The following is a 72,089-nucleotide window of genomic DNA, read 5'->3' as shown; positions in this document are numbered from 1 at the left end:
TGGTTATCTTTGCAAGTCTCTTCGAATTATTAGTTTGGTTTGGCCTACTAGATTGATCTTCCTTGCAATGGTTCAATCTTGTGGTGTCCTTTCCCAGTGACAGTAGGGGCAGCAAGGCACATATTGTATTGTTGCCATCGAGGATAACAAGATGGTTTTTTTATCATATTGCATGAATTTATCCCTCTACATCATGTCATCTTGCTTAAGGTGTTACTCTGTTTTCATGAACTTAATACTCTAGATGCATGCTGGATAGCTGTCGATGAGTGGAGTAATAGTAGTAGATGCAGGCAGGAGTTGGTCTACTTGTCTCGGACGTGATGCCTATATACATGATCATACCTAGATATTCTCATAACTATGCTCAATTCTGTCAATTGCTCAACAGTAATTCATTCACCCACCGTACAATACTTATGCTCTTGAGAGAAGCCACTAGTGAAACCTATGGCCCCTGGGTCTATCTTCATCATATTAATCTTCCAATACTTAGTTATTTCCTTTGCTTTTTTACTTTGCCTTTATTTTACTTTGCATCTTTATCATAAAAATACCAAAAATATTATCCTATCATATCTATCAGATCTCACTCTCGTAAGTGACCGTGAAGGGATTGACAACCCCTTATCGCGTTGGTTGCGAGGAGTTATTTGTTTTGTGCAGGTACTAGGGACGCGCGCGCAACCTCCTACTAGATTGATACCTTGGTTATCTAAAAATGAGGTAAATACTTACGCTACTTTGCTGCATCATCATTCCTCTTCAAGGAAATCCAACGCAGTGCTCAAGAGGTAGCAAGAAGAATTTTTGGCGCCGTTGTCGGGGAGTTTCGCGCAAGTCAAGATTTGACTCCTGACAACGAGGCATTTCTGGCGCCGTTGCCGGGGAGTCTACGCAAAAGTCAACATATCAAGTACCAAACACACACGCTTATCTCCCGCCTTACATTATTTGCCATTTGCCTCTTGTTCTCCTCTCCCCCACTTCACCCTTATCGTTTTATTTGCCCTGTCTCTCTATCCTCCCTCTCTTTCTCTATTTGCCTCTTTTTGCCCGCTCGCTTTTTGTTTGCTTGTGTGTTGGTTTGCTTGTTTGTTTCAATGGCTCTACCTAGATTTGGTGATCTTCACCTTAAAAGGTTAGAAGAGATCGAAAGTAATGTCAGGAGTTTTATGGTTTTGCAATTTGAGCATAATAATTTCTTCAGAAACGAGCTTAAGGAACAGAAAAGTTTTATGAGTTTCATGAATAAAGAGCTCAATGATATGTCTAAAGAATTTGATGGTTTAAGATCCCAAATTGCTCGTCTTGAGAAATTGACTGCTGAAATTTCAGATAAGCAGGCTACCTTAGTTAATAGGATGGCAACTAAACCCGATGTTTATGAAAATAAAGATGAAGATCTAAAAGTTATTGATGTGTCCCCTATTAAATCTTTGTTTTGCAATATGAATCTTGATAATGATGGGACTGAATATGATCCACCTTTACTTAGAAGACGTTCCAAAAATTCAGAGTTTTTAGATCTTCATGCTAAATTTGATGAAAGTGGGATTGAAGAAATTAAAACCCTAGATGTTGCTAAACCCACTATTTTGGATTTCAAGGAATTTAATTATGAAAAATTCTCTTCGATTGATTGTATTTCCTTGTTGCAATCCGTGCTAAATTCTCCTCATGCTTATAGTCAAAATAAAGCGTTTACTAAACATATCGTTGATGCCTTGATGCAATCTTATGAATAAAAACTTGAGTTGGAAGTTTCTATCCCTAGAAAACTTTATGATGAGTGGGAACCAACTATTAAAATTAAAATTAAAGATCATGAATGATATGCTTTGTGTGATTTGGGTGCTCGTGTTTCCACGATTCCAAAGACTTTGTGTGATTTGTTAGGTTTCCGTGATTTTGATGATTGCTCTCTAAACTTGCACCTTGCGGATTCCACCATTAAGAAACCTTTGGGAAGAATCAATGATGTTCTTATTGTCACAAATAGGAATTATGTGCCCATATATTTTATTGTTCTTGACATAGATTGCAATCCTTCACGTCCTATTATTCTTGGTAGACCTTTCCTTAGAACGATTGGTGCAATTATTGATATGAAGGAAGGAAATATTAGATTCCAATTTCCATTAAGGAAAGGCATGGAACACTTTCCTAGAAAGAAAATTAAATTACCTTATGAATCTATTATGAGAGCCACTTATGGATTTCCTACCAAAGATGGCAATACCTAGATCTATCCTTGCTTTTTATGCCTAGCTAGGGGCGTTAAACGATAGCGCTTGTTGGGAGGCAACTGAATTTTATTTTTATTCTTTGCTTTTTGCTCATGTTTAGTAATAAATAATTTACCTAGCTTCTGTTTTGGTTGTGTTTTTTGTGTTTAATTAGTGTTTGTGCCAAGTAGAACCGTTGGGAAGACTTGGGGGAAGTCTTCATATCTTGCTGTAAAAAACAGAAACTTTAGCGCTCACGAGAACTGCTGCCATTTTTATTTGGAAAGTGCTATTTAGTTAATTCTTTTTGAAGATGATTAATAGATAAATTCCTCACGTCCAGCAATTTGTTTATAATTTTTGGGATTCCAGATCTTGCGCTAGCTACATATTACTACATACTATTCTGTTTTTGACAGATTCTGTTTTGTGTGTGTTGTTTGCTTATTTTGATGAATCTATGGCTAGTAAAATAGTTTATAAACCATAGAGAAGTTGGAATACAGTAGGTTTAACACCAATATAAATAAAGAATGAGTTCATTACAGTAACTTGAAGTGGTCTTTTGTTTTCTTTCGCTAACGGAGGTCACGAGATTTTCTACTTTGAGTTTTGTGTTGTGAAGTTTTCAAGTTTTGGGTAAAAATTTGATGGATTATGGAACAAGGAGTTGCAAGAGCCTAAGCTTGGGGATGCACATGGAACCCCCAAGATAGTCTAAGGACACTTAAAAGCCAAAGCTTGGGGATGCCTCGGAAGGCATCCCCTCTTTCGTCTACTTCTATCGGTAACTTTACTTGGAGCTATATTTTTATTCACCACATGATATGTGTTTTGCTTGGAGCGTCTTGTATGATTTGACTCTTTGCTTTTTAGTTTACCACAATCATCCTTGATGTACACACCTTTTCAGAGAGCCATACATGATTTGGAATTTGTTAGAATACTCTATGTGCTTCGCTTATATCATTTGAGTTATATAGTTTTGCTCTAGTACTTCACTTATATCTTTTAGAGCACGGTGGTGGATTTGTTTTATAGAAACTATTGATCTCTCATGCTTCACTAATATTATTTTGAGAGTATTAAATAGCATGGTAATTTGCTTAAATAATCCTAATATGCTAGGTATTCAAGATTAGTAAAAAAAATTCTTATGAGTGTTTTGAATACTAAGAGAAGTTTGATGCTTGATGATTGTTTTGAGATATGGAGGTAATAATATCAAAGTCGTGCTAGTTGAGTAGTTGTGAATTTGAGAAATGCTTGTGTTGAAGTTTGCAAGTCCCGTAGCATGCACGTATGGTAAACGTTATGTAACAAATTTGAAACATGAGGTGTTCTTTGATTGTCCTCCTTATGAGTGGCGGTCGGGGACGAGCGATGGTCTTTTCCTACCAATCTATCCCCCTAGGAGCATGCGCGTAGTGCTTGGTTTTTGATGACTTGTAGATTTTTGCAATAAGTATGTGAGTTCTTTATTACTAATGTTTAGTCCATGGATTATACACACTCTCACCCTTCCATCATTGCTAGCCTCTTTGGTACCGTGCATTGCCCTTTCTCACATTGAGAGTTGGTGCAAACTTCGCCGGTGCATCCAAACCCCGTGACATAATACACTCTTTCACACATAAACCTCCTTATATCTTCATCAAAACAGCCACCATACCTACCTATTATGGCATTTCCATAGCCATTCCGAGATATATTGCCATGCAACTTTCCACCATTCCGTTTATCATGAAACATTCATCATTGTCATATTTCTTAGCATGATCATGTAATTGACATAGTATTTGTGGCAAAGCCACCATTCATAATTTTCATACATGTCACTCTTGATTCATTGCATATCCCGGTACACCGCCGGAGGCATTCATGTAGAGTCATCTTTTGTTTTAGTATCGAGTTGTAATCATTGAGTTGTAAATAAATAGAAGTGTGATGATCATCATTTTCTAGAGCATTGTCCCAAGTGAGGAATAAAAAAAGAGAAAGTCCATAAAAAAGAGAGAGAAGGCCCAAAAAAATGAGAGAAAAAGAGAGAAGGGACAATGCTACTATCCTTTGCCACACTTGTGCTTCAAAGTAGCACCATAATCTTCATAATAGAGAGTATTTTGTTTTGTCACTTTCATATACTAGTGGGAATTTTTCATTATAGAACTTGACTTGTATATTCCAACAATGGCCCTCCTCAAGTGCCCCAGGTCTTCGTGAGCAAGCAAGTTGGATGCACACCCACTTAGTTTCTTATGTTGAGCTTTCATACATTTATAGCTCTAGTGCATCCGTTGCATGGCAATCCCTACTCCTTGAATTAACATCAATCGATGGGCATCTCCATAGCCCATTGATTAGCCTCGTTGATGTGAGACTTTCTCCCTTTTTGTCTTCTCCACATAACCCCCATCATCATATTCTATTCCACCCATAGTACTATGTCCATGGCTCGCGCTCATATATTGCGTGAAAGTTTATAGGTTTGAGATTACTAAAGTATGAAACAATTGCTTGGCTTGTCATCGGGGTTGTGCAGGATGAGAGCATTCTTGTGTGATGAAAATGGAGGATGACTAAACTACATGATTTAGTAGGGATGAACTTTCTTTGGCCATGTTATTTTGAGAAGACATAATTGCTTAGTTAGTATGCTTGAAGTATTATTATTTTTATGTCAATATGAACTTTTATCTTGAATCTTTCAGATCTGAATATTCATGCCACAATTAAGAAGAATTACATTGAAATTATGCCAAGTAGCATTCCACATCAAAAATTCTGTTTTTATCATTTACCTACTCGAGGACGAGTATGAATTAAGCTAGGGGATGCTTGATACGTCTCCAACGTATCTATAATTTTTGATTGCTCCATGCTATATTATATACTGTTTTGGACATTATTGAGCTTTATTATCCACTTTTATATTATTTTGGGACTAACCTATTAACCGGAGGCCCAGCCCAGAATTGTTGTTTTTTTGCCTATTTTAGGGTGTCGAAGAAAAGGAATATCAAACGGAGTCCAAACGGAATGAAACCTTCGGGAACGTGATTATCTCGCCGAACATGATCCAGGAGACTTGGACCCTACGTCAAGAAACAAAGGAGGAGGCCACGAGGTAGGGGCGCGCCTACCCCCCCTAGGCGCGCCCTCCACCCTCATGGGCCCCTGTTGCTCCACCAACGTACTCCTTCCTCCTATATATACCTACGTACCCCCAAACGAATAGAGACAGAGCCAAAACCCTAATTCCACCGCCGCAACTTTCTTTATCCACGACATCCCATCTTGGGGCCTATTCCGGAGCTCCACCGGAGGGGGCATCCATCACGGAGGGCTTCTACATCAACACCATAGCCTCTCCGATGAAGTGTGAGTAGTTTACCTCAGACCTTCGAGTCCATAGTTATTAGCTAGATGGCTTCTTCTCTCTTTTTGGATCTCAATACAATGTTCTCCCCATCTCTTGTGGAGATCTATTCGATATAATCTTCTTTTTTACGGTGTGTTTGTGGAGACCGATGAATTGTGGGTTTATGGTCAAGATTATCTATGAACAATATTTGAATCATCTCTGAATTCTTTTATGTATGATTGGTTATCTTTGCAAGTCTCTTCGAATTATCAGTTTGGTTTGGCCTACTAGATTGATCTTTCTTGCAATGGGAGAAGTGCTTAGCTTTGGGTTCAATCTTGCGGTGTCCTTTCCCAGTGACAGTAGGGGCAGCAAGGCATGTATTGTATTGTTGCCATCGAGGATAACAAGATGGTTTTTTTTATCATATTGCATGAATTTATCCCTCTACATCATGTCATCTTGCTTAAGGCTTTACTCTGTTTTCATGAACTTAATACTCTAGATGCATGCTGGATAGCTGTCGATGAGTGGAGTAATAGTAGTAGATGCAGGCAGGAGTTGGTCTACTTGTCTCGGACGTGATTCCTATATACATGATCATACCTAGATATTCTCATAACTATGCTCAATTCTGTCAATTGCTCAACAGTAATTCGTTCACCCAGCGTAAAATACTTATGCTCTTGAGAGAAGCCACTAGTGAAACCTATGGCCCCGGGGTCTATCTGCATCATATTAATCTTCCAATACTTAGTTATTTCCGTTGCTTTTTTACTTTGCCTTTATTTTACTTTGCATCTTTATCATAAAAATACCAAAAATATTATCCTATCATATCTATCAGATCTCACTCTCGTAAGTACCGTGAAGGGATTGCCAACCCCTGATCGCGTTAGTTGCGAGGAGTTATTTATTTTGTGCAAGTACTAGGGACACACGTGCAACCTCCTACTGGATTGATACCTTGGTTCTCAAAAACTAAAGGAAATACTTACGCTACTTTGCTGCATCATCCTTTCCTCTTCAAGGAAATCCAATGCAGTGCTCAAGAGGTAGCACACATCACTATAAGCCTTGCAAGCAATGTGACTAATGAGTTAGTTGCGGGATGATGCATTATGGAACGAGTAAAGAGACTTGTCGGTAACGAGATTGAACTAGGTATGAAGATACCGACGATCGAATCTCGGGCAAGTGACATACCGATGACAAAGGCAATAACATATGTTGTCATAACGGTTTGACCGATAAAGATCTTCATAGAATATGTGGGAACCAATATGAGAATCCAGTTTCCACTATTGGTTATTGACCAGAGAGGTGTCTCGGTCATGTCTACATAGTTCTCGAACCCGTAGGGTCCACACGCTTAATGTTTGTTGACGATTTGTATTATGAGTTATGTGTTTTGGTGACCAAAGTCTGTTGGGAGTCCCGGATGAGATCACGGACATGACAAGGAGTCTCGAAATGGTCGAGAGGTAAATACTGATATATTTGAAGGTTATATACAGACACCTATATGGTTCTGATAAGGTTCGGGGATTTTTCGGAGTACCGGGAGGCTACCGGAACCCCCCGGGAAAGTTAATGGGCCTAATGGGCCATAGTGGAGGAGAGGAGGCAGGCCACAGGAGGAGGCGTGCGCCCCCCTGCCCAATCCGAATTGGACCAGGGGAGGGGGCGCTGCCTCCCTCTTTCCTTCTCCTTCTCCGTCCTTTCCCCTTTCCCCCTCTCCGTTGGAAGGAAAGGGAGAAGAATCCTACTAGGAACGGAGTCCTAGTAGGACCCCCCCTCTTGGCGCCCCGCCTTGGGCCGGTCTCCTTCTCTCCCCTCCTTTATATACGTGGAAAGGAGGGCACCCCAAAGACACAACAATTGCTTCTTAGCCATGTGCGGTGACCCCCTCCACAGTTTACTCCTCCGGTCATAGCGTCGTAGTGCTTAGACGAAGCCCTGCATGGATCACATCACCATCACCGTCACCACGCCGTCGTGCTGTCGGAACTCTCCCTCGACCCTCTACTGGATTAAGAGCTCAAGGGACGTCATCGAGCTGAACGTGTGCTGAACACGGAGGTGCTATACGTTTGGTACTTGGATCGGTTGGATCATGATGACATTCGACTACATCAACCGTGTTAACCTAATGCTTCCGCTTTTGGTCTACGAGGGTATGTGGACACACTCTCCCCCTCTTGTTGCTATGCATCTCCTAAATAGATCTTGCGTGATCATAGGAAAATTTTCAGAATTGCATGCTACGTTCCAAACAACTATCACCATATTTCTCGGTCTCCGTGCGATACCTAGCTCTAGTTGATGGTATACTACTACTAGGACTAACTATTGTACTAGCATACTATTAGGTTGGCTCTATGTGATGTGGCAATTTCATATAACCGAATGTTGTCTATACTACTACGATACTCAGACTCCAAAAAGTGACTCGAAAACCATTCGTAAATTGAGTTTATCACGTGCATATGCAAATGTAAAATTCATTACATACAACAAGTCATCAACACACAACGACAACGAGGATACATGTTAGATTATAGATTATTTCCAATAAAACATTCTAGTAAATACTAAAAAAATATCACACAACAAATAACAAGCAATGAAGTGAACTTCAGCTCAACCAATCCTCGGTGTTGGAAACGCTTGCTTTGAACCATAAGTAAGCCTCTGGGAAGGGCCATCTATTCTCAATATTGATGCCAACGCAGGACTCATCATCCACGTTGAAGTGGCCTATATCAGGATGCATATTGTCATAGCCAGGGTAGGGAACCATAGCAATGCCCGAGGTATAGATACAATTTCTTCTCGTAAATGGTAGTAACATTGTGCCAACAGCAGCTGGATCACCTTTGACCATCATGGGATAGTTTTGTCCAAGGAAAAGCGAGGTTTCTCCAAGACTATCATTACAGAACCAAGCGGAAGGTGCTGGCGCTAGCACACTAGTATCCATCCCAAATACCCTGCAACAGATGTTGCAATACGTCCGGAGAGTGCGACCATGGGAGACAACACCTCCTTCCTTAGTAACATCAGAAGTGCCTTGTATACATACAAGAAGAGGTGATCCATCGGAATAAGTTGCCAGGCGCCACTGAGTATGTAGGTCCTGCTCGTCATCATGCCCGTGATCATCACCATTGTCATCTCCCCCTTGGTTATAATTTTTCAAGTATAGGTGGTGGAATGTTCAAAGGACCTTGGAAACACAAGAAGGTTAATTAGTACGGGGATACTAACTCGCATGCACGTGGATGAAACAATTCTAATTATGGTGGAAGACAAACGTATCAAAACAATAAGGACTCCATGCAAAACAGTGCCGCGAGTAGTGGCAACAAACACAAGACGCTCGTATTGAATTGCATCATGATGTCTACTACACAACTTTGTTCTTGTAGACTCGTGTTGGGCCTCCAAGCGCAGAGTTTTGTAGGACAGTAGCAAATTTCCCTCAAATGTATGACCTAAGGTTTATCAATCCGTGGGAGGCGTAGGATGAAGATGGTATCTCTCAAACAACCCTGCAACCAAATACAAAAAAATTCTTGTCTCCCCAACATACCTAATACAATGGAAAATTGTATGGGTGCACTGGTTCGGCGAAGAGATGGTGATAAATTTGTAATATGGATGGTAGAAATATATTCTTATAATCTAAATAAATAAAAACAGCAAGGTAGAAAATAGTAAATGGGCAGAAAAATGGTATTGCAATGCTTGAAAATGAGGCCTAGTGCAATCTCCCAACAATGCTAATATAATTGGATATAACCATCCCTCAACGTGCGATGAAGAATCACTCCAAAGTTCCTATCTAGCGGAGAATATAAGAAGAAATCATTTGTAGGGTACGAAACCACCTCGAAGCTATTCTTTCCGATCGATCTATCAAAGAGATCATACTAAAATAACACCAAATAATTTCAGATTGATAATACTCAATCTAACACAAAGAACCTCAAAGAGTGCCCCAAGATTTCTACCAAAGAAACAAAAGACGAGAACGTGCATCAACTCCTATGCATAGATTACCCAATGTCACCACGGGAATCCACAAGTTGAGTGCCAAAACACATATCAAGTGAATCAAGATGATACCCCATTGTCACCACGAGTATTCATATGCAAGACATATATCAAGTGCTCTCAAATCCATAAAACTATTCACTCCAGTAACAAAAAAAACTCTAAGGGAAAAACTCAATTCATCATAACAAGATAGAGAGGGGAAAACACCATATGATCTGACTATATTAACAAAGCCCGCGATACATCAAGATCGTGACATCTTAAGAACACGAGAGAGAATGAGATTAAATACATAGCTACTCGTACAAACCCTCAGCCCCGAGGGTGGACTACTCCCTCCTCATCGTGGTGGCCGTCGGGATGATGAAGATGGCCACCGGTGATGATTTCCCCTTCCGGCGGAGTGCCTAAACAGGGCCTAGATTGGTTTCTCATGGCTACAAAGCCTAACGGTTGCGGGAATTCTGATCTAGGTTAACCCCGAGGGTTGTTGGAATATTTGGGATTTTATAGGGCAAAGAGGGGGTGTGGGAGGCTACCGAGGTGGGCACAACCCACCTGGGCGCGCTTGGGCCCCAGGCGCGCCCTGGTGGGTTGTGCCCCCCTCGGGGCACCCCCCAGCTGCTGCTCTGGCCCATTGGGAGTCTTCTGGTCCATAAAAATCCTCAAAAAGTTTCGCGGTGCTTGGACTCCATTGATTTCCTGCGATATAAAAAACAAGCAAAAAACAACAACTGGCACTGGGCACTGGGTCAATAGGTTAGTCCCAAATAATGATATGAAGTTGCTATAGAATGATTGTGAAACATCGAAGAATGGTAATATAACAACATGAATACTTCATAAATTATAGATACATTGGAGACGTATCACATCACAGTACTCATCCGTGTACGTAAAGTGATTTTTGAGTAATATTCATCGAGGCGTGGAAGTAAGGATGGCAACAAGCTTGTCAAAGATAGCAACAACATGATAGTTCGTGTAATCCCAAGAGCGGTTGGGAACTCAACAAATTGATATCTTCTGTAGACGATAGTCACCATGATCGTATTTGAACGTACGTAGATAATCTGTGTGCTCATCCTAAGGGCACTCTGAGATTTTTGGAAGTAGAACCCGGTGATGAGTGTACACATTCACAAGTTCCCACTCGCAGTTGTACCTAATATAAACAACCCAATCTCCATTTGCGCCTGCCCATGCCTTACCCTTGAGCGATGGCGTCTTAACATCACATGTATGATTATCAAGCAGCATCAACTTGCACAAGGCGAGGCTTACGTCGTCCCCCCGCCAGCAAGCAGGGTCATGGCGAAGAAGACAGGGGAGATCAAACCGCTCCTGAACCCTTGGGTTCTTTGTGATGATGTTATTTGTTGAGTCAAGAATGGTCTTGAACGAACCTACCATGCTGGCTGAGGTGATGACGTTGCACCGATCAATGAGTTCCTCCACCACATCATCTTTCAGATTAGGGAAAGAATAACGGGGCCGTTTCCGGCCTGTTCCCTCCATGGAGAAGACGATCGAACAATGGCAGAAGGAAGGGTGAAGGCAAATGGAGGGAGGAAGAGTGCCCGACAGCAGTTCCAAATCGAGAGGAAAAGGCGAAGAGGCCGTGGATGGTTGCCACGGTACAGGAAGAGGCGCCCCGGCCTACATGCATAGACGTCCATTCGGAAATCATACAAAAGGACTCGTCGTCGTCTCATTGACATGTTGGAACGGGACCACATGTCAATGAAACATGGTGTGTCATTTCTCGTGCAAAAAGCGATCTGACCGCGTTGGCCCAAGGTGCCTCATTATTTCTCGACTTTATTTTTTTAATGGCCTGCCGTTCTGTTTCGAAGCACAACTAATTGGTACTGTATGTAGAGAAAATATAAACTACTCTACCACTACTCCACCTCTAGTACTAGTATCAAAAAAGATACTATATAAGTTGGAGCTTTAACGCTTGCTTGCTAATGGCTGCCCACTGGCTTCTAACACTATCACCCTCTCTCCAGATCTAAAAAGATGGTGGTGGCCCCACATTCTCCCTCCTCACCGGTGGCACAGATCCGCTAGGATCCCATCCACCGGGGAAGAAAAGGACATGCAGTGTTGACACACTCATCGTCGGCGAGCGAGGTCACACACAGACGACAAGGACATCCTCTCAGACCTAGCGCCCGCGCGGGATGGCCTTCGCCCCCAAGCTCGCTGCCGCAGTGTGTGCAGAGGACGACGACCACGAGCGAAGCCACTTTCGTCAACCCTCAGGTATGCTACCTCTTTTTGAACCATACCATTGTTCTATTGCCCCATCTGCCACGTCGCTCCATGTGGATCTTTTTCCACTCGACCATCTCGCCAATTTGCTATCCTCTGCTCTGCTGGTCACACAGACGAAAACTTAATTTGCACTATTAAAGGAAACCCTACTTCATGAAGACTAATCCATGTCTGGGTTGAATAAGGAAATTAAGGGAGAAAGTACTGTCGAAGAGACTAGGTATCGAACCCGCATCTAGGTTGAAAAGGGGAAAATTAGTAGCTAAGGTACGAGTCTCATGTCTCTTGGTTGAAAAAGGGTAGAAAGGCATGACAACACAATAGAGAATGACCAGGTCGATCGGTTTGTTGTCCTCACATAGGAAAAAGGTGGCTACAGAGAACAAAAATGGGATGTAATCCACATATGCTGCATGTATATTTGTTGCTCTGGCCAACCATACCTCCCTCACCACACTATGTGTCCGTGGAGGTACATCGTACTGGTGCGCCCACTGTACGAATGGGCCTCCCATGCTCTTATTGCCACTTTTTTGTTGTTAGTATAACGCCACCGGTAAAGTCAAGCAATGCTATTACTAAAGTGATGCCACATTTAACTAATGTCACACTCAGTCTAATGCCACCGATAAATTTAAGCAATGCCATTTAATGTCACTAGATTATTTCAGGGTTAGCTGTTGATTGTGGATATATTAATGATTTTTCAGCTAAGGCATTCTAATGTTGTTGCATAGCCAGTATACGAACGATGAAACTTGTTACTACCTTCTGATTTTTGCATTGTTAATGCTTATAGATTACATACCTCTCTTTCATGAGATAAGTCAAATTTTTTTTGTACAGTGTCACCAAAATGCCAAGGCGCTGATGTCATTTTATTTTGGTTAAACTACACAAAAAAATTATGAAGGGCAGAGGAAAGGTCAAGAGTGGGCACCTCCTCCTCCGGTTGTTTTCTTGATTCGTTTGATCAAGTTTTTATGTTTGATTGATTATCAAGATTGGGATAGCAATTTTTAGGTCCCCTTGAGTTCGAAATGATATTTACCTTGAAGGTACATGGTTTCCAATTTTTTATACTTTCATTAGTTAATAATGCTAGTTACCTTCAGACTTTTGTATTTGGTTTAATGCTGTTGCACAGTTAGTATACCAATGCTGAAACTTGTTACATTTACATTTTGTATAGTTAATGCTTATAGACATCTTCCAGTGCTAGCTTATGGAAATATGTTCAGTAAAACCATTATACTGTACCCCGTAATAAAAAAACTACTCTACTGTTGCACTAGCCACTGGATTAGTGTATATTTGTACTATTCGAATGGTGGTGCATTAGCGTATGGACATATATAAGGTGTGGCAAGCTTTCCCAGATATGTGCTCAAGAAAACTACTGCCTATTTTTCTAAATACTAGATGTTTGGGTACTTTAAATTGAACTGTGAAAACATCTTATATATTAAGGAATAGAGGGTGTAGAGTTCACTCGAATTATGCCAGAAAAGCTAGTCACGCCTGTGTTAAAATTAATGTTCATTACGTTAACGGAGGAGGTCTGCATGTTTGTCTCTAATGCCTGTCGATTACATACCTCACATCATGATGTAATGGTAAGTCATTTCTTTTTGTACAGTGTCATTGAATTGTCAAGGCGATGATGGCATTTTATTTTAGTTGAACTGCACAAAATATGCTTAAAAGAAGAGGAAAGGTCGGGAATGGTTCAATCTTTCAGAAAATACTATGTATGCCTTCCTGACATTAGTCATTGTTTCCTTATTTATTCCTTCATATAGGTGGTTAGAAACAGTCTTGCTACCTTTTCCCATTAAGAAATTGGAATGCTTGTATTTGTGAGTCTATGCTTCAACTAGTGCCACTTTTAAAGTAATCACACTTTCAATATCCATGCAAACAGGGATGCTCGATTTTAGTGGAACTGCACAAAAAGTCCAAATGGTTCAACATTATGAGCATGTTTTCTTCCAAACTGTTATATCCAATTGGTGGCACTATGAGCTGTTCATTGCGAAGGTACATGGTTTGCTACTATCTTGCTAATCTTTTTGTACTGTCATTAGATAGTAATGTTAGTGGTTTGCATGTGAATTTATCTTCAGGGTGGACCTAAATTGGAGGTGCAGGACATGATTCAATGATTGGATGCTCAATTTCTGTTGTATCGATTTCACCTCTTCCATCACTGCGAACATGAATATCCTTGGTCTGATGAACAATAGGCGCTATATTTCTGCTCTGTACCAGCAAATCAATTCAGTACGAAATTGTTTAGGGCAAAACATGACAGTATCAAATTGTCCTGTGCAAAACATGACACATGGTAAGCGGAAACGACTAGCAGAGAGGTGTTTAAACCGAAAATACAAGGTGGGATATATGTTTACTAGTTGCTTGATATTTGTGCAAACAGATGTCTGCCCATTACTATTTGGCAAACAAACAAAGTGACTCAATTTTGGTGGAACTGCACAAGAGAATAGTATAGTCACTGCATACAGTGCCATTTGAAAATAGACAAAGAAAGATTGGATAGTCACTTCATGGACTGCACAAAAGTAGTACTGTACTATTTATTGGCCAACACTAGGTGCTTCATTGCTTTGGTCTAATTATACAATGGGCATCATTTTGCCTAAGTTAAAGTTTGTATTCTGAAAATAGTCTCGCAGTGTGATTGAGAGAAAACCAAATCATATTGCAGTGGATGTTCCTCCATTATGTGTGGTTCATTCTCATGGTTCTAGTTGTTGGTGAAACCACTTACTTTTGCAAGAGGAAATGTAGACTTCACAAACAAATTTTCCTTTCACTCTATACTGAATGTTGGCCCAGAGAAGCATCCATGTTAGTAGCAAGAACATATGTTTTTTCTAGATCTTTTCTTTTGGAGCTACATATTTGTATATGATCTGTGAATCATTGAGATGCATTAACATGTTGATCTTATGTATGGGAATCATACTAGTTGGTTGTGAATTTGGGCTACTAATGTGAACATATTACAATGCTAGGCCTGTGAATCTCATGTGAACATTTCGAACGGATCGGCTCTTAATATTGTGCATAGCACGATCCTTATTTCGGAGTGCTCAGTGTTTACATGTTACTAGCAGTTCCTTATTTCTGTGCGCTTAGTGTTTACAAGTTACCAATCGATCGCTAGCTAGCCTACTAATACGCTCCAGACACTTTTCGTTGCGATGCAAGATCCGAAGGTGGTAGTTTTTTGAATAAAAATTCCTACCTCTAAAGAAACAGACATGCTGTTCTAAAGAAAATGCCATGCGAATCTGAAGAAACCGCTCGCAAAAACGTTCATAAATGCCTTATCTCCGAGCGAACGTTAATCAGCTATTGCAATCCTACACCAACACTATCCGTCCGACTCGATCCTACGCGAATAACCAGCGGATCACGCACGTACCTCATCTGGGTGAATCGAGCGCACTCGTTTGACCGTCATGCCGATGTGCGACCCTGCACGGATGAGATGCACCACTTACGGGACGGGACGGGATGACATAGTCATAATTTTAGTTTTTCTAGTTTTCCACAGCAAGCTGGCGCGCTAAGCCATGCCTCCTTATGCATTGAATTCCGATGACCGCGATGACCGTCGTGTTTCCCGTGACATGCTAGTTCACCTACCTTCCGCCTATAATTACCGGTTCCTGGCATTCTCCGATGGCGCCATCACCCAACTCGCCCTATCCTCATAAGCCCCCAGTGGCTCGACGTCGCTCGCCACTTTCCATCGCTCTCGCCACATCTGTCATGCCCCCGCCCGTCCGCAATAGGCGACGCCGAAGGCGGTCACCGCCGGAACTAGTGTTCAGTTTTTCATCGGAAGGCAAACAGAGGGAGGAGGCATTCTATCGGTCTTTAGATGGAAATGCGGAGTATGATGACATGTTGGAGCGCAACTGCCTGGCAGAGGAGCAGCGTATCACCGATTTGCGCCGCCAGCGGGGCATGGAGCAGCAGCGCAACGCCCCTCTGAGTCACGAGCAGAGCGACCGCAATTGGGCCGACTACGTGGAAGGAGGTTCCCGGCAAATAGCCCTGGAGGCTATCGGCAACGCACGCGTTCACGATGCCGAGTTTTACAACCTGCTCGTCAAGTCGCTTTCCCTCTTAGAAGCAGAAGCTTCGGTGGACCACGCCGGCATGGAAAGGGCCAACGGGTGTGAGCAACGCGCCCTATCGCACCTCTGGCAAGTCCGAGGTGAGGAGGAGGACGTCGATGCCGGCGTTTAGCATGTACCGCATATGGCGGCCAACATCGTCTAATTAGCAAAGAGTAAGTTAGTACTTGTACACTACTAGAGTATTAGTGGGAGTAGATAGTTAACTTGGCTATGATGGTTGTCAATGTGGAAGTTCACTACTCTATATCTGGATCAGACATGTTACTTTGTTCTGAATGTTGAACTTTCCGTTTGAACATATGGAATGGGCTATTATTTTTTAAATGGGTTGTATTTGTCCGCTACGGGTTTAGAGGCTGACTTGTGGGCCTAGTAGGTTGATGCGAACACAATCAGGAGATGATTGTACGTGGAGATGATGACAGCAGAGACCCACCAGGGTCATGGCAGCACGCAAGCAAGTGCCTCCTTATTTCAAGCCAAAAATGGTTCCTCCTAATGGATTTCTGACATCTGGGTCCCATACCATTGTCAACGTAGTCAATGAATGAGAGAATTGCACAACGAGCGGCTGATAGTAGGACCCAACAACTCACCCAGTGCTTTTGGTTTTTGTGACAGGAGCAGGGTGTCAACTGCGCTGTGCAGGCCACTCTGGCTTGTCTAGCCATCCTTTTATTTTATGTTTACCACAAGACCAGCCCGGTAGTTTTTTTTTCTTTCTGAAAATGGCTAGCCCAGTTTTTTTGTTTTTTTGCACAATACCCAACCGAGGCCTACTTGTTTTTGTCCGCCCTGCTGGGCTGCAAATCTTTGAAGACGAGGAGAGTTTCATTCGGCTTGCCCAGAAAATGGGCTATCCGTAATGAGAAATGGGCTGTACATTTTTGAAACACATCAAACCGGCAATTAGTTTCAATTTTTTTTCATTTCGAGATTTTAAATTCCATGGATTTTTATGTGTGGACAATTATTTGTATTTTATATTGATATAAATTTATTTTTCAAATTAGTTTGAATGTGACTCGAAATTTTGGGATTAAAAAATAGTTCTGACCGCACCGAAATATGCAAAATTTCATAGAATTTTTTAATCGTGGTCACAATATGGGTTGTAATACTAATAAAAAGAATTTGGGCCCCGAAAATATCCTTAAAAATTAGCAAATGGGCTGTAAATTATTAGAGATAATGGGAAATGGGTTGTATGCTGTTTTCCACAGATTTGAGGCTGACTTGTGCGCCTACTATAGGTTGACATGTACGCTTTCCTAAAAAAGAGGTTGACGCACACGCTTTCCTAAAAAAAAGGTTGACGCGCACGTAAGGCCATGTCAACATAGTCAACACAGGAGAGCAGTGACTATTGGATGTCCATCCAAGGGCCGTTGTGCTTCTTCAATCTTTGCTCTTCCTGCTCCAGCCGCTCAAACCAGCACCGGTGGGACTGCCTGCTCCCTCCTTTCATGGCCAGCTTTGCTGCCGCGCAGGCCTCACGGGCTCACCCTACTCCCATTGTTGGCCAGGCCATCCCTCTACCCACCCGCACCTCCTATTATTTTTCGGCGACGGCAGCCTCACCCCACAACTGACCAGTCACCCCTCATACTCCCCTCAGTGTGGGCATCCACTGCTGTGGCTTCACTGGCTTCGGGTCATTCCCTTCCAAGGCCTCACTGTCGTCCATCGTGTTGGTGCTCTCAGCACAGCATGGTCAACATGGTCAACAAACGACATCCATCGGAAGAGGGATGTAAGTGGAGAGGCTGACAATAGGGACCCACACAAGCAAGTGCCTCCTTATTACGCTGACTTGCGGGCCTACTAAGCTGGCGCATATGCATGACTTTGTCAACTTAGTCAACAAATGATTCTAGCAGTTGGATCATTGGATGTTAATCTAACAGCTGTGCTGCTGCTTCAACCTCTGATCTTCTTGGTCCAACCGCCCAAATTAGCGCTGGTGGGACCGCCTGCTCCTGCCTCCCGTGGGCGCCAGTGCTGCCGCGCAGGCCTCACCGCCCAACCCTAATCCCACTGCCGGCCAGGCCTTCCCTCTACTCACTCACATCCCGTGTTATTCTCCGGCGATGGCAGCCTCACACCGCGATGGGACAAGTGAACCCTCGTACTCCCCTCCACATGGGCATCCACTGCGTCATATTCCTCGACTCCACATCGTTCCCTTAAAAGGCCTCGTCGTGGTCCACCACCTTGGTTCTCTCCGTGCGGCATGGTCAACGTTGTCAACGAACGACGGTGAGGCTAATAGCTGGACCCACCAGCTACATCTTCGCACACAAGGAAGTTCCTCCTTATTACATGCAAAAAAATGATTCCTCCCCCTAACAGTTGGGACCCACCACATATATCTTCGCACGCAAGGGACTGCCTCCTTATCCTCCCTGGTGGCTGGGACCTACCCGGTCGAAGAATACGTAGTGTTGTCTGTCTGGTCACAAACGTGTAAGTACATATTGGTCGATCGGTCTCTCTGCAATGGTGAACTGTGGCCGAGCAAGCAGTGGCACGTGTAGTAGTAGAGCCCCTGATGTAGCAGTTCAAGCAGTCCCTTCTAAACGGTGTACACGTACGTACAACCACATGCGAAAAAATACGGCCACGTATGTACATACGGGTGGTGTCTCAAACACCTACTCGCGCATATGTACGGCCAGGGCTCGTGTACATGGAGAGGCAACAAACGACAACAATGGCATCTTGTTCATCGGTAGCCAACCGGCTGGGTCGAAATGAAGAAACTGCGTCATGTTCATCGGGAGGCAACGGAATGCTCGTGTTCATCGGGAGCCTACCGGCTTGGACGGAATAGCCAAAATGAGGTCTGGCATACCGCATAATGAAGGAAACGGCCTTCTGTTCGACCGCGTATGGTCAAAAGAGGGTCCTGTTCATCAGGAAGGGTCTAGCGTACCGCATAACGGAGGAAACTGACATGTGTTGGAGCACGTACGGTCAAAATGGGTCCTGTTCATCGGGAGGGGTGTGGCGTACCGCAAAATGGGACTCCACAGGCTACTGCTCATCCACCGTCTAATGCCTCGCTCTAGCCTCCACGGGCTACTGTTCATCCACCGTCGACTTCCTCCAGTCTCCACCTGCTACTGTTCATCCACCGCGTCTTCCTCCTGCCTCCCGTAGCTACTGTTCATCCATTGGCTATTGTTCATCCGGCCTCCACCGTCTACTGTTCAACCAGCCCTCCACGGGGTCCTGTTCATCCACCCCCAACCAGCTCGGGTGTGGCGGCCTCCTTGATTGGGGTCATGTTCATCCAGCGGCAACGGTCTCTACTACCATGGGGTCCTGTTCATCCATCCAACCCCACCGGGAACTGTTCATCCAACCACCAACAACGGCCACTATTCATCAAGAGGCAGCATGTTCGATCGGCTTCAGTTAGCAGCAGTAGCAAAGGAATGCTCAGGTTTAGTTAACAGCCAAGGGATCGATCGCTCGGGTTCAGTAACGTAGCTAGTGCAATCGCTCTAGTTCAGTAAGCAAACGCCTCACTCGGGTTCAGTTAGAGCCCAACGCCTCGCACTCACACGCATATGTGTACGAGAGAAACATGCAAACCTCCGTGCATCGCTCAGCCCCGACCACCACCGTAATCAGGAACTCCCAAAAAATTTCCTCCCCCTCGCTTCTACCATGATTTTCTCCGTCATGGACTACCCAAAGAATGTCATGCAGGTGTGTGCCCAGCCCGCCCAGGCCAAAAAGCCCATTTTCTGTCAAGATTTTTTGTCATAGAAGTAGGAGCCCACCACATCTATGATGATACATGGTTTTGTCACAATTATCGTCATAGAAGTGTCATAAGCATGACATAATTTCTTTTGTTCGGCCCATAATGTCAAGGATGTGTCTTTTTTGTAGTGTTATCTTTTATACCTGTCTCTATCAGATTTGATCCTTGCAAGTTACTGTGAGGGGATTGACAACCCCTTTATCGCGTTGGGTGCAAGTATTTGTTTGTGCAGGTGCTATCATTGGAGACTTGTGTGTTCCTCCTACTGGATTGATACCTTGGTTCTTAACTGAGGGAAATACTATCTCTACTTTGCCGCGTCACCATTTCCTCTTCAAGGGAAAAACCAACGCAAGCTCAAGAAGTAGCACACACCTAGCAGTGCATCATGGACATAAGCCTTCTATGTAGCAGTGAGTATAATCCCGAGATTACGGACCCAGTCTGCATAATTACTTCCATCATCTTTCAGCTTTTCTTTCTCTAGGAACGCATTGAAATTCAGAGGGGCTACATTGCGAGCCATTGATCTGGAACATATTTGTAGAGACATTTAGACTATGTTCATGATAATTAGTTCAACTAATCAAATTTCTAATGAACTCCCACTTAAATCAACATCCCTCTAGTTGTTAAGTGTTACATGATCCAAATCCACTACCCCAAGTCTGATCATCACGTGAGATGGGGTAGTTTCAATGGTGAACATCTACATGTTGATCATATCATCCATATGACTCATGTTTAACCTTTAGGTTCTCCATGTTCTGAGTCCATGTCTGTACATGCTAGGCTTGTCAACTTACCAAAGCATTTCCGCATGTATAAAACTGGCTTACACCCGTTGTATGTGAACGAAGAGTCTATCACACCCGGTCATCACGAGGTGCTTCAAAACAATGAACTTTCACAATGGTGGATACTAAGGGAGAACACTTTTATCTTGATATTAAGTGAAGGGATCATCTTATAATGCTACTGTTGTTCTAAGCAAAATAAGATGCATAAAAGACAAATATCACATGCAACCAATATGTGACATGATATGTCATTTGTCTTCTTGTGCTTTTGACCTCCATCTCCAAAGCACAGGCATGATCTCCATCATCACTGGCATGACACCGTGATCTCCATCATCTCCATGCATGGTGTTGTCATGTAGTTGATTCCACCAACTATTGCTTCTACAACCATCGCTAACTCATAGCGATAAAGTAAAGCAATTACATGGCATTTAATGGTTGACACTCAAGTCATACAGTAAATTAAAAACAACCTTATGGCCCCTGCCACTTACCGTACTCATCGACATGCAAGTCATGAGCTATGACAAAACATGATCGTCTCATACATCACATCACATCACATGCTCTACAAAACCAAGTTAGACGTCCTTTAAAAATTTTTTTTGCAATTTTTTACGTGGTTTCTAGGGGCAATCTAGAAGAACCGTTCTTGTCTACACAATGCCACAACGGTGATATACAAGTTGCCTTTTAACCTTCTACAAGGACCGCCATTGTCAAATCAGATTCAACTAAAGTGGGATAGACAGACACCCGCTAGCCACTTTATGCAATATAAGTTGTATGCTACTCGTGGAACCCGTCTCTTGTGCGAGGACAAGTAAAGTTAGTCCGGACCGCTTCATCCCACAATACCGCTGAAAGTGCTAATGGCACTTAAGCTATATTTTGGTGTGATGACAATGTGGTTAGTTGAACTAATATCGGTTGCTAAAGTTTATCTCAGGTTACTGGTTCTAAGTGCCCGCGATGGAGACGTGCGACCCCCCATTTCAAAAAGGACAAAGGCGTGGTCTTTCGATGCTTCGAAGGTTTAGTTTTGGTTTGCTTCGAGTCGTAGGAAAGACCGCACTATTAAGAGGGGTCTGTGTGGATAAATATTGTGTGGGAATGCCCTTGACGAGCCTTACTCTCTTACCCTTCCCAATCCAACCACCTCATATGAACAAAGTGTGTGTGCTGTGGTACTCAGAAGGTTGCAATAGTAAGTTACTGGGTACCCCGTGCGCACGGGGTCTTTTGACCCTCGTGCGCACGGGGTACTGCGTAACTCTCTGGATACCCCATGCGCACAGGATGGTGCGATTGTCTCTGGATACCCCATGCGCATGGGGCTGACTTAGCCCGTGCGCACGGGGTCCAACGGGCAGAAATCCCCACCAGCCCATGAACACTATAAAAAGGCCTTTCTTCCTCCTCCAACCTTTAACCCTAATGTCTTGTTGAGCTCCACCATTGCTACACCCCATTTTGCTCAATACTCTAAATCCCTCCACCCAAACTTGTTGAAACTTTGGGCATTGGGAGAGCAAGAGCCGATCTACAACTTGACCAAACCAAATCGCGTTCCTCGCAACATTTCTTCCCCATTGACTTGTTACTCTTGGAGCTTGGGCTCCTAGGCGGTTAGAGGTTCCTCCGGAAGCTTCCTTGCTTGTGGTGTGCTCCGGAGAAGTTTGTAAAGGTGTGGTGGTCGCCTTCAAGACCAACCCCGAGTGGTTCGAGGCTCATCCATTGGGGGTGACTAGAAGGAGAATACGGTGAGCCCTTGGTGGCATTCCGCAAGCTTTGGCTCCGGCACCGCTCCAAACAGAGATTAGCTCTTCCCCAAGGAAGAGTGAACTTCGGGTTAAAATCCGCGTCCTCGTCTCACTTATGGTTAATCCTTTCCCGCACCTTTCTTTGTTGTTGTATGCTTGTTGGCTTGATAAGTAGTTTGTTGCCTAGCTTTTCTTCTTGGAGCTTGCTTGTCATATAGGTTCCATTCACCTAGTTGCATATCTAGTGAACTCTTTTATCCGCTAAGCCTTAAACTCTACAAGAAAGATTAAAATTTGTAGTCTCCTGTTCACCCCCCTCCCCCTCTAGTCGACCGTATCGATCCTTTCAATTGGTATCAGAGCCTCGTGCTCTAATATAAGGTTTTACAACCTTAGAGGATATGGTCGATATAGGGAATGAGGGAGGTGGCCTACCCGTTGCGGGGGATGGTCAAAACCAACCCCTCGCCGTGACTGAGACACTTGGTGCTCCATTCGTTGCTCCTGCCGCTACTACTAACCCGAATGTCCCCTTGACCACGGCCGATCTTCTTTCAATGTTTGCGGACCTCAAAGTCTCTATGTTGAAAGAGGTTCGTGCCTCAGTCAAGGAGGAAATAGATGCTCACCTAAAGCCATCAACGTCCGCATCAAACTCGTTTAACCCAAATGAGGTTCATGATGCAGATGACTCGAGGGAACCTCTTGCTTCCCCGTCTCATACTCAAGTTCCACAGTACAATGCCGTGGAACCCTTTTACTCTCCTCAACCCTTGAAACATCCCCGCATTAATCCTGTTGGGCCTCCGCCCCCTTTGAAAGCTAATGCATTTGCTAAGTGGAAGCTAGATATGGAGTCTCACATGCGCAGTGCTTCAACTCAATTGTGGTGGATTGTGGTCAATGGATTCAACCCCAAGGACCCAATGAATCTCACTCCAAGGGAAGCAGTTGATGATCAACTCAATGCTACCGCACACAACATCCTTCGCAACGCTGTGACTGAAGACTATAGTGATTCCATTGCTCTTCTCAAAACCGCAAAGGAAATTTGGGATTGCCTTGAGGAGGCTCTTGAAGGAGATGAAGCAATTCGAAGATCTCGGTTGGCCTTGCTCAAACAAGAAGTCAATATCTTGGTGAGGAATGAGGGTGAGTCCGCAGAAGAGGTTTACCGAAGGTTGAAGTCCCTTGTGCTCAACTTGAGAACCTTTGGGTGCACTTGGGCAAATGATGAATTCATCAAGGACAAGTTCATAGATGCTATGGTTCTCACAGAACATACCATGGTCATGATGGTTCATCAACGTCCGGACTATCACAAGTTGACTTCGACTCAAGTTGTTTCCACCTTCTCTACCCATGATCTTTTGGAAACCAAGTCCTAGAAAACATTTGCAATAGCTCAAGCAACCAAGAACTCCAATCTTGCCTTGAAGGCCAAGAAAGTGATGAGCCAATCCTCAAGGGAGGAAGAAGTGAGTGAAGAGATATGTGAGGACGATAATGATACCTCGTGCCCGGAAAATGATTTTGCAGAAGACTTGGCTCTCTTAGTCAAGAAGTACTCCGGGACCATGGCAAACAAAGGAAGAAATCTTCAAGGAAGATCTTTTCGACGAATGAAATGCTACAATTGTGATAGCCCAAGACACTTTGTTCATGATTGTCCATATGAGTGACGTGAAGACAAGTCCGAGAAGCTTGTGCTTAAGAAGAAGAAGTTCACCAGGTTTGCAAAGAGGAACGATGACAAGGCTCTCGTTCATGAAGAATACAGGTCTGGAGATAAAGATGACGGTGATGATGATCAAGTGGGCACGGCCGCCTTCGCCATGCATGCCACTACCTCCTCCTCCACCACCGGCCTCTTCGACTCTCCAAACGAGGACAAGCCATTCACTCATCGATGCCTCATGGCCAAAGAGGTACAAACAAAGTCCAAACCCAAGAGACCCGACAACTACACTCCTAATGTCTCATGTGAGATAGTGGAGGATGAGTGTGAGGAGGGTGTGGATAATGATGAGGAATCCTTAATGGCTTTCATGAAAACTCTTCATGGTGAAGATCGTGCTCGTTTTGGCGATCTCCTTAAGTCACTCGCCAAACACGATGACTTTATTGAGAACGTTGAGAACCTCCTTATAGAGGAAAAAGAGAGAGTTGATCTCCTCGAACAAGAACTTAATGAAGAGAGTGTCATGAGAGCATCACTTGAGGAAGCCTTGTCTGCTCATCAAATTGACTTTGTTAAAACCAATGATGCTCTGCAACTTGCTCTTGAGAATAAAGATTCTCTTAACGTTAGAGTTGAAAAACTTATAGTTGACCATACAAGACTTGTTGAGGAGCATGAGTTCCTTGTGATTAGTTCCAAGGTTGTCAAAGGTGACCTCATTGCTCTCACCGAGTCTTATGCTCAATTAAAAGATACAACCATTAAGGCTCTCACTTCCGTACCTCATATTGATTTAAATGATGATGCTTGTATGGCTAAGTTTGCTCATGATTGCACCTCCCTTCAAGAGGAAAATAAGAAGTTGAAAGCTCTAATTGAGAAAGGGCTTGTATCATGCATCCAAGGGGAAAAAAACCTAAACGATCTCTTGAGCAACCAAAAGGAGTGTGTTGCCAAGGAGGGAGTTGGGTTTAATCCCGCATCTAAGAGTGCTAAGAACAAGAAGAAGAAGAAGAAGAACAACAACAACAACAAGAAGATCGGTCCGACTCCTTCCCCTCCCCAAAAGGTAGTGTTTGTGCAAGAAGGGCACAAGGAGAAGGAGAAGGAAATGAAGGGTGTTGGGAATGGTAAGGTCATTAGGGACAAGGCTATTCCCAAGAATTTTGCCGGCAAGAACAATCCATCATATGTTCTCATGAGAGGATATGATGGCTATACCTTTGCAAAATTTGTTGGAACTAACTATGATGATTATGCTTCGACTATTTGGGTTCCCAAGACCCTTGTTGCTAACTCACCAGGACCCATTGCAAAATGGGTACCTATAACCAAAGCTTGATTATTGTAGGACTATGTCTCCGGTGGAACTCAATGGGTGATCGACAATGGATGCACCAATCATATGACCGGAGAAAGGGAGATGCTTGTGGAGTTCGTTGATTCACTCAAGGCCTCTTCGAACATCTCCTTCGGTGAAAATAGCAAGGGAAAGGTATTGGGTTTGGGCAAGGTGGTAATCTCTAATGATTCATCTCTTGCAAATGTCATGCTTGTCCAATCCCTTCACTACAATTTACTTTCAACTATTCAATTGGCTCGTGCCGGATATGATTCACATTTTGGTGAATTCCATGTGACCGTCTTTAAGAGGAGAAATCTCAAAGTGGTCTTTGTTGGGCATGTTGAAGACAACCTTTATGTGGTTGATTTCTCAAAAGAGAAAACTCATCTTGCAACATGCCTAATGGCCAAGGCTGACGTGGGGTGGCTATGGCACCGTAGGCTAGCCCACATGGGCCTGAGAAATTTACAAGCTCTCTTAAAGGGGGAGCACATTCTTGGACTAACCAATGTGTATTTTGCCAAAGATCGTCCTTGTAGTGCTTGCATTGCCGGAAAGCTTCATGAAAAAGCTCACAAAGTGAAGACTATCATCACCACCTTGAGGCCCCTCAATCTTATCCATTTGGATCTATTTGGGCCTCCAACATATGATAGTTTGGGAGGAAGGAGATATTGCCTTGTCATTGTTGATGACTTCACAAGATATACTTGGGTGTTCTTTCTCAAGACTAAAGATGAAACTCAAGAAACCTTCATCAACTTTGCCAAAGAAGCTCAACGTCAACATAACTGTGAGATCAAGGCAATCCGAAGTGACAATGGCACCGAGTTCAAAAACTATACAATGGATGAATTCTTGAGTGAAGAGGGGATAAAGCACCAATATGCCGCACAATATACTCCCCAACAAAATGGTGTTGCGGAGAGGAAGAATCGGAATCTTATTGAGATGGCTAGGACCGTGCTTGATGAGTACAAATCACCATACAAGCTTTGGGCAGAAGCCATCAACACCGCGTGCCATGCTTCAAACCGGCTTTATCCTCGCAAGCTCAAGAATAAGACCCCTTATGAGCTCCTAATTTGGAGAAAGCACAACGTCAAATTCTTTCAAGTATTCGGTTGTAAGTGTTTCATTTTAAACAAAAAATCCCGGTTAGCTAAATTTGAGTCTAGAACTTATGAGGGCATATTTGTTGGATATGCATCAAACTCTCATGCTTACCGAGTTCTCAATAAATCCACCGGATGCATTGAGGAAACGGTAAATGTGGAGTTTGATGAAGATAACGGCTCCCGCATGGAGCAAATTGTTCCTAATGTTGTAGGTGATGAGGCTCCTTCACAAGCTATAAGGACAATGGGGATAGGCCACATTCTCCCACAAGAAACACCCCATGTCTAAGTAGAAGAAGAAGGAGTAAGAGCCCCTCTTGAGGATTTTCCACAAGGGAAGTCATCACCGACACCACTTGTACAAGATGCCTTGGGAAGTAATGAACCTATCCAAGAACAAGATCAAGACCCTCATATTCCTGAGCTAGATCAAGAGCAAACTCTTCCGAATAATGAAGAACCAATCGTTGAGGCTCAAGATCAAGCTCAAAGTCATGATCAAGATCTAGATCAACCCCAACCACAAGTGTATTCATCGTCATCACTTCCTACTGAGCAAGAACTTGTGGTTGCAAAGAGAAGAGCGTCTCCAAGGCTAAATCAATCTCAAGGGCAAGCTTCTTCATCAATTCCAAAACCAAGTGAAGAAGAGCTTGACCGCAAAGAGCAAAAGTGGCCGCCAAGCTAAAACATCTTCAACACCTCACCTAGAACATCTACGGAAGCATCAAAAAGGGGGTAACTACTCGTAGACATTTGGCAAACTTTTGTGAACATCACTCGTTTGTCTCTTGTGTTGATCCCCTTAAGGTGGAAGATTCCCTTGACGATCCGGATTGGATAGATGCCATGCATGAAGAACTCAACAACTTCACACGCAACAAAGTGTGGACCCTTGTAGAAAGACCCAAGGAATTTCATAATGTCATTGGAACAAAGTGGATTTTCAAGAACAAACAAGATGAATATGGACAAGTAATAAGGAACAAGGCAAGGTTAGTGGCACAAGGTTTCACCCAAGTTGAAGGTTTGGACTTTGGTGAAACTCTTGCCCCCGTTGCCCGTCTCGAATCCATTCGCATCTTGCTTGCTTAGGCCTCTCATCATGATTTCAAATTATATCAAATGGATGTTAAGAGTGCATTTCTTAATGGTCCTCTTAAGGAGTTGGTGTATGTAAAGCAACCTCCCGGTTTTGAAGACCCTGATCATCCCTCTCACGTTTATGAACTCCATAAGGCACTCTATGGACTCAAACAAGCACCTCGTGCTTGGTATGATCACCTTACGGCGTTCCCAAGCGAGAAGGGGTTCCAGATTGGGGTAATAGATTCCACTCTCTTTACGAAGAGGGTAAAAGGAGAGTTGATTGTCTGCCAAATATATGTTGATGATATTATCTTTGGGTCAACTAACCATGCTATTAACGTTGAGTTTGAGAATCTTATGACTAAGGAATTTGTGATGAGCATGATGGGAGAGTTGAAGTTCTTTCTCGGTTTTCAAGTGAAGCAATTGAGAGGCGGAACCTTCATCAATCAATCTCGTTATATCCAAGACATGCTCAAGAGATTCAAAATGCAAGATGTCAAGCCAATGAAGACACCCATGGCCACAAATGGTAAACTTCATCTTGATCCAAATGGTAAAGAAGTGGATCAAAAGGTATATCGCTCTATGATCGGTTCCTTGCTTTACCTTTGTGCATTTAGGCCAGATATTATGTTGAGTGTGTGTATGTGTGCAAGATTTCAATCCGCTCCTAAGGGGAGCCACTATTCGGTAGTGAAAAGGATCCTTTCGATATTTGGTTCATACCCCAAACTTGGGCCTTTGGTATCCCAAGGGATCATCATTTGAGTTAATGGGTTACTCGGATTCAGATTGGGCCGGAGACAAGGTTGATCGCAAGTCCACATCCGGCTCATGTCAATTCCTAGGGAGATCGTTGGTAAGTTGGTCTTCAAAGAAGCAAAATTGTATATCTCTCTCCACAACCGAAGCCGAGTATATTGCTGCCGGAAGTTGTTGTGCCCAATTACTATGGATGAGGCAAACTTTGATGGATTACGGTTTCAAATGTGACAAAGTGCCTCTTTGGTGTGACAATGAAAGTGCCATCAAGATCGCCAAGAATCCGTTTCAACATAGCAAGACCAAGCATATTGAGATTCATCATCATTTCATTAGAGATCATGTGGCCAAGGGAAACATTGAGTTACTCCATGTCAACACCGAGAATCAACTAGCAGACATCTTCACCAAGCCCCTTGACGAAGCAAGATTCCGCGAGTTAAGGCATGAGCTAAATATCGTGGATATTAGTAACTTCGGATGAAACTCTTGCTCGCATACACATACTCATGTACTATCTTTCTTAGATGTAGGCACATGTCTAGGGGGAGCTAGCTCAACTCATGAGCTATCTGATCCTAGAAGTGCATAAAACAAACATAATCTTTCACATAAGCCACTTTAGGTGGTACTTGTGCTTCAAAGATGAGTATTGGTCTTGGGCCCAAGGTTCATATCTTCGCGGTGCCATACCAAGTAAACTCAAACATGGTGGCCTCAGCCACCGCCCTCACTTGAGGCTTGTCCGTGTTTGTTTTGTGTATGTGGTGTGGTGGTTCTTTTCTTTTTTGGTTGGTTCTCCTCGCTTCTTTTTGGTACAAGTGCTCCACATATACCCTTTCCATAGTGATAGGACTTTCCACATATACACTCAGCCCTGTATTTAAAGATTCACTTATGTCAAAGTTCTTGAATACCCCGTGCGCACGGGCCTGTACCGTGCACACGGGACCCCGTGCCCACGGGCTCTGTACCGTGCGCACGGGGCTCACTTAGCCCGTGCGCACGGGGTCTGCGGTTTCTGGTCCTGAAGAGGTGGGGCATGGGGGGGGGCTCGGGTTCATTCCCACCCATTCGCCCCCTCCACTCCCCAGGAAGCCTCCAGCACCGCCGTCGTCGCCTCCACTCGCCGGAGCTCCTCCGGGCTTTGTCGGAGTTCTTCCTCTGTGGATCTGGATCCTGATGGGGTCCTCCTCCGGTTGGTCCTCTCCTCTTGTTCCATCTCCTTGAGTCCTCATCTTTTGTTCTAGATTTAGGGTTTCTTTGCTCCCTAGATCCGTTTGGCCTCAACTAGTTTGTAGATAGAAGTCTAGTGCTTAGATCCGTTGGTCCCTCTGCTGCACCCACTCCCGGAGCTCTTCCTGGCAGTGGCTGCCGCTGGGAGACCCCCGTGTCCACGGGGTGTTTGATCCCCGTGCGCACGGGGCTCCGTGCCCACGGTCCTGTACCATGCGCACGGGACGCCCGTGCCCATGAGGTCTAAACCCTCGTGCGCACGGGCTATCCAGGAACTATTGCCTAGACTTTTGTCTATCTCCTTGCCATTTATCTTGCACTTGTACTCATTTGTGCCTCATGCTTTGTGTTATTGGGTTTTTCTGTGTGTTTCAGACTCCGCTGACAAGAGGTCTGAGCTTCGTCGCAAGTGTGCAAAAGGAGGATCAAAGGACTTCACCATTGCTCGTCGTCAGCCGTCTGAAGGCATGGGTCAGGGGTCTGGGACAGGTTAGGGCCGTGCTCGCCGTGCAGCCTCAAAGCGGCCCGTTGTTGAGGCTTCCGATGAATCTGAGGAAGAATATGACTCACAAGATGATGAGATAGAAGAAGAAGAGGATCTTGGTGAGGAAGATGAAGAAGATGATCATGATGAGGAAGATGAAGAAGAGGAAGAGGAGTCTAGTCCGGAGGAAGCTACTCCGGGCAGGCGTGACCTCCGGAATATGTCTCTTGTCAAGTGGACCAAGCCAGAGATCTGGGCTGAGAGACAGAACCATCTGTATGTTAAGGCCATGAGTATGGGAATGGATCCCCGTTTCAAGAATGGGTTTCAGCAAAGAATCTATCATGAGCTTGTTATGACCAAGTCAAAGAAGTTTGCTCCTCACAAGCAAGTCAACACTGAGAGTTTGCACGACAATGATCATATGTATCCCGGTGTGTACTCCGCTCTTGGACGACTGGGTCTAATTCCGTTTGTCACCTTCAACCACCCCTACAATGAATATCTAGTGATGCATGTCTTTGCCACTCTGTACTTCTCCAATGATTCTGCTCGCACCCTCACATGGATGTCCGGAACGTATCAGTGCTCAGCTCCTATGGCAAAGTTCTTCGAGATCATTCCCTACCCATTCATGGATGAAGAGACTGTTTCTGATGAGTTTGGCATTGTTCGGGAAAGTGGGCAGCACACTAAGGATGAGATTGCCTTTGCTTACAAACAAGAGAAGTCGTTTGTCACTGGGTCAATCAAAGACCTCTTGCCCCTCTATGACACCATGCGCCATATCCTGAGGTATACCCTCACTCCAAAGGACGGGGATTCCCATAACATTCGGAGCTCCATGCTTGATGTCTTTGTGTATCTTCATCAGAAGAAGAAAGTGGATGTTCTGGATTTCATGTACTACGAGCTGCGCCAGTGTGTTTAAGAGAACAAGTCCTTGATCTATGCTCCTTTCATACAGGCGTTGATTGAGACCGTCTGTCCAGCAAAGTACATTGTTAGCTTCAAGACTGTTGTTCCCAAGCGCAACTCCAACTGGACCCCAGCTGCTCCTGCTCCCTATGTGCCCATCAAGAAGGGGCGCAACCCTAGGCCTGAGGATCGTGCTACTTTCACTCCAGGCATGTCCTCTACTGCACGGATCCCTCGTGGTAAGGCCAAGTCTGTTGGCTCTGAGGCCATCTTTGCCAAGGGAGAGAAGAAGTCGCTGTTCAAGACCTTGAGCAACATGTTCTAGATGTGTCAGTCGATTCAGCATCGTCAGATCAAGGAAATCAACAAGGAGAAGCTTGTTCGGCGTGAGCAGAAGGCAGCAAGGGCTGCTGCTGGTGAGGAGGTCGGTCCAGGTTCTGAGGACGTCGACAGTGAGGCCACTGCTCGGTCTTTCCCAATGGTCGGGTGGCGTTTTGATGATGATGATGATGCCTCGAGTGCTCCTCCTCTTGTCTAGTGGGTCTCGTGTCGCCATTTGTCTCCTTTTTGTTGTCTTGATGACAAAGGGGGAGAAGTGGTGTGTGTGGTTGTGTGTTCGTGGGTGTGTTGAGATCTCAAGCCTCGTGTTTCTCGCTGTTGGTTGGTTTTAGTTGGCTTGAGATACTCTTATTTCCTTTCTGTCTGTGTGGTTGTGAGCCTCTAGCGTTATTGTGAGACTCTAGCTTTATTCTTGAACCTTGCTATTATCCTCTTATGCTTATTGGGTCTCACATTATTTGCTCACCACACTGTGTCATGAGATCTAGGCACCGTTATAGGTTTATTTTGATGTATCTCATGACTTGTCAATAATGATCTTGGTCAAACCTCCTATGGGTGTACTAGATGCATTCTTGTTTTTGGGCACACATATAGGGGGAGCTATCATGATCATTATTTGCTCCATGGCTTTCTATCTGTTTATCCTCTTTGCCATGCTCTAACCACGTTGTCATCAATGCACCAAAAAGGGGGAGATTGAAAGTGCTAATGGCACTTAAGCTATATTTTGGTGTGATGACAATGTGGTTAGCTGAACTAATATCGGTTGCTAAAGTTTATCTCAGGTTATTGGTTCTAAGTGCCCGCGATGGAGACGTGCGACCCCCCATTTCAAAAAGGACAAAGGCGTGGTCTTTCGACGCTTCGAAGGTTTAGTTTTGGTTTGCTTCGAATCGTAGGAAAGACCGCACTATTAAGAGGGGTCTGTGTGGATAAATGTTGTGTGGGAATGCCTTTGCCGAGCCTTACTCTCTTACCCTTCCCACTCCAACCACCTCATATGAACATACTGTGTGTGCTGTGGTACTCAGAAGGTTGCAACAGTAAGTTACTGGGTACCCCGTGCGCACGGGGTCTTTTGACCCACGTGGGCACGGGGTACTGGGTAACTCTCTGGGTACCCCGTGCGCACGGGGTCTTTTGACCCCCGTGCGCACGGGGTACTGCGTAACTCTCTGGATACCCCGTGCGCACGAGGTCTTTTGACCCCTTGCGCACGGGGTGGTGCGATTGTCTCTGGATACCCCATGCGCACGAGGCTGACTTAGCCCGTGCACACGGGGTCCAACGGGCAGAAATCCCCACCAGCCCATGAACATTATAAAAAGGCCTTTCTTCCTCCTCCAACCTTTAACCCTAATGTCTTGTTGAGCTCCACCATTGCTACACCCCATTTTGCTCAATACTCTAAATCCCTCCACCCAAACTTGTTGAAACTTTGGGGATTGGGAGAGCAAGACCCAATCTACAACTTGACCAAACCAAATCGCGTTCCCCGCAACATTTCTTCCCCATTGACTTGTTACTCTTGGAGCTTGGGCTCCTAGGCGATTAGAGGTTCCTACGGAAGATTCCTTGCTTGTGGTGTGCTCCGGAGAAGTTTGTTAAGGTGTGGCGGTCGCCTTCAAGACCAACCCCGAGTGGTTCGAGGCTCATCCATTGGGGGTGACTCAAAGGAGAATACGGTGAGCCCTTGGTGGCATTCCGCAAGCTTTGGCTCCGGCACCGCTCCAAACGGAGATTAGCTCTTCCCCAAGGAAGAGTGAACTTTGGGTTAAAATCCGCGTCCTCGTCTCACTTGTGGTTAATCCTTTCCCGCACCTTTATTTGTTGTTGTATGCTTGTTGGCTTGCTAAGTAGTTTGTTTCCTAGCTTTTCTTCTTGGAGCTTGCTTGTCATATAGGTTGCATTCACCTACTTGCATATCTAGTGAACTCTTTTATCCGCTAAGCCTTAAAATCTACAAGAAAGATTAAAATTTGCAGTCTCCTATTCACCCCCCCTCTAGTCAACCGTATCAATCCGTTCAACCGCCAAATCCAAAAATAACAAGGGAGGTAAGAAATCTGAACATCGACACCCGCAATCAATTTATGTTCTACTCATGCATAACATCTACACATAGACCTAGGTCATGATGCCATTAATTGGGAACATTTCATGCAAAACATTTTTCCCTATGGAACACCCAAGATCTATTCTATGGAGATGCTAGCAATGAGAGGGTAGTGTGTCTACATACCCTTGTAGACCGAAAGCGTTAATGATCTAATGATTGTGGTTGGCATAGTCATACTTGCGTCACGATCCAATCCTATCCAAGCACCACACGAGCGGCACCTCCGAGATCTGCACATGTATGACTCGGCGACGTCTCCTTCTTGATCCAGCAAGTGAGGGGGGAATAGGTAGATGGGATTTTAACAAGCACGACGATGTGGTGGTGGTAGTGGCAGTGGAACTCCGACAGGGCTTCGCCAAGCCAACCAGACGAGGAGTTGGAGGGAGATGGGAGAGGCTACGGCTAGCAATGGATGGGCTTCTCCTCCCTTGCACCTCCCCTCTGTTTATATAGGATAGGGGAAAGGAGGGGCGGCCAAAACCCTCCTAGGGCCGGCCACAAGGGAGAAATCCCTTTAAGTTTAGAGAGTGTATCTTATCTCTAGATTTAAAATACATGGGACTTGGGGGCTAGTGCGGCCAGCCCATGTGGGCTTTTTCCCCACCCCACGGTCCATGTGGGCCCTTCCCGAGTCATTGGGCCCCATGGTGGAACCCCCGGAACCTTCCTGGCACAATACCGAAAATTCTCAAACTTTTTCGGAACCCTAAAAAACACTTTCCTATAAGTCCTTACCTTCAAACCATTCTGGAGCTCCTCATGATGTCCTAGATCCCAGCGGGACTCCGAACTACCTTCAGACTTACCACCATGAATATCCCAATACTACCCTAGCATTATCAAACTTTAAGTGTGTGACCCTACGGGTTTGAGAACATGTAGTCATGACCGAGACATCTCTCCGATCAATAATCAATAGCGAGACCTGGATGCCCATATTGACTCCCACAATTGAATGAAGATCATTATCAATTTTAACCACGATTTCAAGGATTCAGTTAATCCCATATAAAATTCCCTTTTTCCGACGATATGTTACTTGCCCAAGATTCGATCATCGGTATCACCATACCTAGTTCAATCTCGTTACATGCAAGTCTCTTTACTCGTTTTGTAATACAAGATCCCCATGAATAAACACATTATTCACATGCATTCAAGCTATTCATGATGTTGTATTACTGAGAGGGCCCTGAGATATCTCTCTGTCATACGGATTGACAAATCCGAGACTCGATCCATGGAACCCAACACACACTTTACAAGATACCTGTAGAGCACCTTTATGACCACTCAGTTATGAAATGATGATTGATACCCACAAAGTATTCTTACGGTACTAGGGAGTGGCATGATCTCATGGTCTAAGGAATAGATACTTGACATGAAGAAAGTTGTAGCAATTAAACTAAGTGACATGATTAGATGCTAAGCTTACGGTTGGAAACCTTAACCATCTTTAATCAACGAGCTAGTCAAGTAGAGACTTACTAGGGTCACATTGTCTATTTGTGTATCCACACATGTATTTAAGTTTGCGGTCAATACAATTCTAGCATGGATAATAAACATTTACATGAATAAGGAAATGTGATAACAACAACTTATTACTGCCACTAGGGCATATATTTCCAACACCTTGTGTGGTTGTTAATTAAGAGTACCCATAGTGGGAGTAACATAAGTGGTAGCATCACACATATATAGGCCAAATATATGATGTGACAAATAATTAATGAGAAAGAGAGGCATGTGGTTGTTGGCGTCCTGGGAACGGGGGTCCCTAGACTTGCCTGCCTGCGGCCCATGGCGTGGCTCCATCAGCGGCCCTGTACGGCCCATCTTCACTAGCAAACACTCAAGACCCTCGCGATGTAGATGATGCAAGACCTCCTCGGGGGCGGCCTCACCAGGATGGCTCGCGAGGGGCGGAGAGATCAAGGCAAGGGGAACCTCACGAGGTTCTTGTGACGCAAGCCATGACGACCAAGGCCAAGTGGGCGCCAGTGCGTGCAGTGTCCTCGCTTTCCTCTTTGGTGCTAAAGAGGCAAGCGCAGGCGCGAAGTCACAAGGAATCAAGCAAAGATTTACATACCGGTGCAACGAGACCAAGACCAGCAGGACGGCAGGACGGAGGTCACCGTGGAGCCCAGGACGGCATCACCACCAGAGCCTTTGGCAGGTGAAGACCGTCTTTTGTCAGGATAGCTTGTACTAGTTGTCCCCCTTCGAATTGGCCGTTGTGGGATCCATTCCCGCCTAATTTTTGGGGAGACGACCCAGGCCACTATAAATAGGACTAGCCACCACCTTAGAAAGGGGGAGGATCCTCTGCCGCATCCACTCACCAAGCACAAGAGCACCTCTCCTCAGGAGGCTGTTCTTCCCTTGTAACTGTTCATCCTCAGCCCAAGAGGCTATCCACCACACCACACTGGAGTAGGGTATTACACCACATTGGTGGCCCGAACCAGAATAAATCTTGTGTCCCTTTGTCTTGCGAGTTCGATGCGCTAAGCCTTGAGATTGCGGTGAGGGTGTGAGCTAGAGGGAGGAGAGATCTTCGTGCGCACCCCAGTGTTCGAACCTCAAGGGTTTTGTCGGAACCCAAAACCTGACATTTGGCGCGCCAGGTAAGGGTGCGCTGAAGCTCCGCCTCTCCGCGTGCTTCGTTCAGCTTCATGGTGGATGCCACCCCTTCGGTTAGGCCGGCGTGCGCCTGCGGATGCGCCGCGGGCGTCCGGGCCTTCACTCACACCTTGCGACAGGTGCGGTGGCCGCGCAAGTTCAAGCCATAGATGCCACCCCGCTACGATGGCGCGACAGATCTGGCGGCCTTCTTGCATACATATGAGAAGGTCGTCCTCGAAGCCGAAGGCGATGACCAGGTCATGGCCAACTAGTTCCCCCTGGCCCTGGCCGGCGCGCCACGTGCCTGGATGCTCAGCCTGCCAGGATCTTCAATGACCTCCAAGGAGGAGTTGTGTGGTCTTTTCATCACGCGCTTCGCGGCGCCGGCGCCCCTCGCCGTCGTGGCCCTCCTCGGCGGCTCGCAAGCACCACCCTCAGACCGTCACACCAAGCCGTTCTTTCGCCAGATTGGCGCCGCCTCCGCGCGCCAAGGAGCTCCCCCGGGATGGGCGGCACCCAAGGCCGACCTTACCTTCGACGTGGGGGATCACCTCGCCACCACCGTCGGCTCAGGCGTGGTCCCAATGCTGTGCACGCCCACCATCTGTAGCGTAGCTGTCACCAAGACGCTCATCGACGGCGGCGGCGGTCTCAATGTGCTCTCTGTAGAGGCTTTCAGCCTTCTTCATGTACCACTCCAATGGCTCTGACCCAGCAAGACCTTCTCCGGGGTCGGCGGCGGCTCCACCAGCCCCTTGGGGCAGATCCGCCTCCTTGTGACCTTCGGCACCCGCGACAACTACCGCACCGAGCTGGTCAACTTTGACATCACCCGCATTGGCCTCCCGTACAATGTCATCCTCGGGTACCCGGCTGTGGCTCAGTTCATGGCGGCGCCCATCCAGCATACAATCTCATGAAGATGCCCGGGAGCAAGGACGTCCTCACCGTGGTTGGGGATATCAAGGAGGCTCTAGCGGTGCTTAAGTGCGCCCTCAAAACCGCTGCGGTGGCATGACCGGCCAACGAGGCCACCCCAGGGGCTAAGGAGGCCGCACCAGCAAAGAAGAAGCAGTTGTTCAATCAAGATCGGGCCGAAACCAAGCAGGTGCCGATCGAGCAAGACGGGTCCTCATGAGCCACCTTCACCATAGGCGCCAACCTCGACCCAAATCAAGAGGAGGCACTGGTGAGGTTATTGCGCGTGTACAAGGATGTGTTCGCCTGGGAAACCAAGCAGCTAGTGGGGGTCCCAAGAGGGGTGATCGACCATCATGTAAGGGTTTGCCCCAATGTACGCCCTGTGAAGCAAAAGGCGCGGCGGCAATCCACGAAGAAGCAGTCCTTCATCGTCCAGGAAACCCAGAAGCTGGAGGCGGTAGGTGTCATTCGCGAGGTTCGGTACCCTGAGTGGCTGGCGAACCCTGACGTCGTATCGAAGAAAGGCGGGAAGGAGCACATGTGTGTTGACTTCACCAACCTTAACAAGGCTTTTTCCCAAGACCCGTTCCCACTCCCGCGCATCGATCAGATTGTCGACTCCACCGCCGAATGCGACCTGCTATGCTTCCTGGACGCGTTTTCAGGTTATCACCAGATCAAGATGGCCGTGGAGGATGTGGAGAAGACGGCCTTCCTAACCCCGTGTGGGGTGTACTACTACGCTTGCATGCTGTTCGGGCTATGCAACACAGGCGCGACCTTCCAACGGCTGATGCACATCACCCTGGGTTAGCAGCTCGGGAGGAACGCTGAAGCCTACATAGACGACATTGTGGTAGAATCTCGGGAGGCGAGAACTTTGATTCAGGACCTGGAGGAGACCTTCGCAAGCCTACGCTAGGTGGACTTGCGGCTCAACCCGGAGAAGTGCGTGTTTGGTGTCCCTTCCGGCAAGCTGCTAGGCTTCCTCGCGTCCCACAGGGGGATCGAGGCCAACCCAGAGAAGGTCAAGGCAATAGAAGGCATGAGCCCACCGCAAACTCTTAAGGAGCTGCAGGAGCTTGCAGGCTGCGTGACCTCGCTGGGGCGCTTCATCTCCAAGCTGGGAGAGCGCGCCCTGCCATTCTTCAAGCTGATGAAGAAGGAGGGACCGTTCGAGTGGACCCCATAAGCCGACCAAGCGTTTCAAGACCTCAACAGATACCTGACCAGCCCTCCGGTGATTGTGGCGCCTTGCCCTCTCAAGCCCCTGGTGCTTTACCTTGCCGCCACTCCCTACTCAGCCAGTGCAGCTCTAGTGGCAGTCCAGGAGGAGCGCCAGGCCAGGGGGCTGCCATGCCATGCCGTGCCACTAGCCAAGGCGATGCAGGACCCGGAGGGCACCGCAAGGGCTGAAGCAATGCCAATGGGAGACCAGGCCCAGCAGGGCGGTGTTCGCGGTCCGGCAAAGGCCCTAGCAGATGATCAGGCTCTTGAGGTCCCGTCATCTCAGGAGACGCCCCAATTGCCGTCAGGCACATGCTCCATCGACGTTCCTGCCCTCATCGAGCACCCGGTGTATTTCGTCAGCACGGTACTGCGGGATGCAAGGGCATGGTGCCCCATGCCTCAGAAGCTCTTGCTCGCGCTTCTGGTGGCCTCCCGCAAGCTGTGGTACTACTTCCAAGGTCACACAATCAAGGTCATCTCGGCCTACCCACTGGAGAGGGTACTCGGGAGCCCTAATGCTGCTGGAAGAGTTGCCGAATGGAACATCAAGCTGCAAGCATTCCAGCTAGAGTTCAGCACAACTAGGGTCATCAAGGGGGCCGCGCTCGCCGACTTCGTGGCACAATGGACTGACGCCCTGGGGTTTGAAGAAGGCAAGGACCGATCCCTATCACCTGTAAGTGAAGCTCCAGATGGCTGGGTCATGTATTTCGATGGCACGTTTGCACGCCAGGGCACAGGGGCTGGAGCAGTGCTCATCTCACCTACTCAGGACAAGCTCTACTACGCCATGCAGCTCTGCTTCCAGCAGGGCGAGAAGGTCTCCAACAATATCGCGGAGTACGAAGGCCTCACCGCCGGCCTCAAGGCCGCGGTGGCCCTGGGGGTGAAGCGCCTCACCATCAAGGGCGACTCGCAACTCCTCGTTAACTTCTCCAACAAGGTATACAAGCTGAAGGACGAGCACATGGAGGCATACCTCGCGGAGGTACGCAAAATGGAAAAGCATTTCCTGGGTCTAGAGTTGCAGCACGTACTCCGTGGCACCAACAAGGAGGCCGACGACATCGCCAAGAGGGCGTCCAAGCGACAACCCCAAGAGCCTGGCGTCTTTGAGGAGTGGCTCTTCAAGCCGTCGGCAGCACCTCCGCTCCTGGGGCCGGTGCCGCCTCGGGAGGAACTCCCCCAACCACCTACCTCGGGATCCCCGGCCTGTGGCCCGACCTCGGGAGCGCGCTTACTACTGGGCTCGAGCCTCAGGAGGGGTGCTGGACCAAGGAGCTCAAGGAATACCTGATGCAAGGGACGCTGCCGGAGAAGGAGGAGGACGCGAAGCGCGTGGCCCGACAGGCTATGGCATACTACATCCAGGACGGTGAGTTATACAGGAAGCGGCCAAATGATGTTTCCTTACGATGCATCTCCAGGGAACGGGGGAACGAGCTGCTGCCCGACAAACACGGCGGAGACTGCGGGCACCACTCGTCATCACGGACCCTCGTCGGCAAGGCGTTCCGCAGCGGGTTCTAGTGGCCTACGGCGCTCAACGACGCAATCGAGCTGGCGAAGTCCTGTGAGGCCTGCCAATTTCACGCCAAGCAGATCCATCAGCCAGCTTAGGGCCTCCAGACCATCCCGCTCTCGTGGCCATTCTATTGGGGGGATGGACCCCGGGCAGGCAACAGAACCCGGATCCTCTTCAAAAATTAGAGGGGTTGGCACCGCCCCTCAATACCGGCACGCGCTTGGCCGGGTCGCTCGACCTAGCCAAGCCCCGCAAGCCGGCCAGACTAGCCGACCGAGCAAGACACGTCGACTTGGCCCCAACGACTTGCACAAGACAGCCGAACCCGGCACGACCAAAGCCTCCTCAACAAGCCAGCGCCACCCGTGGCTTGCTACGCAATCCAGCCGCAAGTCAACTCCCGTCCCATCCAGGCCGTATGATGGGGACGAGACTTCAATCAATGATGACTGAGGCAACAGTGCCCCGCCCATGCCTCTGGTTAACAGGAACGTGGCAACAGTGCACCTCACCTACCCGCTGACCAGGGCCGGCGTGGCTACAGTGCCCCGCCTTCACTGCTGACGACAGCAAGCAGCAACCTAACGGAGGGCATTGTACGTGACTCGACTCGGCCACGCCCTGACGATCGACAAGATGGCGCACAGTCCCCACGGGGCCCGCACCTAGGGGAACCCGGCGAACCACAAGCCCTCAGCGGGACCCAGCCTGGGTCCCCGGACACCGACAATATGGACCCACCGACTTGTAACATTACCATTGTACCCCTGGGGGGGTTGGACTATAAAACCCCCCGGGAGCCCGCGATCATACGGGGGGATGAGCGAGAGGGCAAGCAGAAAACACATACGAGAGAAAAGCAAGTAAGCATAGGACTAGCCACAAAACAGCAACGCTGGAGAGAGGGAGCAGCCCAAGCCTTGGCCAGCTTCCTTCCTCCTCCATACAGCTGCAGGAGCAACATTGTACTATCGATCATCCAACTACACTCGGCAGGACTAGGGGTATTATCTCTCTGGAGAGTCCCGAACCTGGGTATGTTCGGTGTCCCGCGCCCGCTCATGCCAACCTCACCTCTGGAGTCCACCAGCGCCCTCGAGCCTCCTCCTCTCTTTAGTCATGGCTTGGCATCTGTCGTGCACCCACCATGACAGTTGGCGCCCACCGTGGGGCAGCTCGAGGAGCTGGCCAGGAGCATGCTTCAGATGGGGCCCTTCTCCTACACCGACGAGTCCGTCGCGCTGGCGGACGACGTCGTCGGCGCGCTTGCCGCCTCCTTCGCCACGCTGCGCATCTCCGATGCGTTCGCGGCCGACGAGTACCCCAGCGAGGTGCTCAGCTACTCCGACTCTCCCCTCTCACTCGGCGGCGGCGTTTCCGCCGAGGCAATGGACGTCCATGTGGAGGTCTTCGTCACCAGCGACGGCGCCTCCTCCTCGTGAGCAAGACGAGGAAGGCTGCCGAAGCCAGGGCCGCAGCGGATCGAATCAAGTCGTCCGATCCGTTGCGCGCTGCAATGTAGAGCCTCCACATCCCCATCGGCACCGACGTCGATGCCACCAACGTCGCTGAGGCCCGAGCCCAGCTCGAGGAAAGGCGCCAGCATATGCTCGACCTATCCGAGATGCTCGCCGCCACTCAGCGTCGCCTAGACGCCGCTCAGCTGGAGCGCGATGCCGCCTACGGATTCATGCCCGTCGCGGCCAAGCCAAGCCAGGTCACCGATGTGCATGCCCAGGGAGGAGCGCTCGGCCGGGCACTCGGCGCCGTCCCAACCATCTATGAGACCCCAGCGAAGAACATGCGCGCTGCCCAGGTAGCCGCAGCCGGCCTGGACCAGCTCACGGGTGAGGAACTGAAAGAGCGCATCGGGCGGATGCGCGAACTCCTCCACGCCGCCAACACCCAGTAGGACCGCCTCAAGCAGCTCGTCGAGCTGGCGGGATCCGGCGAACTTCTGCACACCGCTTCCTCGCCACCTGGCGAGGCGCACTCCGGCCGAGCCCGGACTCGGCGCGACCCGGCCGCTACAGCCGCCAGCGGATTGGGCGACGAGCCCGTCCTAGAGATCCAGCACGGACCCGGCCAGCATGGCCGGCGTCCGGCTCCAACCGACCTGGCCCCCCCATGGCCTGGCCACAAGTCGACTCGGCCCGCGCCCCATCGACGATGCCGATGCTCGCCACCGCCTGGATCAGCTCGCTCTCTCCCTGGAGGTGGAGGAGAGCGGCGCTATGTGGAGGAGCCCTTCCCCAAAGGATTCATGCTCCCCCGCGACACCCCCAAGTACAATGAGACAGTGAAGCAAGAAGACTGGCTCACCGACTACACCACTGCCATTGGCATCACCGGTGCCAATCGTCGTCTCGCCGTGTGCTACGCACCGCTCATGCTCCAAGGGTCGGCCCACACGTGGTTGAACAGCCTGCCGATGGGGAGCATCAACACGTGGGTGGACTTTGAGGAAGCCTTCGTCCGCAACTTCACGGGGACCTACAAGCGACCCGGCCGCCCTAGCCAGCTCGCCATGTGCGTGCAAGGGCCTACAGAGACCAGTCGCGAGTACCTCGCACGCTGGCCAGAGCTCCAGAATAGCTGCGAGGGCGTCCATGAAGTCCAGGCGATCCAGTACTTGGTCAGCGGGTGCCGAGATGGCAGCCTCCTCAAGCACAAGCTCTTACGCTCCGAGCCGGCCACCATGGCCGCGCTCATGGTGACGGCGGACAAGTACGCCAACGCCGACTCCGCCATAAAGATCCAGGTGGCGCTGGATGAAGCCGGCAAGTCGAAGCCGGCTCCCCCTCCGAAGCCGACCGGCGAAAGCAGCCGGCAGCAGCATCACCAGAACAACAAGCGCAAGGCTGACCAGCCGGCGCCGCGTCACGACAACCGGCTCGTCGTGGCCACCGAGCCCGCGGCGGACCCTGCGGCGAAGGGTCGGCAAACCGGCAAGACGGCATGGCAACCCACCATGAGCTTCGAGCAGATACTCGACGCCCCCTACAAGCACCACAGTATCGCAAAACCCTCCACGCACATGCTTCGGCAGTGCGCCATCACGAAGCACATCTTGAGGGGCGACGTCCCGCCCCCTCCGGCTCCGGCTCCAGGCCCGGGGCAGCCGCCTCTGCCTCCACCGCCGCCTCCAGCTGGTGTCGCGATGCGCGACGACGCCTACCTGGACCAAAACGTGACCAACATTGTCTTCGCCAGCCTCGGCGACGACAAGCGCAGCGAGCGCCTCCTTCAGCAAGAGGTGAACACCGTCGTCCCGGCCAAGCCGGAGTTCATGCATTGGTCGGATCGCCCGATCACCTGGACCCGGGAGGATCACCCGACAGTCATGCCGAGACCGGGTGGTTACGCCCTCGTCCTCAACCCCACCATCATCGCGCGGCGCACATGCAAGTTCTCCCGAGTCCTTATCAACGGCGGCAGCAGCATCAACATCATCTACTGTGACACGATGACCAAGCTCGGCCTCAAGGCCGAGGACCTGGAGCCGACCCGAACGATCTTCCACGGCATCGTGCCCGGTCTCTCCTGCTCCCCCATTAGCCGGTTCCGGCTAGATGTCCTGTTCGATGACAGCAACCACTTCTGGCACGAACCAATCTGGTTCGAGGTGGTGGACCTGTCCAGCACGTATCACGCGTTGCTGGGCCGTCCCGCGCTAGCCAAGTTCATGGCGGTTCCCCACTACGCGTACCTGAAGATGAAGATGTTGGGTCCCAAGGGCCTCATCACCATCACCGGCGATTACCGCAAGTCCCTAGAGTGCGCCCGAGACGGTGCCAAGTTGGCCGAGTCGCTGGTCATTGCCGAGGAGCGGCGCCAGCTCGACCGGATCGTCGCCCTGGCAGGCGAGGCGTCCGCCGCGTCGATCCTGACCCCGGACCCGGCCGACGGGGCCGCCTTCAAGCCCTCCAAGGAGGCCAAGAAAGTGAAGCTCAACCCAGAAGACCCCAGCTGCACCAAGTACGTTGTCATAGGCGCCTGCCTCGACAGAAAATAGGAAGGCGAGCTCGTCGACTTCCTCCATGAGAATCGGGATATCTTTGCATGGACCCCCAAGGACATGCCGGGTATCCCAAGGAAGTACGCCGAGCACAAACTTCACGTCCGCAAGGATGCCAAGCCTGTCCGTGAACTCCTACGACGATTTTCCGAAGAGAAGAGAAGAACCATTGGTGAAGAGGTCGCCAAGCTTTTGGCAGCTGTCTTCATAATGGAAGTGTGTCACCCCGAGTGGCTGGCCAATCCAGTCCTCGTCCTGAAGAAGAACAAGACCTGGCGCATGTGTATCGACTACACCAGCCTCAACAAGGCCTGTCCCAAGGATCCATTCGCCCTCCCGTGGATCGACCAAGTCATCGACTCAACCGCCGGGGTGTGAGCTCCTGTCCTTCCTAGACGCTTACTCCGGCTACCACCAGATCAAGCTGGACCCGGCCGATGCCCTGAAGACGTCCTTCATCATGCCCTTTGGGGCGTATTGCTACATCACCATGTCATTCGGCTTGAAGAACACTGGTGCCAGCTTCCAGCGCTGCATGCAGAAATGCCTGCTGCCGTAACTTGGCCGCAATATCCACGTATACGTGGACGCCATCGTGGTGAATACCAAGCATCACCTCACGCTCCTCGATGATTTGAAGGAAACATTCGCCAACCTCCGTGAATACAAGGTCAAGCTTAACCCGGAAAAATGCGTCTTCGGCGTCCCGGCCGGAAAGCTACTCGGCTTCCTCATCTCGGAACGCGGCATTGAGGCGAATCCGGAGAAGATCAAGGCCATCGAGCGCATGCGCAAGTCGGCTCTGCTGCGCGATGTCCAGATGTTCACCGGATGCTTGGCCTCGGCCAGCCGGTTTCTAAGCCGGTTGGGCGAGAGGGTGCTACCCCTGTACCAGCTGATTAAGAAGACGAGCCCGTTCGAATGGAATGGCAAGGCAGACGAGGCCTTCTAAGACCTCAAGCGCATGCTCTCCACCGCACCAGTCCTGGCCGCGCCGACCGACAAGGAGCCGCTGTTGCTCTACATAGCCGCGACCTCGCGGGCGGTCAGCACGGTGCTGGTGTTCGAGCGACCAGAGAAGGGCAAGATCCAAGCCGTCCAGTGCCCAGTCTACTACCTGAGCGAGGTGCTCTCCATCTCCAAGCAGAACTACCCGCACTACCAGAAGATGTGTTACGGCGTGTACTTCACCGCCAAGAAGCTGAAGCAGTATTTCCAAGAGCACGTTGTCACTGTGGTCAGCACGGCGCCTATCGGAGAAATCATCGGGTGCCGGGATGCCTCTGGCCGGGTTGCCAAGTGGGCGATCCAGCTAACCGGCCACACCATCCTCTATGAGCCCCGCATCGCGATCAAGTCTCAAGCCCTGGCCAACTTCCTCGTCGACTGGACTGAGACCCAGTACTTGCCGCCGCCTCCCGACTCGACGCATTGGCGCATGCATTTCGACGGGTCCAAGATGCGACTTGGCTTGGGGGCCGGCATCGTACTATCGTCACCGAAGGGCGACCGGCTCCGCTATGCGCTCCGGATCCACTTTGCCGCCTTCAACAACGTCGCCGAGTACGAAGCCCTTGTGCACGGCCTCCGGCTTGCCAAGGAACTCGGCATCCGGCGCATCCTGTGCTATGGTGACTCGGACCTGGTGGTGCAGTAGTGCTTCGGCGAAGGGGACACCCGCGACTCCAACGTGGCAAGCTACCGCTTCCTCGTCCAGAAGCTGTCCAGATCCTTCGAGGCCTGCGAGTTCCTCCACGTCCCGCGCACGGAGAACAAAGTAGCCAACACGCTCGCCAAGATCGCCTCGTCACGACAAGCCATCCCGTCCAGTGTCTCCCTCGAGCACCTGTGCAAGCCATCCGTCAAGCCATCGCCGGACTCCGAGTCCATCCACATTCCAGACAACCCGGCCGCACCTCAACCCGGCCCGGGGACTGCTGAACCCGGCCCAGGGGCTGCTCAGCTCGACCCGGCCTCCATCGCCCCGGACCCGGCCGTCGCCATCCCCGACCCGGGGGCTGCTCAACCCGGCTCGAGGGCTGCCGACTCGGAACCCACCCTGGTGGCCGTCTTCGCCGTGGTTATGGCTCCATCTTGGGCCCTCCCAATATCAGAACTTTTGGAGAACGGGGTTCTCCCCATGGACGAGACTGAAGCTCAGCAAGTGCAGCGCCGGGCGTCCGCCTACAGCATCATCAACAACGAGCTTGTCAAGCGCAGCTCCACCGGCGTGTTCCAGCGCTACGTCGAGCAGGAATGGGGCATCGACATCGTCCTCGACATACATCAGGGCAAGTGCGGGCACCACGCCGCATCACGATCCCTGGTGGCCAAGGCGTTCCCCCATGGTTTCTACTGGCCCACAGCCCTCCAAGATGCCGAGTCGCTCGTCCTCAAGTGTGAGGGATGCCAGCGCTTCAGCAAACGCAGCCACCAGCCGGCGTCAGCACTCCGCACCATACCGATCGCCTGGCCCTTCGCGGTCTGGGGACTCGACATGGTGGGACCCTTCAAAACCGCTCGAGGCGGCATGACGCACTTGCTGGTGGCAGTGGACAAATTCACCAAGTGGATCGAGGCAAGACCAATCAAGAAACTGGATGGTCCAACAGCCGTCTGGTTCATCAAGGTCATAGCGGTGCGCTACAGCATGCCGAACAGCATCATCACCGACAACGGCACCAACTTCGCCAAGGGCGCGCTCGAGCAATACTGCTCCGTCTCTGGCATCCGCCTCGACCTGGCCTCCGTTGCGCATCCGCAGTCCAACGGGTAGGTCGAGCAGGCCAATGGACTCATCATGTCCGGTGTCAAGCCGCGACTCGTCGAGCCACTCATATGCTCACCCGGCAGCTGGCTTGATGAGTTGCCAGCCGTTCTCTGGAGTCTACGCACCACGCCGAATCGGTCGGCCGGGTTTACCCCGTTCTTCCTCGTCTACGGAGCCGAAGCCCTCATCCCGACCGACGTCGAGTTTGACTTGCCGCGTGTCGCGATGTACACCGAAGCCGAAGCCAGAGAAGCCCGCGAAGATGGCGTCGACCTTCTCGAAGAAGCATGCCTCCTGGTGCTCAGTCGCTCAGCCATCTACCAGCAAGGCCTGAGGCACTACCACAGCAAGAAGATCAAGCCCCTCGCGTTCCGCGAGGGCGACCTCGTCCTCCGACTCGTCCAAGAGCAGGCAGGCCAGCACAAGTTGTCCCCTCCATGGGAGGGCCCATTCATCGTGAGCAGGGCCTTGCGCGACCGCAACGCCTACTACCTCATCGACGCACGCAAGTCAAGGAAGCGCAAGAAGGACACCACCGGTGAAGAAATGACCCATCCGTGGAACGCGGAACTCCTCCGCCAGTTTTACAGTTAGCCGCACGAGCGTATGTATCGTCGCCTTTTGTAAACGCATGAAACCATGGGGTCCCCGAACGAGACTCGGGGGCTGCCTTTTGTCGACCAATTTATTGTGTCCCCATTTTCTTGCATCACTATACCACTGAACCCGGCCACCGGTCCGACTCGCTTGACCCGGGGGCTCGGGGGCTGGCCGGCTCGGTCGCCACCCTGCCGCCTTACTTGGTGATTCCTGATAAAGTTAGGATGTCGCGATCCCCCACTTCGCCCTAAAGCCACAGATCCAGCATTGGCTGTCGGCTGGCAAGCACAACGGGCCAAAGCTCCTTTACGCTTCATACACTAAGTCAAAGGATGTCGGGTCGATCAACCCGGCCCACCATTCATCAAATGAACAGTCGCACGACCGGCTGCTCGCCAACCGGCTTCGCCGGATTGCCGCCAGCTGGCCCAGTGGGTGTTTCGCTCGCGCTCAATGTTTTGAGGGACCCAAGTCATGTGCGCTCCTCTCAAAGAACCGAACTCCTTGTCACGGACCGGAGCCTCGGCCGTCTGACTCGCGGGGGGAGGTTTGAGAATGGAAAAACGCATGAAATCGGTCCAAGAAATGGAAGGCAAAAAGCAAAAGCACCCACGACATCTACACAAGTATTTAAGAAAAGGCCCACGGCCCGAGTTCATTACACCCTAAAACCCCCAGTGGGTGGGTGGACCTGCTATTTAACAGATTTTAAACAAAGTGTCTCAGGCATCTCCAGTGCCGCGTCCCGACGTCGACGGCTCTCCCCTGGCGGCCTCCGGGTCCAGCAAGGTGCCGGTGTCCTCCTCAGCACCCGCCTCGCGGTAGACGCCCGTCTCCTCCGAGCTCCCCTCCGGATCATGGAGGAGCAAGCCGTAGTCGTCGCCATCCTCGGCCCCGCCGTCTTCCGTCCGCTCCGGATGGAACTCGTCGTGGAAGGCGAACTCGGCGATGTAGCTGGCCCGGGAGGTGATCCGGCCGGCTTGCTCCTGCAAGAGCTGCTCCGAACCGGCCCGCTGGCCCATCAACACATCGAGTTGCGGGTCCGGATGCCAGGACAGCGCGAACCGGAGCGCCATCTCAGCACCGGCACGAGCGGCGGAGACGCGCCACTCGCCAAGCCGGTCCGGCCCCATCTCCAACCAACGCGCCAGGCGCGAGAAGCTGCTCGGTTGGACGGAGTCCGGCCATAGGGTCGCCGTCATTGCGCTGCCAGCCTGGGACAGCCGCCCCAACTGCGTTCCCAGGACCTGCAGGCGGGCCTCAGCGGCGGCGATGATCTCCGGGAAGGTCCAGGCCACCCGCGGATCCGTCCCGGACCCAACGACGCCGGTCGGGTCGCGCTAATAGCGGACGGCTTGCTCTGCCAGCCGCTGCATCTCCGGGAAGGCCCCTGCCGCAAAGGAAGAAGCGAGTTAGAAGAAGAACAACAAGGAAGAAAGGCCGGATCCCGACCCGGCAAACGACAAAAAAAGCACTTATTGGAGAAGGACTCTTCCAGGTGTTGTGCCTCAAGCAACGTACCACGCCGCTCCCGTTCGATGGTGCGGTCGCGCTCCTCGAGCGCCTTCTCCAGATCGGCCGCCTTGGCAAGGGCTGCCTTCAGCTCGGCGTCCTTGCCTTCGGCCGCCCTATCGGCCGCCTCGGGGCGGCGGGCCTCGTCCCGATGGGCCCCCTCAGCCGTGGTGACCTGCCCCCGCAGGCGATCCACCTCGGCCTGGAGCCGGCCCTTGTCGTCGGCCAGCTGGCCGCGCCGCTAGTCCGCCTCCACCAGGGCCTGCTGTGCCTCTGCCACCTTGGCAGCTTCCGCCTTAAGGAGCTCCACCTCGGCCTCGACGCGGCTCTTGTGACCCGCCAGCTGCTCATGCAGCCAGTTGGCCTCATCGAGAGACCGCCGAGCCGCAGCCGCCTCCGCCCTCGCCTGCGCCGCCATGACGCCAAGACGGTCGATGTCGGCAACGAGATGGTCGTAGTGATGACCGGCCCGGAGCAGACGAGTCCGCCAGGACAGTGCCTCGGCTGCGAAAAAAAGGACTCAGCAGAAGAAAAAAGCAAGACTTAAGATTTGGCCCAACTGTTACACAGTTGGCCTGAATCTCGGGGGCTACACCCAGCGGGTGCGCTAGCGCGCCCCCACTAGAAAAGAGCACAAGAATACCTGCGGCGATGCGGAGCTCCTCCTCCTTGGCGGCAAGCTGCTCCATGAGCTCCCGGTGCTTTCCCAGGAGACGATTGTAGGTGGCGACCCAGAAGGCGTCGAGATGCTGAAGAAAGCAGAAATCAGAACAAGGCCAACACTCTAAAGATTCGACCCAACTACTACGTAGTTGGCCCAAACCTCGGGGGCTACAACCAGTGGGTGTGCTGGCGCACCCCACAAAGAAGAAATTACAAGAAGACTTACCAGAACGGCGCGCTCCAGGTCACGTGTCCGCTCCACCTCGGCCTGGGCGAAGGCCTCAAGCCGTTCCGTCCGGCCTCGCAGGCGGCGACTGACGGCGTACAGCGCCGCCTCCTCCTGGGTCTGAGGCCCGAAGACAACGGTGCCGGCGGCATGGCAGTTCGGCACCCTCCCTGCCGGGGCACCAAGGCGTACTCCCCCCTGGCCGCTCGCGACGCGGCCAGCACCTCCTGCGACGCCCCTCCCAGCGCCGACGACGACCCGGACACCGGGACGCCCTGCGTCGCCGTCTCTGACCCGGACCCTGGGACGCCCTGCGTCACCGTCTCCGGCCCAGCTGCCGGGGTGGCCTCCGGCACCGCCGCCCGCGGTGCCTCCTCCAAAACTGGCGGCGCCTCCGACACCGTCGCCCGCGGCGTCTCTTCCAAAACGACGCCACCTCCACCACCATCAGTCCCCGCTCACTTGACCATGACGGCCCGCAGCGGGGTGTCATCCGCCACCTTCACGACCACCCGGACGGGGATCACCACCTCAGCCCGGCCTCCACGACCGCGCTCCCTCACCGACGACGGCTCAAAGACCGTCGCCGCCACCACGGTGCCCTCCGGCATCTCGCGCCAGGCCGGCTCCGCGCCGGCTCGTGCCCCCGCCGCCGCTGCGTTGGTCCAAGCACGGACCGACGCCGCCTCCAGCTCCGCCTCAGACTGGTTCCTGTCCTGCTAGGCCAAGGCTTCGGCGTCATTCGGATCCAGGCTGAGGTCCGAGTCGGCCCGTCCCTCCACCTCGGCCTGTTCGGCGAGGTCGGACCGGCTCCTGCATAACGCGGCCCCTTCGGTGGCCGCGGCTTCCGCCACCACCCTTGCCAGCGCGATTGGAGACCTGAGGAAGAAGACAGAATGAGCAGAAAAGAAACAAGACTAGCTCAAGAAAAAAAAATCTGAGCGCAAACGAGAGATGAAGCTTACCCCGCCAAGACCGGGACCAGGGTTGCCCCCCGGTCCCCGCCACCGCACTTCCTCTTGGCCGGCCTCCCGGCCCCGGTTGGGTCCGTCATGCACTTCGAGGCCTGGGGTCGCGGCATGACGCTGTCTTTCCCATGCGGGCGGCTCGGCGCCACCTCATGCGAGGACCCGGCTCCGCCCGCGTCGCCGCCTCCCCCGCCCAACGCCACTACACTGACAGCTGGCGTCAGCATCGACCGTTTCGTGCCGCGGTCAGCAATTCAAGACACATGAAGAAAAACACGAGACTTACCCGCACGACGCCCAGCGCCGGCGTCGGACTCGGCCTCCTCCTCTCCCCTATGAGCCGCGGGCTCCTCTGGTGCCACCGGTGTCACCTGCAACGGGGCCCGGACGTAAGGATGCCAAATCGCGTTCAGAAGTACCCCACGCGTCGCGTCAGGACGGATGAGAAGGTGCGCGGCAGCAAAGTCAGAAGACCAGACACTCACCTGCGGCACCGGGTTCGACTGGCTGTGCGGCACCTTGCCGAACCGCCAGTCCTCCCCAAGGTTGGCCTCGGAGATGTCATTCACGCCGCGCATGATCTGCTCCGCGGACAGTCGCGTCGACCCCATGCGGTTGGGTTCTTGAAGGACGACCATTTCATCGATGAGGCAGGAGGACCCGGCGCATGATGAACACAGCGAGGAGGTCGGTGCCGGTGAGCCCCTCCTGCATCCTCATCACCGTCACCCGCTCGCAGAGATTGACGATCTCCTATGACGGGCGCCTGAGCGAGTAGCCCCAGTTCGTCTTCGCCCGTGGCGGTGCGATGGCGAAGGCCGGAAGGTTGATGCGATCCGCACCAAGGTTGTGGACATAGAAGAAGGAGTTCTGCCACTTCTTGGCAGAATCCTCCAGCGGGATCTTGCGGAAATCCGCCCCCGACCGCTTCGAGATGACGACGGCAATCGGCGAACTCCCCGGCCGACGGGCCCTGCTACTTCAAGGATAAGAAGCGCGCCCAGCGGTCGATCGTAGGCTCGACCCCCAGGTACCCCTCGCAGAGGGTGACGAAGCCAGAGGGCAGGACAATGGCGCCGGCGCCAAGATGATGCGGCTGGAACCCGAAGAACTCCAGGAACGCGCGGAAGAAGGTGCTCGCCGGTAGCCCGAACCCGCGCTCGAAGTGCGTGAGGAAGACCACGCGCTCCTGCCCCTCGGGCCGAGGCCTCTGCTCACCGCGCGGCAGGCGGACGCCGACGTCCATCTCCCAAGGCAGGCGCCGCGTCGCCCGGAGTTGGGTGATGTCCTCGGAGGTGACATTCGAACCCATCCAGGAGCCCGATGGCAGCGACATGATCAAAGGAAGAAGAAGCAAGATGGACGGTGAAGGAGTTCTGCTCGGAGCAGCGGGCGCCGCAGTGTTTCAGTTGCAAAGAGCGGAGCGAGAGCAAAGGGACAGGAGGGCGCGCAAGAATAATGTCCGCTGCCCCCTGCCCCCGATTTATAATCCTCGGTTTGAACGCGGGGAAGTGGGATCGTCTGCACGCGCCCGTTCCACTACCCCACAATAAGTGTGCACGTACACGCGCAGTAACTGCCCGGGGAAGAAACCGGCCCCCGGATGCTGCAATAAATCTGCGGGCTTGGGCCGAGGGCGCGGTGGTGGGCCCCAGCCCGTCGCCCGGTCCCGTCACGCACGTGGCCTGTCATGCCCCTCCGACTTCCGGGCACCACGTGGTGCCCGTGCAAAGCCCGAGGGATTGCCCCAAGATTCGGCAGACTTCTCGGTCCCCGGCACGGCCGGGATGCCACGATCCGGTTTCCGAGAAAACCGGCACACGGTGGGTGTTGCCGGACCCGACGCTCGCAGAATCCACCTTGCTTAAGGGGGAAACTGCAAAGGCCCACTCATCTGAAGACGGCGGACCTTCACAGCTTCGGGGACTACTGTCGGGGCGATGGACCCCGTGCAGGCAACGGAACCCGGATCCTCTTCAAAAATTAGCGGGGTTGGCACCTCCCCTCAATACCGGCACGCGCTTGGCTGGGTCGCTCGACCCGGCCAAGCCCCGCAAGCCGGCCAGACTAGCCGACCTGGCAAGACACGTCGACTCGACCCCAACGACTAGCACAAGACAGCCGAACCCGGCACGACCAAAGCCTCCTCAACAAGCCAGCGCCACCCGTGGCGTGCTACGCAATCCAGCGGTGGGTCCACTCCCGTCCCATCCAGGCCGTATGATCGGGACGAGACTTCAATCAACGATGGCCGAGGCAACAGTGCCCAGCCCATGCCTGTGGTCAGTAGGAACGTGGCAACAGTGCCCCTCACCTACCCGCTGACCAGGGCCGACGTGGCTACTGTGCCCCCTCCTTCACCGGACAGCAAGCGGCAACCTGACGGAGAGCACTGTACGCGACTCGACTCGGCCAGGCCCTAACGATGGACAAGACGGTGCACAGTCCCCCAAGGCATGCGGGGCCCGCACCTAGGGGAACCCGGCGAACCACAAGCACTCAACGGGGCCCAGCCCGGGTCCCCGAACACCGACAATACGGAGCCACCGACTTGTAACATTACCATTGTACCCCAGGGGGGTGGACTATAAAACCCCCCGGGAGCCTGCGATCATACAGGGGGGACGAGCAAGAGGGCAAGAGAAAACACATACAAGAGAAAAGCGATTAAGCATAGGACTAGCCACAAAATAGCAACGCCAGAGAGAAGGAGCAGCCCAAGCCTTGGCCAGCTTCCTTCCTCCTCCATACATCTCCAGGAGCAACATTGTACTATCGATCATCCAACTACACTCGGCAGGACTAGGGGTATTATCTCTCCGGAGAGCCCCGAACCTGGGTATGTACGGCGTCCCACGCCCGCTCATGCCAACCTCGCCTCTGGAGTCCACCAGCGCCCTCGACCCTCCTCCTCTCTTTAGTCATCCCTTGGCATCTGTCATGCGCCCACCACGATACATTCGCAGTCTGGGGGCTAGATATCTTAGGCCCATTCCCTCGAGCACCTGGGGGCTACCGCTACCTCTACGTTGCCATCGACAAGTTCACCAAATGGGCAGAGGTAGAAGCCGTCCGCACCATCCTGGCCGGATCTGCGGTCAAGTTCATCAAGGGTGTCGTAAGCCGGTTTGGGGTCCCTAATCGCATCATCACCGATAACGGCTCGCAGTTCACTGGCAATCTTTTCAAGGCATATTGTGGTAACCTTGGAACGCAGATCTGCTACGCTTCAGTGGCACACCCCAGGAGCAATGTTCAAGCCGAACGTGCCAACGTGGAGGTCCTCGGGGGCCTCAAGACCAGGACCTTCAAGAAGAAGCTTGAGGCATGCGGCAAGGGCTGGCACGACGAGCTCCATTCTGTGATGTGGTCCATCCGCACCACCGCCACCAAGCCAACAGGCGAGACCCTGTTCTTCCTCGTGTATGGAGCAGAAGCGGTTCTCCCTCACGAGGTCAAGCACCATTCTGCGCGGGTCCTGGAGTTTGATGAGACGCAGCAGGACGCCATGCGGGGGATGGACCTTGTGCTGGGGGAGGAACGCTGCCGTGAATCCTCATTCCGAGCGGCAAGGTACCAGCAGGCGCTGCGACGGTACCACTGTCGCAGTGTCCGCTGCAGGACGCTCAAGGTGGGTGATCTCGTCCTGAGGCGGTTGCTCTCCAGGGAAGGGCTGCACAAGCTCTCGCCCATGTGGGAGGGCCCGTTTAGGATCGCCCGAGTCTGAAGGCCTGGCGCCGCGCGCCTGGAGACACAGGACGGGATCCCCATCCAAAATGCTTGGAGCATCCAGCACCTCCGGAGGTTCTACCCATGAAGCAAGACCCAGCGCCTGTGAAGCAAGGTCCCATGCCTGTGAAGGTCTCCGCTCGTGACACTCTCACGTAATAATGAGTCGGGCTGTACACGCCCCGGAGTCTCGGGAGTGCCGCCCTCGGGCCTCGGGGGCTCCCTCCCACCTCCTAGTGGCAGCACCTAGTTCCGCGCCGGTGAGAAGACTAGACTAGGTACCGGACGCGGCTTTTCATTTGCTTTCCGTAGTTGGCTTGCCCCTTTTTTTTAATGGAAGTTTGCATTCTGGCTTTTCTTGTCCTCTTGGTTCGATCGCCTTTTCCTCTGTTCTTCCTTGGATCTTTGTTTTGGTCCATGCTCTCCCTTGCATGCCACGCAGGGGGCTGGACAGGTGCCCTCGTGAGCACTTTTCCTGTTCTTCACGAGGCACCCTCGCCCGAGCCCGCAAGCTGGCGCACATCTCTCAATCTGTGCCCCTCAGGTACTGCGATACGAAGTGCTGGGTCATGGCCGGTGGCGCCTGCGACTAGGATTCGGAAGAATAAGAGTTTCCTAATGAATTTTTGCAGTTCCTAGACACCTTCCTAGCAAAGGAGGCCTCGCCAGGCACTGGGAAATGTGCGTCTCATGAGGCGGAAACTACTTCAGGCACATCAAGGTAAGTTATCTCTACACGCCTACATAAAACGTTGGTACCACAACACGATGCAGGGACGATAAACATAACATAGCAACTCAGAAATCATGGTTCATTACACACCCCTGTAGGGCCCATACTTGTTTCTTCTTAAATGCAGGAAGGAAAGAACAAAACAAAAGTGGCGCATGCCCCCGCAGCAGTTCACGAGGACGGACCCATGGCGCTCTCCTAGGCTCAGACAGACCCCTCATCGCACTTCACTGGAGCGCGGTGACGAGATGACCCACTACCACCCTCGAAACGAGTGTGGCGGCTGGTCATAGCCGCCGCAGCTGGAGCTGTCGCTGGAGGAGGAGCCGCCGTAGCTGGACGAGCCGCGGCCAGCATCGAGGACGAAGCAACCTTCATCCTTGTCACGACCATTGCCAAGGCTGAGCACCTCGTCGCTGTTGTTGTCCTCGGGGCAGCACCCGACGCGGTGACCATCTTCCCCAAATACCCTCACGTAGAGGGTCGCATCGCCGTCGTACTTGAAGTGGAGGGCACACCGCCTGCCCAGGCCACATGCACGGGTAAACGTCTGCCAGCCGCGGGCCAGGGCTGCATTGCCCGCGGCGGAGACTTCCACCACGACCCACGAAGCCTTGCTGCAGCAGGCGTCCACTTGTAGCCAGAGACCGCCCAGACCCGTGGCTAGCAGTTCACCGGGGAAGAAGTGCGGGAGCTGAAGCCAAGTGCCAGCCGGGTTCTCCGACCACACGATGAACTCCGGCATCACCTCTGCCGCATGGAAGCATGGTCGAGGAGGCCGCGCAACCATGGCACGCCTCACTTCATCCACGGGACTGCCACGACCTGGGCGACTCCCGCCGCACGGGGAGGCACCGCCGTTGCCATGAGGGGCCACGGCGGGGGTCGCGGCGTGATTGCGCGGGCGACCATGCCCCCTCTTGGCTAGTGGCGAGTCGGGCCCCTCCTGGCAGGCCTTCCCCTTTTCTGTGACTGAGAACCTCCTCGCCGACCCTCCTAGCGGGCCTTCCCCTTCTCCGCGGCCAAGAACCTCTTCGCCGGCGCCATGAGTGTCGCTGAAGCAAGGAAGAAGAAGGAGCAGGAGGAGCGAGGGAAGAGATGGGCGGCGGGGGCTCCGCTCCCCCCCTTTCCCTTTATAGCCGAGAGGAGGTCAATCGCCGGCCTCTACGATCTAAGGTAATAATGACCTTTTTCTGCATGCAGCAGGGACTCGTCAAGTTGGGCAGTTGCCGAGGCAGCGTGGGGAAGCGGAGACGCCCACGTACAATCAATCGCCATGCGACAAGCGAGGCCGCAGGCTGTTGGGGCCTGCAGCACTCCGCACTTTCTCCTTGGCTTCACCTCGAAGCCAAGTTCGAGCGCGCCTTAGGCCTGGGGGCTACTGTCGGCGTCCTGGGAATGGGGGTCCCTAGACTTGCCTGCTTGCCGCCCACGACGTGTCTCCACCAGCGGCCTTGTACGCCTATCTTCACTAGCAAACACTCAAGACCCTTGCGAGGGGCCAAGCCTCGCGAGGCGGACGATGCAAGACTTCCTCGGGGGCGGCCTCACCAGGGTGGCTCGTGAGGGGCGAAGAGATCAAGGCAAGGGGAACCTCGCGAGGTTCTTGTGACGCAAGCCATGACGACCAAGGCCAGGCGGGCGCTAGTGCGTGCAGTGTCCTCGCTTTCCTCTTTGGTGCTAAAGAGGCAAGCGCAGGCGTGGAGTCCCGGGGAATCAAGCAAAGGTTTCCATATCGGTGCAACGAGACCAAGACCAGTAGGATGGCAGGATGGAGGTCACCGTGGAGCCCGGGACGGTGTCACCACCAGAGCCTTTGGCAGGCGAAGACCATCTTTTGCCAGGATAGCTTGTACTAGTTGTCTCCCTTCGAATGGGCCGTTGTGGGATCCCTTCCCGCCTAATATTTGGGGAGAGGACCCTGGACACTATAAATAGGACTAGCCACCACCTTAGAAAGGGGGACGATCCTCTGCCGCATCCTGAAAACCCACAAGTATAGGGGATCGCAACAGTTATCGATAAGTAAGAGTGTCGAACCCAACGAGGAGCTAAAGGTAGAACAATATTCCCTCAAGTTCTATCGACCACCGATACCACTCTACGCACGCTTGACGTTCGCTTTACCTAGAACAAGTATGAAACTAGCAGTACTTTGTAGGTGTTGTTGGATAGGTTTGCAAGATAATAAAGATTACGTAAATAAAAAGTAGGGGCTGTTTAGGTAAAGAAGCAATAAAGTAAATATGGCGAGTGTGGAAAAGTGGTGTTAGGAGTTGCGAAATTGCCCCTAAGCAATTGACTACTTTACTAGACCGATAGCAAGTATTATGTGGGAGAGGCCACTGCTAGCATGTCATCCCTGACTTGGAATTCTATGCACTTATGATTGGAACTATTAGCAAGCACCCGCAACTACTAATGTTCATTAAGGTAAAACCCAACCATAGCATTAGGTAATATTGGTCCCCCTTCAATCCCGTATGCATCAATTTCCATGCTAGGTTGAAGCTTCTGTCACTCTTGCCCTCCAATACATAGTCCTAGCAACATACAACTAACCCTAGGGTGTGATCCACGCGCGCAATCATATGATGGGCACCAAAAGACAGCAACATAACCACAAGCAAATTAAATCAATCATAGCAATTCATCAACCACCGATAGGACAACGAAAATCTACTTAGACATCATAGGATGGCAACACATAATTGGATAATAATATGAAGCATAAAGCACCATGTTCAAGTAGAGGGTACAGCGGGTTGCGGGAGAGTGGAACACTATAGATAGAGGGGGGAAGGTAATGGAGATGTTGGTGAAGATGGCGGAGGTGTTGGTGTAGATCGCGGTGATGATGATGATGCCCACGCCATCGTTCCGGCGCCACCGGAAGAGAAGGAGAGAGGGGGGCCCTTCGTCTTCTTCTTCCTTGACCTCCTCCCTAGATGGAGAAGGGTTTCCCCTCTGGTCCTTGGCCTCCATGGCATGGGAGGGGCAAGAGGCCCTCCGAGATTGGATCTGTCTCTCTGTCTCTCTCTATTTTTGCGTTCTGACATTCTTCCCTTTCACCGTTTCTTATATTCCCGGAGGTCCGTAACTCCGATTGGGCTGAAATTTTAACGCGATCTCTATCCAGATATTAGCTTTCCTGCGGCGAAAGAAGGGCATCAACCGCCTTACGGGGTGGCCACGAGGGTCAGGGGCGCGCCCCCTACCTCGTGGGCCCCTCGAGCATCGTCTCACGTGGATTCTTCTTCCCAAAAATCATATATATTCCAAAAAAATCTCCATCAGTTTTTATTCCGTTTGGACTCCGTTTGATATGGATATTCTGCGAAACAAAAAACATGCAACAAACAGGAACTGGCACTGGGCACTGGATCAATATGTTAGTCCCAAAAATAGTATAAAAAGTTGCCAAAAGTATATGAAAGTTGAATAATATTGGCATGGAACAATCAAAAATTATAGATACGACGGAGATGTATCAGCATCCCCAAGCTTAATTCCTACTCGTCCTTGAGTAGGTAAATGATAAAAAAGATAATTTTTGATGTGGAATGCTACCTAGCATAATCTTGATCATGTAATCTAATCATGGCTTGAAGATTAAGATACGAGTGATTCAAAGCAATAGTCTATCATTTGACATAAAAACAATAATACTTCAAGCCTACTAATAAAGCAATCATGTCTTTTCAAAATAACATGGACAAAGAAAGCTATCCCTACAAAATCATATAGTCTGGCTATGCTCCATCTTCACCACACAAAATATTCACATCATGCACAACCCCGATGACAAGCCAAGCAATTGTTTCATACTTTTAACGTTCTCAAACCTTTTCAACTTTCACGCAATACATGAGCGTGAGCCATGGACATAGCACTATAGGTGGAATAGAATATGATGGTGGAGAAGACAAAAAGGAGAAGATAGTCTCACATCAACTAGGCGTATCAACGGGCTATGGAGATGCCCATCAATAGATATCAATGTGAGTGAGTAGGGATTGCCATGCAACGGATGCACTAGAGCTATCAGTGTATTAAAGCTCCAACTGAAACTAAGTGGGTGTGCATCCAATTGGCTTGCTCATGAAGACCTCGAGCATTTGAGGAAGCCCATCATCGGAATATACAAGCCAAGTTCTATAATGAAAATTCCCACTAGTATATGAAAGTGATAACTCAAGAGACTCTCTATATGAAGAACATGGTGCTACTTTGAAGCACAAGTGTGGAAAAGGATAGTAGCACTGCCCCTTCTCTCTTTTTCTCTATTTTTTTGTTTTTTTATTTTTTTTATTTTTTGGTGGGCTTCTTTGGCCTCTTTTTTTTATTTGGGCTTCTTTGACCTCTTTTATTTTTTTGTAAAGTCCGGAGTCTCATCCTAACTTATGGGGGAATTATAGTCTCCATCATCCTTTCTTCACTGGGGCAATGCTCTAATAATGATGATCATCACACTTTTATTTACCTACAACTCAATATTACAACTCAATGTATAGAACAAAGTATGACTCTATATGGATGCCTCCGGCGGTGTACCGGGATGTGCAATGATCTAGTGTAGCAATGACATCAAAAAACGGAAAAGCCATGAAAACATCATGCTAGCTATCTTACGATCATGCAAAGCAATATGACAATGATGCTCAAGTCATGTATATGATGATGATGAAAGTTGCATGGCAATATATCTCGGAATGCCTATGGAAATGCCATGATAGGTAGGTATGGTGGCTGTTTTGAGGAAGGTATATGGTGGGTTTAAGGTACCGGTGAAAGTTGCGCGATACTAGAGAGGCTAGCAATGGTGGAAGGGTGAGAGTGCGTATAATCCATGGACTCAACATTAGTCATAAAGAACTCACATACTTATTGCAAAAATCTATTAGTCATCGAAACAAAGTACTACGCGCATGCTCCTAGGGGGATAGATTGGTAGGAAAAGACCATCGCTCGTCCCCGACCGCCACTCATAAGGAAGACAATCAATAAATAAATCATGCTCCGACTTTGTTACATAACGGTTCACCATACGTGCATGCTACGGGAATCACAAACCTCAACACAAGTATTTCTACAATCCACAAATACCCACTAGCATGACTCTAATATCACCATCTTTATATCGCAAAACTATTGCAAGGAATCAAACACATCATATTCAGTGATCTACAAGTTTTATGTAGGATTTTATGACTAACCATGTGAATGACCAATTCCTGTCATCTCTCTAAATAGATATAAGTGAAGCAAGAGAGTTTAATTCTTTCTAAAAAAGATATGCCCACGCTCTAACAAATATAAGTGAAGCAAAAGAGCATTCTACAAATGGCGTTTGTCTATGTAAAGAGAAACAGGCAATCCAAACTTCAAATGATATAAGTGAAGCACATGAAGCATTCTATAAAGCCATACTCAAAAGATATAAGTGAAGTGCATAGAGCATTCTATAAATCAACCAAGGACTATCTCATACCAGCATGGTGCATAAAATAAAAATGAAAATTAAATGCAAAAGACGCTCCAAGATTGCACATATCGCATGAACGAAACAAATCCAAAAACATACCGATACTTGTTGAAGAAAGAGGGGATGCCTTCCGAGGCATCCCCAAGCTTAGCCGCTTGAGTCTCCTTGAATATTTACTTGGGGTGCCTCAGGTATCCCCAAGCTTGAGCTCTTGCCTCTCTTCCTTCTTCTCACATCGAGACCTTCTCGATCATCGAACACTTCATCCACACAAAACTTCAACAGAAAACTCGGTAAGATCCGTTAGTATAATAAAGTAAATCACTACTCTAAGTACTGTTGCAAACCAATTCATATTTTGTTTTTGCATTGTGTCTACTGTAATATAACTTTTTCATGGCTTAATCCACTGATATGAATCGATAGTTTCATCAAAACAAGCAAACTATGCATCAAAAACAGAATCTGTCTAAGACAGAACAGTCTGTAATAATATGAACATTCACCATACTTATGATACTTGAAAAATTCTGCCAAGATTAGGAAAAATAAAAAATTTGTATAGGAATACAGTGCAAAAAGAATCAGAACCATTTGACGTTCCAGCCAAAAATGTAAAATCGCGCACTACAGCCAAAGTTTCTGTCCTGCACCGTACAAACCATCAAGCAAATGTAAACATCCTAAAGGCAAACCTTGGCACATTATTTTTATAATAAAATGGAATTGTACAAGGGGATAATTATTTTTGTTGAAAAGTTTCTGTAATCAAGATTCACGAAGTTTCTGTGAGCATGAACAAAATTCAAGGCTAGCTCCCACTTCAATAATGCTTGTCTTTCTCACTTTCGCTTTCCTTTTTGAAAAAGTTTTGGGTTCCCCTCTTTATTTTTGTTGTTTTTAAACTATATAAAAGCACTCAACAGAAATAAATGACTCTCTAAAACTTCTAGGTTGTCTCCCTGGTAGCGCTTTCTTTAAAGCCATTAAGCTAGGCATATAGTGCTCAAGTAATGGATCCACCCGGATCCCAAGGTATATCAAAGCCAATTTTAATTAACAATGATTTGTAATTTAGTGGTGAGTACAAGGTAACATATATCATGTAATGACGAAGTCTAACTCTCTTCCTATGCATCGGCATGTCATAACAGAACAATTCATGCACACATAGTAAAGGCCAATGCATATTATAAACAGTTTCTTGCAATTTTATCGTATTGGAAACATAGAGAGGTGGAGATATAGTTCCTCTCTCATAATAATTGCAAGTAGGAGTAGCAAGCACATGCATATTATATTCATCAAAATCATCATGTGCAACGGTAAAAGGCAACCCATCAATATAATCCTTAATAAGTGCAAACTTCTCCGATATAGTGTAGTCGGGAGAATTCAAAAAGATAATAGGACTATCATGTGTGGGTGCAATAGCAACAATTTCATGTTTAACATAAGGAACTATAGCAAGTTCATCTCCATAAGCATAATTCATATTGGCATCTTGTCCACAAGCATAGCAAGCATCATCAAAAAGGGATATTTCAAAAGAATCAACGGGATCATAACAATCATCATAGCAATCATCCTTCGGTAAGCACGAAGGGAAATTAAACAATGTATGAGTTGAAGAGTTACTCTCATTAGAAGGTGGGCACGGGTAGCTAATCCGCTCTTCCTCCTTTTGTTATTCGCTCTCCTCATCATCTTTTTCATCCAATAAGCTCACAGTTTCATCAATTTCTTTTTCCATAGACTCCTGCAAAATATTAGTCTCTTCTTGGACAGCGGAGACTTTCTCAATAAGTGCATTAATTTCATACTTGTATTCATAATTCTCATAACAATATTTAAGGATAGCTAAATTTTCAGGTCTATAAACCAAATCATCAAAATCTTCAAACTCTTTAAACATAGATTCAATTTCATAAGCACCCATAAAAGCAACAAATTCTTCTATTTGTTCCACATCATAGTAATCATATATACCTCTAGCATAAGAAGCTAAGGTTTTATTCTCATTAAATTCGCATAAAAAGGGATGGTGTGGAGGCTTCATCTTAGAGCAACAAGTATAATCATATCTCAAGCATAGTTGCCTAGCATACCAATTCAATATATGAATTTGATCCCATAATAGTTTCCCTTTTTATGTCAAGCGGTAATACCTAAAGTATTCACGTTGATCCAACGTTACTCCCATTACATAATTGAATGGGGTTTTCTCAGGATTATTAAAGTAGTACATAATATTTTTCACATAACCAGCATCGAGGGTTTTAGGAGGTTCCCCATCTCCATGAGTAGCAAGTACACCTAATTTTTTTGGTATTTCGTGTTCCATATCCATAACTAAAGATAAAGAACAACTAAGAACAGCAAATAAAAATTACTTAGTGATAAAGCAAACAAGCACACACAAGAATATTCACCCCACGCTATTGCTCCCCGGCAACGGCGCCAGAAAAAGGTCTTGATAACCCACAAGTATAGGGGATCGCAACAGTTTTCGATAAGTAAGAGTGTCGAACCCAACGAGGAGCTAAAGGTAGAACAAATATTCCCTCAACTTCTATCGACCACCGATACAACTCTACGCACGCTTGACGTTCGCTTTACCTAGAACACGTATGAAACTAGAAGTACTTTGTAGGTGTTGTTGGATAGGTTTGCAAGATAATAAAGATTACGTAAATAAAAAGTAGGGGCTGTTTAGGTAAAGAAGCAATAAAGTAAATATGGCGAGGGTGGAAAAGTGGTGGTAGGAGCTGCGAAATTGCCCCTAAGCAATTGACTACTTTACTAGACCGATAGAAAGTATTATGTGGGAGAGGCCACTGCTAGCATGTCATCTCTGACTTGGAATTCTATGCACTTATGATTGGAACTATTAGCAAGCATCCGCAACTACTAATGTTCATTAAGGTAAAACCCAACCATAGCATTAGGATATATTGGTCCCCCTTCAATCCCGTATGCATCAATTTCTATGCTAGGTTGGAGCTTCTGTCACTCTTGCCCTCCAATACATAGTCCTATCAACATACAACTAACCCTAGGGTGTGATCCACGCGCGCAATCATATGATGGGCACCAAAGGACAGCAACATAACCACAAGCAAATTAAATCAATCAAAGCAATTCATCAACCACCGATAGGACAACGAAAATCTACTCAAACATCATAGGATGGCAACACATAATTGGATAATAATATGAAGCATAAAGCACCATGTTCAAGTAGAGGGTACAGCGGGTTGTGGGAGAGTGTACTGCTGTAGATAGAGGGGGAAGGTAATGGAGATGTTGGTGAACATGGCGGAGGTGTTGGTGTAGATCGCGGTGATGATGATGATGGCCACGCCAGCGTTCCGGCGCCACCGGAAGAGAAGGGGAGAGGGGGCCCCTTCATCTTCTTCTTCCTTGACCTCCTCCCTAGATGGGAGAAGGGTTTCCCCTCTAGTCCTTGTCCTCCATGGCATGGGAGGGGCGAGAGCCCCTCCGAGATTGGATCTGTCTCTCTGTCTCTCTCTGTTTCTGCGTTCTCAGATTCTTCCCTTTCACCGTTTCTTATATTCCTGGAGATTCGTAACTCCGATTGGGCTGAAATTTTAACACGATCTCTATCCGGATATTAGCTTTCTTGCGGCGAAAGAAGGGAATCAACCGCCTTACGGGGTGGCCACGAGGGTCAGGGGCACGCCTGCCTCCCCAGGGCGCGCCCCCCTACCTCGTGGGCCCCTCGAGCATCGTATCGCGTGGATTCTTCTTCGCAAAAATCATATATATTCCCAAATAAATCTCTGTCAGTTTTTATTCCGTTTGGACTCCGTTTGATATGGATATTCTGCGAAACAAAAAACATGCAACAAACAGGAACTGGCACTGGGCACTGGATCAATATGTTAGTCCCAAAAATAGTATAAAAAGTTGCCAAAAGTATATGAAAGTTGAATAATATTGGCATGGAACAATCAAAAATTATAGATACGACGGAGACGTATCACATCCACTCACCAAGCACAAGAGCACCTCTCCTCAGGAGGTTGTTCTTCCCTTGTAACTGTTCATACTCGGCCCAAGAGGCAATCCACCACACCACACTAGAGTAGGGTATTACACCACATCGGTGGCCCGAACCAGGATAAATCTTGTGTCCCTTTGTCTTGCGAGTTCGATGCGCTAAGCCTTGAGATTGCGGTGAGGCCGTGAACTAGAGGGAGGAGAGATCTTCGTGCGCACCCCAGTGTTCGAACCTCAAGGGTTTTGCCGAAACCCAAAATCCGACAGTGGTAACATATTATATTACTCACACTATGGGTAACATCACACATATCAAGACAAGATGAGTCTACAACCTAATAAATTAAGTGTTGCATGAGACCACACATATGTCACTCCCTGCTATAGGTAGTAACATAGACCAGTAACATATGCATGTTGCTATGCTAAGTTACTCCCCACTATGGTTAGTCTCATGTACACACAACCCTCCTCTCTCTCCCACCTCTCTCCCCTTATTTCCATGTCACATTATAAAAAATCCTATGTGACAAATTCTACCAACACCAGTCTTAGGGTGCTCCCAATGCATCGACTCTGATCATGTAATTCTAGGTGGTGGAAGAAAATTAGAGGCAACCACATGCATTGTTTCTTATGTTGCATCTCAGTGTGCTACATTTTATTAGTTTAGGAATCATGTTTGTATCTTATCATTATGGCCTAGTTATGGAGTGGAGGAAAGAAGAGAAACATAAGAAAGAGAAATCCGCACCAGATCAAGACATTAACCACACCATGTAGGAAAATGCGCACTTAGACTAGTCACTGTAACATGCATGTCATGTAAGCAAAAAAGTGATGTGGTAAGTAATTAAAGAGGAGAGATAAAAAATGGAGTAACACAATATGTTATCATCACAGAACGCTCCCCAATGAAAAATGACTCTGCAAAGTACTAAATATTGGTCTCTATGTTATCACACCTATGACACTACCCATTATGGAGGTAGTAACATATGCAGGTTACTAGTCTAAGTTACTATCCACTATGACTAGCCTAAGATACAACCCTCTTATCTCATCTTTAATTGATGTGGCACATCATCATTTTAACTGAATCCATGCTAAGAAACAAGCATTGGGAGTGCACTCTGAGTGCTTGTATCTTAGCAATGTTTCATGAGAAAAGCAATGATGTGGCACCATATTTAACAACGAAAGAGCAACATATCTTAATCTAGATACAGATCTTAGTATCAAATCTAAGACATCTTATAAATTTCCTCTCATAAAAGATATTAAATGAAAGTTAATTTATATACAAGTACTGCATTGGGACTGTTATATCTAAACATTTGTTTAATGTACTAGATATAGCTTAGAATGGTTATAATGGAAAGTACCTTATAGTAGTAACATGCATATGTTACTAGTCTATGTTACTTCCTTTATAATGGGTCGTAACATGTGGTATCATGGAAGCCTTCATTTATTCAGATGTAGTCTCATCTTGCCTCGGGATGAGTTAATTTGTATACAAGTACTGCTTTGGGAGTGTTATATCTAAACATTTGTTTAATGTACTAGATATAGCTTAGACTGGTCATAGTGGGAAGCAGTGGCGGATCTATGCAGAGGCAAAATTGTGTTATGGCTCCCTCAATCCATGATTAAATCAGTAGGTGTCAGAGCAAAGTTAGCTCAAACAAGGTAAAGTTTGCAGGCTCCCTTTTAGCTTAGCCAAATCTGGCCGGTCCAACATACCGTTCGTAGCTCCGCCACTGTTGGGTGATGTCTACTACGCAACTTTATTCTTGTAGACACTTGTTGGGCCTCCAAGCGCAGAATTTTGTAGGACAGTAGCAATTTTCCCTCAAGTGGATGACCTAAGGTTTATCAATCCGTGAGAGGTGTAGGATGAAGATGGTCTCTCTGAAACGACCCTGCAACCAAATACAAGCAATCTCTTGTGTCCCCAACACACCCAATACAATGGCAAATTGTATAGGTGCACTAGTTCGGCGAAGAGATGGTGATAAAAGTGTAATATTGATGGTATAAATATATTTTTATAATCTGAATAAATAAAAACAGCAAGGTAGCAAATAGTAAACGGGCACAAAAACGGTATTGCAATGCTTAAAAACAAGGCCTAGTGTCCATACTTTCGCTAGTGCAATCTCTCAACAATGCTAACATAGTTGGATCATATGATTATCCCTCAAAGTGTAATGAAGAATCACTCCCGAGTTCCTATTAGCGGAGAACAAAAGATAGGAATTGTTTCTAGGGTACTAAACCACCTCAAAGCTATTCTTTCCGTTTGATCTATTCACACCTATGACACTACCCACTATGGAGGTAGTAACATATGCAGGTTACTAGTCTAACTTACTATCCACTATGACTAACCTAAGATACAACCCTCTTATCTCATATTTAATTGATGTGGCACATCGTCATTGTAACTAAATCCATGCTAAGAAACCAGCATTGGGAGTGCACTCTGAGTGCTTGTATCTTAGCAATGTTTCATGGGAAAAAGAATGATGTGGCACCATATTTAACAACGAAATAGAAACATATCTTAATCTGGATACAGATCTTAGCATCAAATCTAGGACATCTTATAAATTTCCTCTCATAAAATACATTAAATGAAAGTTAATTTATATACAAGTACTACATTGGGACTGTTATATCTAAACATTTGTTTAATGTACTAGATATAGCTTAGAATGGTCATAGTGGAAAGTACCTTATAGTAGTAACATGCATATGTTACTAGTCTATGTTACTGCTTTTATAATGGGTTGTAACGTGTGGTATCATGGAAGCCTTCATTTATTCAGATGTAGACTCATCTTTCCTTGGGATGAGTTAATTTGTATACAAGTACTGCTTTGGGAGTGTTATATCTAAACATTTGTTTAATGTACTAGATATAGCTTAGACTGGTCATAGTGGGAAGCAGTGGCGGATCTATGCAGAGGAAAAATTGTGCTATGGCCCCCTCAATCCATGATTAAATTAGTAGGTGTCAGAGAAAAGTTAGCTCAAACAAGGTAAAGTTTGTAGGCTCCCCTTTAGCTTAGCCAAATCTGGCCCGTCCAACATACCGTTCATAGCTCCGCCACTGGTGGGTGATTTCTACTATGCAACTTTATTCTTGTAGACACGTGTTGGGCCTCCAAACGCAGAATTTTGTAGAACAGTAGCAATTTTCCCTCAAGTGGATGACCTAAGGTTTATCAATCCGTGAGAGGTGTAGGATGAAGATGGTCTCTCTCAAACGACCCTGCAACCAAATACAAGCCATCTCGTGTGTCCCCAACACACCCAATACAATGGAAAATTGTATAGGTGCACTAGTTCGGTGAAGAGATGGTGAAAAAAGTGTAATATTGATGGTAGAAATATATTTTTATAATCTGAATAAATAAAAACAGAAAGGTAGCAAATAGTAAACGGGCACAAAAACGGTGTTGCAATGCTTAAAAACAAGGCCTAGGGTCTGTACTTTCGCTAGTGCAATCTCTCAACAATACTAACATAGTTGGATCATATCATTATCCCTCAAAGTGTAATGAAGAATCATTCCCGAGTTCCTATTAGCGGAGAACAAAAGATAGGAATTGTTTCTAGGGTACTAAACCACCTCAAAGCTATTCTTTCCGTTCGATCTATTCAAGAGTTCGTACTAAAATAACGCAAAGCTATTTTTTCCGTTCGATCTATCCTAGAGTTCGTACTAGAATAACACCAAAGCATATTCACATTCATAATACTCAATCCACACAAAGAACTACAAGAGTGCCCCAAGGTTTCTACCAGAGAAACAAGGACAAGAATGTGCATCAACCCCTATGCATAGATTACCCCAATGTCACCTCGGGAATCCGCAAGTTGAATGCCAAACATATATCAAGTGAATCAATACGATACCCCATTTTCACCACGAGTATTCAATTGCAAGACATATATCAAGTGTTCTCAAATCCATAGAAGTATTCACTCCGATAACCATGAAATCTCAAAGGGAAAAACTCAATTCATCACAACAAGATAGAGAGGGGAAACCACCATATGATCCAACTATATTAACAAAGCCAACGATACATCAAGATCGTGACATCTCAAGAACACGAGAGAGAGAGAGAGAGATTAAACACATAGCTACTGGTACAAACCCTCAGCCCCGAGGGTGGACTACACCCTCCTCGTCATGGTTGTCACCGGGATGATGAAGATGGCCACCGGAGAAGATTACCCCCTCCGGCAGGGTGCCGGAACAGGTCTAGATTGGTTTTTCGGTGGCTACGGAGCCCTGCGGCGGCGGAACTTCTCATATAGGTTAACCCTTGATGGTTTCTCTATTTATAGGATTTTTTGGCGTTGGTTTTACGCTAAGATGGGCCTCGAGGTGAGCACAACCCACTGGCGCATGGACGGCCACCAGGCGTGCCCTGGTGGGTTGTGCCCTCTCGTGCTCTTCTGGCCCTCCCACAAAGCTTCGGGGGTCTCTTTTGTTCCAAAAAAACATCAAAAAGTTTCATCCAATTCCGAGAACTTTTATTTCTGCACACAAAACAACACCACGGTAGTTCTGCTAAAAACAGCGTCAGTCCGGGTTAGTTGCAAATCATACGAAAACCATATAAAATTGTTGTAAACATGGCATGAATACTTCATAAATTGTAGATATGTTGGAGACGTATCAGTGGGAAGTACCTTAGAGTAGTAATATCAATATGTTACTAGTCTATGTTACTACCTTTATGATAAGTAGTAACATGTGGTATCATGCAAGCCTTTATTTATTTAGATGTAGACTCATCTTGCCTCGGGGTGAGTTATGTTATGGTATCCAGACAAGGCACTCTATGGGGAAAATCAGTATCCAACCAAGCCGTTAGTGGCACAAACCGAAATAAGCAAGTTTGAGTGGCAGTATTCGAATATGCAACTCCGGCGGGGCATAAAACCGACTTTCCCCATGACTTAAATATAATAAATGAGCCCTAAATAATGCCAAAATTGACCAAGATAGATGATTTGATACTTGTTCCATGTAGAAAAAAATCATGGTCAAGCGATGAAGCAAATATCAATTCTCCTTCAAATTTGTTGTGAAAAATATTTTTCTCAAAAAAACTTATGCAAGATGTCGTGGATTTAACTTGGCAGATACCCTAGCAAAAGGACTTAGGTGTAGATCCATCGCAGTTAGGTTAACTTGAAGGGGTTAAATGGGACAAAGGACACAGAGAGTTTACCCAAGTTCGGCCCCTCTCAACGAGGTAAAAGCCTACTCCTGCTTTAGGTTGTATTGCTTGGGTTTCGATTACCAGAGAGCGAATACGCCTGACCTAGTTCTCGATGAGTTGTTTCTTGAGTTAACCCGCCACCGGGTCACCCCTTTATATACAGGTTGATGATCGGCGGCTTATAGAGTCCCGGCTGGCTCATACACAACGTGTCCGGCTCGGTAACTAATTAAGCTTGCCTTACAATACAAGTTAAACATATGGCGGCTCACACCCATGGGCCTCAAGTCGTCCCCCGGTCTTGGGCCTTCAATAATCTAGCTCTATGAACCGCCATCTTCATATCTTCTTGGGCTTCTTCATCTTAAGCTGCCAGTGGCATGACTCAGCCCTTCCTGGGCGGGTCATACCCAGTAGTTATATCCCCTACATTAGGCCCCGGGTTGATTTGAACTTGTTCACATCAATCTTTAGTACTTGACTTAGTAGAATCGTCCATCGTTAATCCCTTACCAATTCATTATAACCTGCCATGACGTCACATCTCAGAATTGTGTTAACCCGCCATGACATCACCTCGCATTAACATCACACAAAGCCCAGAACATCTTATCAAATCTTTATCCTTAATGGGCCTCCTGAAAATCTAGGCGTCCGCGTAGCCACATAATCATTTTTTTGGCCTCCTCGATTCCTGCGCATGCCATTTATCCGGCTCCTTATAAATAGGGACAGGGGTCCTTGGTTTCACTTTTACCCCTGCCTCTGCCTCTTCTTCTCCTTCCTCATGACGACCGACGCCACCCCCGTCAACTACATCAACCTAACCTCGACCAGAGCATGGAAGCGCCCCTCCGCGGTTCATCGGCATCTCTAGGTACGTATTTTGACTCATGTTAGATCTGTGCTAGGGTTTTCCCAGTTTGTCGGAGTTCGTTGGCGTTCTTCCTCTGACTTCCTTAGTTTGCATAGTTAGATCTGAATTTCAACTTCAAAGACATGCGGTAATAGTTTTAGCCATCATTTTCAGTAGCAAAAAATATCCCTTGTGTAGAGGATCTCATCTGAGCACATGAATACTTCTGCTGTCGCCACCTTAGGTTTAGAATTTACTGTATTTTCTGAACTGTTGTAGATCCAAAAACATCGAACCAACCTGCGGAACTTGTTTGTCGATCACTTTGCAAAAATTCACTTATAGACTTGTAAACTTATAGGCGGTTCATAGGAACTATTGTACTGAAAACGTATAGGCGGCTTATATGATAACCGTAACCCGCCATATATCATTAGTCCCCTTGTTAAGCCGCCAATATATGTTCTCCATCCGTATAACCCGGCACTGTCTTCCAGTTTAATCATGTCAATCTTGATAGCACTTACTTTTTGATGACTAGCCAGCTTTGCATCACAATCCTTAACCCGACAATATTTTCCTTTGTAGTCAAAAATGTCTAAAGCCAAGACCATCACTTCATGCAACTGGGTCGTTTCCCGGGTTACCGAGGAAACATTGAACGAGTATGTCCAAATAGGCATCTTAGCCAAAAAAGATGTCATCCATTGGAGGGTCCTAGGCACAGATACCCCTCCTGAGCCCAAGCAAGGTGAAGTACTTGTCTTACTGATCATCTGCTCCGAGGTTTTACCCCTCCCGGCTCAAAATTGTTCTGCGATGTGCTGCACTTTTTCAAGCTCCATCCTCAAGATATCGGGCCCAATTCCGTTTCAAACATCTCCAACTTTCAAGTGTTCTGCGAGGTGTACCTTCAACAGGAGCCCACTGTAGAAGTATTCAGGGAATTTTACTAATTAAACCGGCATACTAAGTTCACAGACGGGCCCAGCCTAGATTTAGGTGGCATTTCGATTCAGAGGCGGAAAGAAGCCACCTTCCCAGCCGCCAAATTACCCAATCATCCCAAGGACTGGAACCAAACTTGGTTTTACTGTCAAGACACTTCTCCAGAAGGGGAGAATTCTCTGCCGGGTTATGGTCAAAACCGGCTTAGCAAAGGCACCCTCTGCCAGAACGGATTAGTACAGAAGAACAGGCCAAATATATGCCCGTCTTTTCAAAGATCAGAGCTTTAATGGCTAACTGTTTAACTGGAATCGACCTAGTCCGATGTTGGGTCGCATGGAGAATTCTGCCTTTAAGCCGCTGATCCGACTTAATGTGCGAGTACACTGGAGATGTCAAAGATCCCCAACACCACTGCCAGATAGAGCTAACTGATGAAGACATCAATG

At 48.8% G+C, this 72,089-nt stretch overlaps 2 protein-coding genes across 2 annotated transcripts; both read left to right on the top strand.

Annotated features, from left to right (window-relative positions):
* The first annotated feature begins 42,123 nt into the window (after nt 1-42,123).
* On the top strand, nt 42,124-43,875 carry LOC147959795 (uncharacterized). The gene has a single exon (XM_087532905.1). The coding sequence runs from the start codon at nt 42,124-42,126 to the stop codon at nt 43,873-43,875; it is 1,752 nt and encodes a 583-aa protein (XP_087389031.1).
* Nucleotides 43,876-44,842: 967 nt separating this feature from the next.
* LOC147959794 (uncharacterized) lies at nt 44,843-46,654 on the top strand. The gene is made up of 3 exons (XM_087532904.1): nt 44,843-45,033; nt 45,121-45,364; nt 45,536-46,654. The coding sequence occupies exons 1-3, from the start codon at nt 44,843-44,845 to the stop codon at nt 46,652-46,654; spliced, it is 1,554 nt and encodes a 517-aa protein (XP_087389030.1).
* Nucleotides 46,655-72,089: the final 25,435 nt, after the last annotated feature.

Source organism: Triticum urartu, chromosome 7A, assembly GCF_056163025.1.
Source record: "Triticum urartu cultivar PI428250 chromosome 7A, HENAU_Tu73, whole genome shotgun sequence".
NCBI lineage: Eukaryota > Viridiplantae > Streptophyta > Magnoliopsida > Poales > Poaceae > Triticum > Triticum urartu.
This window is presented reverse-complemented; position numbering and strand designations above follow the sequence as displayed.

Coding starts and splice junctions, on each gene's coding strand:
- LOC147959795 (XM_087532905.1), top strand. CDS start 42,124: ATGCTCCCCCGCGACACCCCCAAGTACAATGAGACAGTGAAGCAAGAA.
- LOC147959794 (XM_087532904.1), top strand. CDS start 44,843: ATGCTCTCCACCGCACCAGTCCTGGCCGCGCCGACCGACAAGGAGCCG. Junction 45,034..45,120: donor ATCTCCAAGCAGAACTACCC/GCACTACCAGAA, acceptor CACTGTGGTCAG/CACGGCGCCTATCGGAGAAA. Junction 45,365..45,535: donor TTGGCTTGGGGGCCGGCATC/GTACTATCGTCA, acceptor GTGGTGCAGTAG/TGCTTCGGCGAAGGGGACAC.